General features: G+C 39.3%; 6 protein-coding genes across 15 annotated transcripts; all 6 read right to left on the reverse strand.

Moving 5' to 3' along the window:
* Positions 1-2,390: 2,390 nt before the first annotated feature.
* LOC112200242 (receptor-like protein 7) lies at positions 2,391-6,306 on the reverse strand. Its single transcript, XM_040518716.1, has 4 exons — positions 6,013-6,306; positions 3,434-5,336; positions 2,922-3,155; positions 2,391-2,785 (listed from the first exon to the last, which is right to left on the reverse strand). Exons 1-4 carry the CDS (start codon positions 6,304-6,306, stop codon positions 2,391-2,393), a joined length of 2,826 nt encoding a protein of 941 aa, XP_040374650.1.
* A 13,883-nt stretch (positions 6,307-20,189) lies between these two features.
* Positions 20,190-22,548, reverse strand: LOC112200699. Of its 4 annotated transcripts, none has more exons than XM_040518904.1 (3): positions 22,290-22,548; positions 22,004-22,209; positions 20,190-20,567 (listed from the first exon to the last, which is right to left on the reverse strand). In XM_040518904.1, the coding sequence occupies exons 1-3, from the start codon at positions 22,424-22,426 to the stop codon at positions 20,494-20,496; spliced, it is 417 nt and encodes a 138-aa protein (XP_040374838.1). In that variant the 5' UTR covers positions 22,427-22,548; the 3' UTR covers positions 20,190-20,493. The 4 variants fall into 4 exon arrangements, 3 of the variants coding, with proteins under 3 accessions (XP_040374838.1, XP_024197478.1, XP_040374839.1); XM_024341710.2 differs by having other exon boundaries at positions 20,320-20,567; positions 22,004-22,191; XM_040518905.1 differs by lacking the exon at positions 20,190-20,567 and adding an exon at positions 21,463-21,886.
* Positions 22,549-26,880: 4,332 nt separating this feature from the next.
* LOC112200698 lies at positions 26,881-29,115 on the reverse strand. Of its 4 annotated transcripts, none has more exons than XM_040518914.1 (3): positions 28,857-29,115; positions 28,571-28,776; positions 26,881-27,134 (listed from the first exon to the last, which is right to left on the reverse strand). In XM_040518914.1, the coding sequence occupies exons 1-3, from the start codon at positions 28,991-28,993 to the stop codon at positions 27,061-27,063; spliced, it is 417 nt and encodes a 138-aa protein (XP_040374848.1). In that variant the 5' UTR covers positions 28,994-29,115; the 3' UTR covers positions 26,881-27,060. The 4 variants fall into 4 exon arrangements, 3 of the variants coding, with proteins under 3 accessions (XP_040374848.1, XP_024197475.1, XP_040374849.1); XM_024341707.2 differs by having other exon boundaries at positions 26,896-27,134; positions 28,571-28,758; XM_040518915.1 differs by lacking the exon at positions 26,881-27,134 and adding an exon at positions 28,030-28,453.
* A 4,332-nt stretch (positions 29,116-33,447) lies between these two features.
* LOC112200671 lies at positions 33,448-35,682 on the reverse strand. 4 transcript variants are annotated; one of them, XM_040518910.1, is made up of 3 exons: positions 35,424-35,682; positions 35,138-35,343; positions 33,448-33,701 (listed from the first exon to the last, which is right to left on the reverse strand). In XM_040518910.1, exons 1-3 carry the CDS (start codon positions 35,558-35,560, stop codon positions 33,628-33,630), a joined length of 417 nt encoding a protein of 138 aa, XP_040374844.1. In that variant the 5' UTR covers positions 35,561-35,682; the 3' UTR covers positions 33,448-33,627. The 4 variants fall into 4 exon arrangements, 3 of the variants coding, with proteins under 3 accessions (XP_040374844.1, XP_024197451.1, XP_040374845.1); XM_024341683.2 differs by having other exon boundaries at positions 33,463-33,701; positions 35,138-35,325; XM_040518911.1 differs by lacking the exon at positions 33,448-33,701 and adding an exon at positions 34,597-35,020.
* Positions 35,683-41,193: 5,511 nt separating this feature from the next.
* On the reverse strand, positions 41,194-42,242 carry LOC112200827. The gene is made up of 3 exons (XM_040518968.1): positions 41,990-42,242; positions 41,704-41,909; positions 41,194-41,586 (listed from the first exon to the last, which is right to left on the reverse strand). The coding sequence occupies exons 1-3, from the start codon at positions 42,124-42,126 to the stop codon at positions 41,558-41,560; spliced, it is 372 nt and encodes a 123-aa protein (XP_040374902.1). The 5' UTR covers positions 42,127-42,242; the 3' UTR covers positions 41,194-41,557.
* Positions 42,243-48,234: 5,992 nt separating this feature from the next.
* Positions 48,235-51,036, reverse strand: LOC112197776 (50S ribosomal protein L25). Its single transcript, XM_024338604.2, has 3 exons — positions 50,559-51,036; positions 50,339-50,468; positions 48,235-48,966 (listed from the first exon to the last, which is right to left on the reverse strand). Exons 1-3 carry the CDS (start codon positions 50,970-50,972, stop codon positions 48,743-48,745), a joined length of 768 nt encoding a protein of 255 aa, XP_024194372.1. The 5' UTR covers positions 50,973-51,036; the 3' UTR covers positions 48,235-48,742.
* Positions 51,037-71,384: the final 20,348 nt, after the last annotated feature.

Below are 71,384 nucleotides of genomic sequence, written 5' to 3' on the forward strand. Positions count from 1 at the left end.
ACCACTAACCTCAAACTAGTTTCCTTAGGCATCATACTTAATTAGATGAGCCTAGTGAGAAAGAGTTAATCCAATAAGTCATTTTATTGATTAAGGCATAATTGCCATTACATAATCCTTGGAAAAATAAAAGACTATATTCTAAATAAAAAATCTACGGCAGTTTGTCTTCATCGCCAGATTTTAGTTTTTTTTTTTTTAAACTCGATGTCTTGATCACCATGATGCGGCTACCTTCTTAGGTACATTGCAAATTCAGGTCCATTGATAAGATGTTCCATATCAGAAATATACACCATAAAGAGGATTCTCCCTTGATTGAGGCGCATTGGCGCAATATGTATGGTCCCTAGGACCGGTGGCGTTGGAAAGTGATGACCATGGCCAACTTTGGCTCCATGGTTTCCAACCCTTCATCCCTCAAAATCATGCCTCCTACGGTCGTGCGATTGTCGCCTTGGGTGATTACCTTCATGAGCATTTCGATCGTATGGATCATGACGTCGATGGCGACTTTCTCTAGCCATAGAACGATGCTCTTGATGGCTATCTTGTAGCCTATCAATTTCTCTTTTCACAAGCTCGTTGCCATGTCTTTCAGCAGTGGCCATAGCTTCAATAAGTTGATGAAAACTTGTGATCTGTCTAGCATTTACATGAGTCTAGAATAAATCAGAGGACCTATCATAGCGTAGACAGGGAAGGTATGGAGGGTTTTCTCAATCAATTGGTCTTCTGTGTTCATCTTTCCACAGAGACGCATCATTGCTCTAACCTGGAGGGCTTCTGAATATAATTGCATGACTGTGTCAAATTCAGAGAAGCGAAGATCTTTCCATTCTGCTTCTGTATTCGGAAGGATGGAGTCACGAACATTGCCATATCGTTCGCGAAGTGCTTGCCAAAGCTTTATGGCGCTATCCTCATTTATGAACTCAAACTAGAGGTCACTATCCATGTGCCGTTTCATGAAGGCAAGTGCCCTGGAATTATCTTTCTCAGTTTGAGGATCTGGAGCTGTTTCTATAGGACAAAGCTCTTGGATTGTATGCAATAAATCACGAGCAATAAGGTGGATCTCGACATCAACGACCCATATTAAGTACCTTTTTCCTGCATAATCCAATGGAACAAAATCGAGTTTGTTAGTGTTTGACATCCTCAAAGATGAGACAAGAACAAGTTAGTTTCGGAGTCAGTGCTTCCACGAAAACTAATAATAAGATTTTTGAGCTAAGCTACCAAGAAATCAATTTCCAAGAATTTTTTTTGGATTAGACCGAAACAATGATGTTTATATGGTCATAAATCGATGCTTACGGACGCTCTTAGTCCGAAGCTTACGAACACTCTTAGTCCATAATATTTCGATGCTCACGAACGCTCCTAATTCGTATAGCATGAATCTCCATGATTTCGCTTTTTATAGAATCGAACCTGCGTTATAAGAAAGGTGAGATGTAGAAGAAGGGAGGTTGCAAGTCCCCGAGAAAAAGAAAGAAATTTAAAATACAAGAAAGCAGAAACTTTAATTTTAAAAACTTACTTGTTGAAATTCGAAGCAGATTCACTTCTGAACAACTTTCACTTCGATTGATGTACAGGTCTCAAAACGACTCCAATAGGGCTGAAATTTGGAGGTCAGATAGAAGAGACAGAGGTGAACAATTTTGATGAAGAAAGAATTTGATTTGAGGTTCTGAATTAGACGTTTTGGGGCTTGTAAACAGACTGATATGCACAGGAATGAGAGGAGAAAGTAGGAGGAGAAGGATGCAATGGGCGTGCGGTAGTGCTGCTGGGGCAGCGGACGTGCACGCTCTAAAGTTGAAAATATCATAAAATTTATTAAAAAGGGGGCCTCAATTATAGGAATTGAAATAGGGAATTGTGCAGTGCTGCAGGGGCAGCAGGCGTGTGGCGATACTGCAGGAGGGCAGTGGTGGTGAGTTTCGACAGTGGTGGAGCGGCTAGCGTGGGCTATAGTTAAGAAGATTTTCAGGTTTTTTGGTTTTTGGTTTTTGTGGTTAGGGCTCGTGCTAATAACGTGTTTAAGAATAAAGGATTCGAGAGAGATTGATGAGAGAATTATGTCTTTCATTATTGAGAGTAGGAGCCCTATATATAGGGATTACATAGTACATGTTCTAATGATACAAGGAAAACTATTCCAAATAAGACTAGGAATTTTAGAACCTTATCTCCTATTACAAACATGAAACTAATCCTAGTTTGATTAGGCATACATAAGTCGGTTTCCTTCAACAACCAGAACACATAATATATTGCATAAGAACAACATGATATAGGCTCAATACTGCTCTAAACACGAGGCTCATGAAGCTAATGTTCAAGAATTGGCCCCTCATATACATGGATTAAATCAGGACTTAAGTTCTAAGTCCCCTCCTCTGCCTTGTGCTTCTCGGCTGCCTCCTCCTGCTGAATGTCTCTAGAAACCAGTTATGTTTCTTGGCTGTCCAAAAGTTTCCCCCAGCCACTCCAACTATTAGACCAGCAACAACTCCTGGCAGGACCACAAACCAATCTAGCTCAATTTGAAACCCAGAGTCTTCGTCTTGTTCAAAGGCTGGTGGTGTTGTGCTCTCAGAATCTTTACATTTCTTTGACAAAGGTTTTCCACACAAACCTGAGTTGCCTTGGTACATATCCTCTTGGAATGTATCAAACTGTCGACCTTGTGGGATAGGACCATAAAGACGATTGTGAGATACATTAAAGTATGCAAGGAATGTCAGTTGTACCAGATTACTAGGGATCTTTCCTGAGAGCTGATTTTGCGAGAGATCCAACGATTCAAGAGCAATCAAGTTCCCCAAAGACAAGGGGATGAGACCAGTGAGAGTATTGTTGGAAAGATCGATTCAACAGATTAAGCCCTCTTAGGTTCCCAATGATACCTGGAATCTCTCCTACAAATCTGTTACTTGAGAGGTCTATGAGTTTCATAAGATTAGGGGTCTTGAGGTACTCCAATTCAACACCTTTGCTAAAAACTGTAATTCTATAATCATAGAAGAACGTTTCTTGATACTTCCCGCCGAAGAAGATCATGGATCGGAAGTATATATGCTCCTTTGCATCAACAGATTTCATGGCACTCCAGTTCTCTAGGTAGTTGGAAGGCAAGATACCTGAAAAATCATTGCTAGATAAATCAATGATGGACAGCTTAGGGAACTCATGGCTACTTGAAGGCTTCCCAATTATACCATGAAATCCATTAGACCGCAAAATGAGAACTTTTAATTTTGAAGCACTCCTAACCAATATGGGAAGGTATCACTCATCTGATTATTTCCGAAATTAAGAAACAACAACTTAGAACAATTGGCAATTGATCTTGGTAGCTTCCCTTGTAGCTGATTATAACTCATGTCAATCCCTCTTAACCACAAGCATCTTTTCGAACCTATTTGAGGAATATCCCCGTGAAAATAATTGTTTTGCAGTCTCAATATCTGAAGAAATCTGAGATTCTCAAAACATTGGGGAATCTTGCCATTCAGGTTGTTGTTAGACAAATCAAGAATACATAGTGGCCTTGTGTTGCAGAATGTTGCTGGAATTTCTCCTGCGTATTCATTGTTTGAAACAGAATAGTATGATATTAACGGCGATGGAATTGGCAGTGATCCTCGTAACATGTTAGAGTCGAGCTGTAAAGAGTATAACCCATGCCATGGAATAATGACCGGATTTTCTTCAAATCCAGTTAATTGGTTGCCAGAGAGGTTGAGATACCTCAAAGTTTCACCAGTTGAATTCCACATCCATTTTGGTATTTGGCCATGAAGATTGTTGTCAGATAGATCTAGATCCTCCAGGTGACTAGTGTATTTCAAAAATTCCGGAAACTCCGTTAAGTTGCAAGAACCCAATCCTAGTAGTTCAAGCTTTGGAGCAATAGCATTAAATCCAGTTTTGATCTGCACAGAGAACTTGTTGAGCGACAAACGAAGTCCTCGCAACTTTTCGAGCTTGGAAAACTCATCCAATTCAACAGACCCACTCAAGTTATTTGAGTGGAGGTAAATATATTCAAGATTTCTTAGCTCGAATACTGACCTGGGAATTGCTCCTTGCAGATTGTTGAATCGTACGTCTAACAAAGTTAATTGGCTAAGCTGCACAAGGCAAGATGGGATTTGACCAGTTATTTGATTATGGCCCAAGTCTAATTCCAAAAGTTGTGTCAGATTAGCCAAACAACATGGAATTTCACCAGTTATTTGATTCTGATTCAAGTCTATTTCCAAAAGTTGAGTCAGATTAGCCAAAGAACATGGCAAATCTCCCCTGAAGTGGGTATTATCAAGGAACAAGTGGTTAAGTTTGGTCACCTTTCCAACCCTAGACAAGAAATCTGAAACTTGGCCACTGAAAGTATGGATTGTTGGAAGGTCACGAAGATAACTATAGTCATAAAAGGAAGAAAGATCAAGGAAATTGAGCTGGGTGAGGTTGGAAAGTGAAGATGGAACATGGGGATAAAATTTACAAGATCGTATGTTCAACAAATTTAAGGCACGAAGATTTCTGATTGAAGCAGGTATATGACCAGTGAAATCGGCTGCCTGCAAATTCAATATCTTCAAGGGGCTGCTGATGTTAAGGTCATCAGGAAGATAACCGGTTAGATCAAAGTTATCAGCCAAATCAAGTACTTGCAAGTTTGGTAGGTGGAAAATGCCTACTGGGAATTGCCCCTCCAATTTACATGCATGAAGACGGAGAGATGTGAGAGAAGACAAATTCACCAATTTATTAGGCACTGTGGAGCGTATCTCGACGTCAAAAAGATGAAGCTGTTTTATGTTGGTCAAGTTCTGAACTAGACTTCTGAAGTTGGGCATTTTGAGAGGAGGCGAATTTGAAGACAGATGGAGTGTAGATAGCTTGGATAGATATGAAATTTCTGAAGGAATTTGGCCAGAAAATGAAGACATTGAAAGGTTGAGATATGTTAGACTAGTAAGATCATGGCCTAACCTGGATGGTATTTGAGAGAAGCTGAAGTTATTGTCATAGAGGTCAAGCCTCTGCAACTGAACAAGTTGAAAAAGGCTGCTATTGGAGTTGATGGAACCATGAAGATGGCTGCTGGCGAGGTCAAGACCAATAACATGGCCAGAGTCGTGGCTGCATTCAACACCGTCCCATGAGCAACAGTTATTCAGTTGAGGATCTCCTTCTAGCCTACCCCAATATGCAACTTTCGGATAAGCAAAGGGATCTTGGGACGCCGACTTGTCTATAGTGAAATTAGCTTTGAATTGCAACAAGGCAGAGCGCTCATCATCGTGGCAAAGTGCCTGCGTTTGTTCAAAAGAAAAACAGCATGGAGCATTAATGAGCAACAGGAGTATAAAATAACGCACAGAAAAGAAGTCGCACCAGGACGATCCCATTCCCGTTCCCATGAAAAATTATGTTTCTTAGTTTATGTGGAAGTGTATGTACGTAGGTTTGTGGGTTTCACATAACAGAGAACTTAAACTCCCTTTATAGACAAAGAACAGAGCTTCTTTTATGAGCTGGGATGTTAAACTAGAAACAAAGTCTTCAGGAAATTTACAATGACAAAGGTCGTTTTTTCATACAATGTAGTGTGTTTGGCATGGAGCTCTTGAACAATTGTGCATGGTGTCTTACTCTAGTTTCTGCTAGTTTGGTTGTGTATGTTATTTTGTATATACATTTTCCAATTTCTAAATTAAAAATCCCAATGCATTCTTATAGTCAAGTCAATGATCTATGCGATTCATATAAGTAGGTGTTTTCTTTTAGTTAAAGAATATAAGTTTTGTTTGCTTTCTATCGGTCGGTCCATCTGTTAGAATTCCCCAAAGTTTGTTAGGTGGAAAACGCCTGCCGGAAATTTCCCTAACAATCCACATCCTAGTACGCTGAGAAATTTCCCTCCCGGAAATTTCCCTTACAATCCATCTGTTAAAATTCCCCAAAGTTTGGTAGGTGGAAAACGCCTACAGGAAATTTCCCTAACAATCCACATTCTAGAAGGCTGAGAGATACGAGAGATGAAGCATTTGTCAAGAATCGATCTCTACCAACGCTCCCATCTATTTCCTCGTCACGATCACTTTTGTTGAGTCGGAGGGAGCTATCCAGGGAAGCATCTCCCTCCGTAGATATACTGCTGGCATTGGCAGGGTGAAAGCTGGGGAAATTGAAGGTCAATGGAGTTGCAGAGAGCGGCAATAGTAATAAAAGAAGAAGCAATTGAAACTTTAGGGACAACCGGAATGTGTTTTTGACTGCCATTTCTGATTTTTTTTGTTTTTTTTTTACGAAGATATTAGATATGTAGTTGTACTAAAAGTAAATTTCTAACCAACACCTAGTTACGATGACTTTGTGTAGTTAGATTCCATTTGTATACTTGGTGAAATCTGGCATATCTTAACCAAACCTTTTGCATGGCTGGTCGTGCACTTGTATGGTGGTGTATGGTCCAAGTCTCCAAGACCTAAATAACTTTTGAATTTTCTCATTAATATACATTCCCTGTACTATACCCAGTCATATATTCTACATATACTAAATGTGGATGCACTGTTCATCACTGTTCATGTAACAGTGAAATGACGATTTTACCCCCAGCTTTTGACTGAAATTACAATTATGCCTTTTTAAAAAAAAAAAATGAAGAACAATTCTGTTTTGTATTTTTTAATTTATACAAATTATGGAAAAAGTTGTTGTTTGCTGTATCCATTTGTTGCTAATCTATTATTAACAAAAAAAATAAATTATATTATAAGTAGTGCCGATATTTTTTAAATTACGAGTATTCATCTATTATATATGAAACTTGGAAAAAAAACAAACCCGCAGCATCGCGCGGACACATTTTCTAGTATAATCGATGAGAGTGGGGTGCCCGGGAGAAATTTCAACGTCAGGTATCAATTTCATCATGAATCTAGACAGGGTAATACCACTCTGCCTTCAAATAATAGTACTCTTGCCTAATCGAAGAAAAGTCCTATTCTTTGTGCAAGTTGCGAACCATACACATACCTAGCTAATTAGTCTATAAGGGCATCTCCAACAGATTAGCTAAATTCAAATTTTAGTTATATATAACTATTTTTAAAGTAAAATTCAACTCCAACAGACTAGCTATTGTTAAGTTAAATTTAGCTTTAACTAAATTAGCTAACTATATTTAGCAAGAGAATCATGCATAGCTAAAGCAAAAGTTATATTCCTCTCTCATCTTTTGTCCACATGTCAGTTTATGATTGGATAAAATATAGTATATTATTTATAAATAGATACTACTGCTAGAGCAACATTGTTAAATCAATAGCTATATTTCACAATTTTAGCTATATTTAACTACAAAATAATTCCTACTGTTGGATATACTCTAAGAGTCTCCATGTATGCATGCGTACGAAAAAGTTGACTAAAATATTTACTTTTAAGTTTTAGTTGAACGTTGTTCCTGGTGGACATATATGGGCGGCCCTAAAACCTCGTTTGGTTCGCAGAATTGAGTACTCAGGAAAGAGAGTTCTTTTATTTGGCCACAAATTCCGGAAATACTTTCCTGACATACGGGAAAGTTGGGGGGAAAATCATTCCACTCAGACATTATGTGATTGATTTTAAGCAAATTACCATTAGGTACAACTTCAGCACATATATTACCATCAGTAGGCCTGTTTTTTTTTTTATATCCCTTGCGGTACTGTAGTTGATCCATGCAGCCTTTTCCTTCCACTTTTGAATTGGTTTCTGTTAACGTATGAATTACCAAATTGACCTTTGCAGAGTTAGAGTGATTTAACATTACTGACCTTCAATATCATTCTGAAGGATACTTCATTCTTATCTTTGATTGTATTGTTTCGCTCTAGAGTTCAATTTATTGGCTAATAAGTCATTATACATCTACATATACTGAATAGTTGAATGTGTCAATGAGCTTAGTTTTCTCTACCCATAGATCAATATCTTCCCATCCATTATTACATGAAATAGAGGATTGATCAGTAATCAAGTGTTTCAAGCTTGAGCTGAGAAAACTGATATTAGATAAAAATAAAAAATAGGATATACAAGCTCAAAATTTGATCATGATCAACAATGGTCAACCTAAATTCATATAACTTTAAACACTCTTCTAATAGAGCTGAACATATAATCCCCAAAATTTCTTCAACTTTCCCTAATCTTCTTTCCGATTGTTGTTCTGTAGGTGTCTAAGGTAGCCCAGAATGCGTGCGAATTGCATTTATATTGTATGTAATTGGGTCTCTGTACTCTTATCTTCTTCCTTTCAGTTGTTGTATCCTCTTCTCTAATTGCAATAGCCTTTCTCTTTTGTCTTTCATTTGAGTACTTGTTGCTCCTTCCACAAGTGCTTTCCTCTTCCTCATTGTCATTGCTATTAATCTCTCTCTCTCTCTCTCTCTCTCTCTCTCTCTCTCTCTCTCTCTCTCTTTCTCTCTCTCTCTCTCTCTCTCTCTCTATATATATATATATATGATAAAAAAAAAAAGAGTATTGACCCTCAGTAGAACACCCTCAATAACTTACTCATTAAATACTGACCCTCAGCTTACTCATTATCCATGTATCTAGCTAATCCTACCTATGCTATGATAGAACATGAGGGATAAATTTTAAACAAAAAGAAATAAAGCATTCTTAAGCATAACAATCACAGACTAGTCACACATGTTGCACCAAACATTGAGGACTAAGAAGGAACACAAGCCCACTACTCAAAAATCAAATCTTTAGTGTAGATGTTCAAATTTCAATCAAGATGAGCTCTTTTTATTAGAATACAAACCGAACAGAGTAATAGTCAAGCAAAGCTATACACATAATTCACCCAAAGTAGGCAAACTTTAGAAGGCTTGAACACAAAGCAAAGGAAAGTATCAAAAACTATAGCTATTAACCCTCAGTATCTTATAAATTTCTTAGGATGTATATAAAATAGCATCAAATTTAAAGTTATTGACCCTCAATAGGCTACTTACCCTCCCCAATACATAATCATGAGGTATAAATATAAGAAATATAAAGAAATCATATCATGCATCCCACATTGCCAAACCAATGAAACATACATATGCTAGAAATCAATAGTTTTAATGAAATTCTGAAGCTATTGAAACACATTCAAAGAATTGATAAGATGACTATATCAGGCTGAGCTATCTAAATTCATAAACGGAGGCATGCATTTGCATCAATGCAGACTTCAAATAGGAAACCCAACTTGCCTAACACAAATTACTAATAAGATTGCATAAAACACATTGAATGCAACATGCACTCAGTTACATTATATCATTCCACTCAAGCATATACCACTCACTGTTTCAAACTAATTCTATAGAGAATTGGGCTTTGTGATTGGCGCTACTGATCCTCAATAGGTTATTGTTCCTTAATAGACTACTGACCCGCAATAGGTTACTAACCTTCATCAATAGGATTAGTAAGCTGGCTTGTCCCAGAAATAGATGTACTAAAATTTATAAAGATATTCTTCCACAACTCAACACTACTACAAAATATGCATCACACAACAGTGTATAACTGTTGTCCCAAGAGTAAAGTTCTGTTATCTATCTCGGTGTTGTGTGATTACAATACTCAGACGACGGTGAATCACCATTGTGTGTCGATCATAGGGACAACGCAGAAGATAGAACCGTTGTCCCAAATATGCGCATGCCAATGCCAAAAATTGGATGCGCACCGCATCCAATTTGTTGTTTCAATGGCTACTCACACAACAGAATTAAGTTTCCAACTGATGTTGGTTGCCTAATCAGACAACAGAAATATTATGAACTGTTGTTGGATGATCTTTACCACAACAGATATTTGTATATAACTGTTGTGTGATAGTTGTAATTATATTTGTGGCCAACTAATGGCTGTTGTATGTGAGAGATTAAGGTTGAATTTTGCACTAATTGTACAACACAATGGTTCTATACTGTTGTGTGATTCAACAATAGGACAACTGCTTTATGTTTTTTCTGTTGTGTGATTCACAACAAACACATACTCATACAACCTAATTTACGAAATGTCGTTTATTCATTATCGATTATTTGCCTAAAATATTTGCACAAAAATAATGCTCCATATATATTTGCATAGAAACAATGCTCCAATATATTTGTCAATCATCCATACATTCAAGTTTCTAGACCATAAAACCAATAAAAAAAGCATTGTAGCTAGCTTAACATCGCAACATTCTAGCTAACAATTTCAAAAAATGAAAAACAGCAAAAGCTGATACAATATATACTTAACATGCACATATGTAGCTGCTTCATATATGGCTCCTACGTAGAAAGGTCCACTGCTTTCCAATTGCTCAATCACTACATCCATGTCATGCGATGCTTCTCGAGTTTCTTCTTGTCTTCCTGTCCATGAATCACTAACCATTATGTCATGTATCAAAACATAATTAGGGACTAACAAGACTGAGAGAAGGTACACTTAATCAATCAGTCATACTATAGTCATATACCGAATTGAGGGAAAAAACTTATGAGTTCATTAGATATTTATGACTCAATTCGAGAACAGGTAATCTATCATACAAAGTGCTATCAGAATTGGTTGATATGATAGGATATGCAGCAAGAATAAATCTACTGAGATGTAGATACTTACTGGAATACATGCTAGTAACAACTTTCATTATCACCAATTAAAATTGACTGCCTAAGTTCATAAACATGCTTTCTCTGCACTTGGAAAAAGGAACAGAACAACTTCATGAGCAAGAAAGCACAACTCATAAACCTGTTGATCCAATTTATAGATTTTCTCTCTTTTTTTCTCATTCAATTTATGCACACATTAGCATACAAGATGCTTTATTTATAGAATGCTAACTAATTATATAGATCTCCCTGATTTAGTAGTTTTATCACTTAGCCAACATAACTGGTGGTTTCTCCTCAGGGAAGTACAAGAATCACAAAGTCTATACTGCTGGTCAATGAAAAAAATTTCAAACCTAAATAACTGTGATTATAGTAAGCACATGGTACTACAAAAAAGACATTATTTCCAATCGTACCTCCAATACTTCATCAAACTCAACCAGACTCTTTCTTCATGTATTTGATTTTATTATAAAACTGATATAGCAACAAGAAGTGAGAGCTTACCCTAAACCTTGTTTCTGCTCCACATATGACCAAATTTGCAGGCTTGTCATGTTAGAGATATATTTGGGAATTGATCATGTTATATTGCAGCTTCTTAACATCCTGCAGTATAGAGCAAAATGCATAAGAAAAATGATTGTTATGAACTTCTGGATTATTCTAATTAGAAGATACCAAAACTATAAACATGACTCACAATTATTGCACGTTTTTCATGTTCGACAAGTTTGGAAAAACTGAGCTCTCTCTGGTTAAGTCACTGATTACTCTGCCTCATAATAAGAAAGACAAAAGCCTATTTCAGTAATGATCTTTCAAAGCAAAGAAGGGAAAGAATGTGAAACTAAGATAACTGCTAAGTTATAAGTCATGACTCACAAGTATGTCATATTACTTAAGGCAGAAAGAGTAGAAGGAATGGGCCCTTCAAAGCCACTCTCTTGCATCTCTCTGGAGAAAATATTTTGTAGCAATTAATATTACACATGAAGTGTTTGTATACAATTAAAAAGTATAGCAGAAAATTAAAGATCTCTTACATAGAATCACTTCAAACACTTGAAACCATATGCATTTTGATACAAAAATGTATATGAACTTATACACAAAATTGGGTCACACAGAAACTGAAAGAGAAGAGTTAGTAAAAGTACCAAGTTGGCTTCAAATTAGCAGCAATGAACAACCAATATCCAATAGTCCTAGTAATCAAAGCATTCTTTGGTCCCAGTTTCCTAACCACCGGAGACAAGTACAAAATCCCAAGCGACGTTGTTCTCAAATCCTCCTCCTAATACCAAAACCCATATCAATTTAGCTACAAATCAATCAAAATGTTTTTTCAATTCACCCCTTAAATTCGAAAAGCCAAACTCACAATGTTGATAGTGCTTTCTAGATTCTAAGCGGCATCGTAAGCAAGAAAGATCAACAAAAATGCAGAGATGATAACATGAACATCTCTGGTATGACTATTTCCCTCCTTGACCGGCAAATCGTCGGCGACAAAGAGAGACACTATCTGATGAACATAGCGTCGTGGACCTTCTTGTCACTGGCCCAACACAACGCCGCATCATCGAAACAGCACAGCACGTTCGCCTCCGCTGTTACGAACACCTTCGCCTCCGCTGTTACGAACACCTTCGTCTTTTGTATCAATTCAATTGACCCTAGTTTGAGAGCGAGGAGGAGAGAGAAAGTGGATCTGGGGCACTCTATCTCCTTCATCGCTAAAGAGGAAGATGAACAATCTAAGAGAACAGAACCCTAAATCTAAGAGAAAGGTAGAGATAGATAGGGAACTAGATTCAAAATCTACCTTTGGTCTTGGTTTCTTGATTATCTTAGAGGGAGACTCTGTTCATCCTCAGCCATTAGATTGAGATTGAAAATTTAAGGGTACAAAAGGAGAAAAGGAAAATTGAAATTGGAAGAGTGAGAGATGAGAATGGCGGTTGGCAAAGCTGTTGAGAAGTTGAAGAAGAGATTTCAGTGCTAGGTGATTCAAAGACATCGATTTCGAAGAATAGAGTGAGGATTTAGGGAGAGAGTGATCGAGGGGAAGAATAGAGAGGTTGTCGAGTCCAAGAACAGAGAGAGTATCTAAGTTTGTAAAACTGTGGAGTAGTGGATGACATATCCTATCCTTTTTTTTTTTTTTTTTTTTTTTTTTAAGTCTATGAGACAACGTATAATCAAAGATCTGTTGTATGAATGTAAAATTTTTTGACAAACAGGGGGAGGGAAATTTTGCAGCCTGTGTCTGTGGGTTTCATTTGAGTGAAACTTTGCCGCTCGCAATTTTGCACCTTGTTCAGACAACAGAACTATAACAATCTGTTGTACAAACTTGTGCATCTTGCACTAGGTACACCTAGTAGGATTTCTCAAAATTCATACAACATTTCGTTAAACAACAGATAATAAAAAACTGTTGTGTGGATAGTTCTAATTCCATTTTCGTGAGCTTGTTCTGGGAGGGAATTATGTGCTCATTTCCTTCCATTCTAGGCCTCTGATTTACACAACAGAAACTTCTTAACTCTGTTGTGCAATATCTTCCTAAAAAACAGGTTTTCAATTTGATTATATTCACACAACAGAAATAGATTTTGTACCGTTGTATGATAGAGTTTGTGTTAACACACAACAGCAGATTTGTGTTCTGTTGTGTGTTTCTATTTTTATAGTAGTGCAATATACATATATAGCCTATAAGAATGCAAACGACCTAATCACAAACAAAAGAGCAGAACAAAAAATATCCAAACCAGAAGTTGTTCTATACATCATAATGTAAATCAATAGCAACAAGAATGAAATAGAAAAGCGATAATTTCATCAAGAAAGATGATATGTTTTTCAAAATGTCATTGTTACAGAGCATTGCCACAATATCCAAAAAAAAAAAAAATTACTCTCAATAGGATTAGTTCCATATATGCATCTCTAAGGCAAAAAACACTCAGTGCTTCACTTTTCACCAGATAAATAGATGATAAATACAATCCAAGATTGTAATATGATAACAAAAGGACAAAAACTCAACTAATCCAAGATTTCAAGTGAAAAGTCAACTTATAACTAAAGGACAAAAAGTCAACTAGTTGACCATTGGGTCAAACGAGAGTCCAAGACAACTTGGCCCGATAGCAAGAAGTCCATGGCCCAAGACTAAAGAAGCACACAAGTGAAGATCCAAGCTCATTTGTATTACATCTAAATTCAAAATGGATGTAATGACAATAATAATAATATACCACACATCACACATGTGGATAAGATATTTATTTGTGTTCACACTAAGCACACACTCACTTACACATTTACCCTCCGATTTTCTTTATATTTTCCAAAATATTTTCTAATCTTTTAATTCTCTACATTTTTATTAGGTTGTTTTAGTCTTTTCATTTGTAAATCCATGTGAGCGTGAGCATTACAAGCACTGTTGTGTGTTTCACGACCCTATATAGGCCTTGCTTGGTGCAAGGCTGTCGACGTGACTTTGTGTGATGCAAAGTCATGCTTGAATGAGGCTTAGTGGCTTGTTTAGCATTTTTTCTATTTTTATTTGTTTGTGCAAGTGATTTTTGGTGACCTAGAACCATAGGATTCTTAGCTAGCTAGTAATCCCTGATGTACGATAAACCGGGACGTAAATACTTGTCATCTTTAATGACCATGTTGATTGTTACGCGGTAGGCGAATGAAAAACGCTCAAATCATTTAGAGAGGTAAGTAGCAATATTAGATGCATGATTAGATCTAATTTGTGGTTGAGATTCATATAATGATGCATTAACTAATTGTTGTGTACTTCTTTGGGTACCACATGCAGGGAGCTACCTAGACTACATTTTGTTTCCCAGAACCTAAGGTTACGTATATATAATGAATGCATTTCTTCTCTGTTTTTGTTTTGTTTTGTTTTTGAGGAACTTAAACTACAAAACTGTTATGACATATTTTCCAGTTAAAACAAAAACAAAGAAGAGATGCATGCATTATATATACATACCCTCAGGTTCTGGCTCCTATCTTCGTTTTGGACTCCAACTGTGTTGTGCAGAAGTTGTCTTCATCATCATGGCAGTATAAATTAAATAAGTAACTAGCACATTTCGTTCGCAGTTGACCTTAAGAGTTCCTATGACTTTAACGTCCAAAATTGTATTCAAAATACCACTGGCAATGACGGCTTCTCGTCCTCTTCTCAAGACCCTTATTTTGCTTGTCACACCACACTCATTGTTGGGGCATGCCACAACCAAGTGGTTCAGGTTGCCATCCTCAGCATCTATAGCATGGCTGGCCTTCAAATGAACAATGTTAAGAAAATCCTCGGATGATTAACAATATCTTGATTGCACTTGACGTAGTGGAGAGTGATTACATGCCCTAGATGTGGATCACGCCAAGTTCCATGCATGATGCAGCATATTTCCTCTTCCCTTTGTGCATTCACAAGACAAATGACAAGTCAGAATTTCAAAGGCATCTCTACTACAAAGTAAATCAAGGCATAGGACCATTTGGAATCTCAGGCTGCATATGAGACTTGACTCTTAGAAGAATGTGCTGAATCACCACTATCCATGGTAAGGAAGAGAAAACTCAGACGAAAAAGAATTAAAATAACAAAACAGAATAAGAGACTTGTTGAGAGGAGTGAGGGTTTTCAGTAGTCGTAGGGTTTTATGTCAATGCCCTTAATCATGTAGAGAGTGTTGTTCATCATTAGAGTAATATATACTAAACCATATAACTAATTATGAAGCTTTAACTTTGGCTTTGGCTTTGGATGTATGCACTTACTTCTTAAGATGTATGAATCTAATTGGTCACAAGTATTGGGTCTTCAGCCTTGGAAAGAAACATACAAGCATGCATATATGCTTTATAGCTTCTACCACATTAGTTATACACATAATATCGTTATGAGTGGAAAATTTTGCCACGCATTAATGTATCATTACATTACAATTTGTAATAACATCTAGGCCATCCATTTTACACGGAAAAATTCAACGGTTGTAAAAAGACCGAAGCAATTACAAGAGAGACTAGCTACCTACTATGTAGGCAATATTACCGTTACGATTCTAACAATCGTATTTAGAAGAACCCAATTTCAATATAATCTAGCTCATGTACAACTATGCTTGGGATCTAGTGATGCCATCTAGCAATTGGTACGGCGATACGTTTTTGAATTGTGATGCTTTGAGGTCTAACTTGGTTGTTATGTTTTTGCCAGTGTGTCTGCGTTCTTTTAAATTTTGTGTCTGGTTTCTTGTATATGGGAGTGAATGATGAGTGTTTGGAAAATTTGAATGGATTTTGTAAGAGAATTCGAGGGGTTTTCGAGAATGTGGATGATGCATTTATTAGTAGAGATTTCGAAGGGTTTTCAAGAATGTGAAAGCTAGATCAGCAGGGAGCAGATGTTGTTATTGATAATCTTATAATTACCGGCAACAACTCAAATTTGATAGATAAATTCAGGGAGGCCTTGAGTTCTCAATTTAAAAAAAAAAAAATTTGAGACAGTAATATTTATTTTTCACCACTACATTCTTTACCAACCACGACTAATTCATAATACCTGAAATTGACTGACCAAATTACTCATAAAACTCGTTGCATGACCTTGACCTACCAATCTCAGAATTTTTTTGCAGAGTCCAAGCCAACAACTTTTCGGCCACAAAATCAAACTTCAACTTACTGCACATCGTCAACAGCTGACCGCACATCGTCAATCCGAGCAATGCTTGATGGCTTCAGGTAAACTTCAATTGAAATCCACAATCAAATCCTATTATTTCTCATCAAATAACATAAATTTACAACTCAACCATCACAAAAACCCTAATTAGAATGATTTCAAGCTTAAAATGAAGAGCAATTGGATATTAATGATGAAATTGTGCCATTCAAACCTAAAACGAGGACTTTATCATGGGGAATGAGAGGAGAAGGAGTTGAACCGATGACTTCCACGACACCGTTTTGGTCTACGTTATCGGCAATGGGGGTTTTGTAGGTAGATCTTCATCGAACTCAGAACACTCATTTTTGAAGGTTTATAAGGGTGAGAGCCCTCCGTACAAAAAGAAATCAAGGCGTCCGTTGCCTCCTTACCCTTCTCGACCTCAATCACTTCTGGCGACGCTGTAACTCCAACGAGAGAGAGAGAGAGAGAGAGAGAGAGAGAGAGAGAGAGAGAGAGAGAGAGAGAGAGAGAGAGAGAGAGAGAGGGTAGAAGACACGTAAATTAAGAAGATGTGAAGGAACAGTGTTTAATTTCAAAATTTTGAAATCACATTGTTGAAACCTGATATACCCTTTCCTGAAAAGTAAGTTGTCATCTACAAAAAGAAGATGATGAATATCTAGAGCACCCTCACAAATAATGATACCCTGCAGTTCTCCATTAGCCACTTTACGTTCCAGTAGAGCATAGAAAATCTCTGCACAGAGTAGGAATAATTATGGGCATAGGGGATCCCCTTGTCTGAGAACCCTGATTAGAGTTAGATTAGCTCTTGGTTGTCCATTAATAAAAAAGGCATATCTCACATATGTAACACATTTCATGATTAATCCAATCCATGGCTCATCAAAACCTAACCTGAAGAGCACAGCTTCCAAAGAACTCCACTCCATACAGTCATAAGCTTTGCACATATCTAATTTCAAAGAGAAAACCCCCCTCCGAGCTAGAACAGCAATTATTGTTGTAGGGAATTGTGTATTTATTATTCATAATAGGAGCCCTTTATATAGGGAGTTACAAAGTACACAAAAGGTAATAGAATCCGAATACATTGAATACCTAGAACCTTCTCCTATTACAACTCTAAACCCTAGTTTGTAGAGGCACACATTATGTCGACATCCTTCAACACTCCCCCTTGTGCTGCTCAAACTTGGTGATGATGCTTTGATAGTTGCCTCACTAAAAACCTTGCCAGGTAACAAAAACCCTGTGAGACAAAAATAACCCTGGTCGAAGGACAAAAAGAGCACAACACGTCATTCACTCTTCGAGATCGAACATGTAGACATCATACCTCCCCCTGATGTCAATATCTCCCCCTGATTGCTACAATCATGGGAGTTCGGATAACTTTCTTAATCTATTGCTCTTCACATGTTTCTTGAAGGTGGATTTAGTATTGACTTAGTAAATAAGTCCGCTACATTATCCTCAGATCGGATTTGGTTCACTTCAATATTTAGAAGTGCCTGTTGTTGCTGATTGTAAAAGAACTTAGGCAATATATGTTTGGTGTTGTCGCCCTTGATGAAACCTAATTGCATTTGTTCAATTCAAGCTGCATTATCTTCATAAATGCATGTAGGTTCATCTGTGGTAGACTTCAAACCACAAGTTCCTCGAATGTGTCTAACTATAGACCTTAGCCATATGCATTCTTGCACGGCTTCATGTAGAGTAATGATCTCTGCATGATTTAAGGAAGTAGCAACAAGGGTCTGCTTTGTAGACCTCCAAGATATCGCAGTGCTTCCTATGGTAAAGACATAACCCGTTTGGGAGCAACATTTGTGACGGTAAGAGAGAAACCCTACATCAGCAAAATTCATCAAAACATCATCATCGTTTTGATGTAAGGGAGGAGGATGGGTGGCCGGCGGCTTTGCCGATCACGGCGTCTTGGACGGTGCCACTTGGGCTAATGAGATCCGTTCTCATTCTTCTGTCATTCTTTTCTCTCTGCAGGGATAGAACAAGCTCATATCTATCGTACATTTTAAGTAACGAAAGATTGTCTTTATACTAGTCCAATGGTGTTGCGTTGGCGCATGGCTACATCTAGCAAACAAGTTCATAAAAAATGAGGTGTCCGATCTTGTATAGTGTTAAGTACAATAATGCGCCTATTGCACTTAGGTAAGACACTTCTGTCAATTAACACGTCTTCGTCATCATCCCTGGGACGAAACGCCTCTTAGGGTCAAGACTCAGGACGACCATGGGAGTGCATCTTTGACTTTATCAAAATGCAAAGCATTTATTGACACGGTATACAAGTTCTAAATCTAGACAAAACCGTGTTCTCCCAAGGTCCTTCATCTCAAACTCGGATTTCAGGTGTTCAGCGGTTTCCCTTAACTCTCAAGGGTTCCAATTATGTTTATCAACATAAACCGTGATAATTGCAAATCCAGAACTTGTCATGAAAATGCAGGGGCATAGTTCATCATATCCCTTCCCAATCAAGTAGTCACTTTAGTGAGCGTTTCACCCTCATTGCAAATGCGCTCCGTGGTCAAGAGTCACTTGATTTGGGTAAATGAAGTCCACAAGAACCTTCATTATATTTCATATCTAGATCCCCATAGAGATACATAGTGACCACATTCGTAAGCTGCATGTTCAGTTATTTGGAAACTACCAAACTGACAAGGTAGTGGAGTGCAATGACATCCATTACGAGAGAATATGTCTTCTCGTAGTCGATTCCAGGGCGTTTTGTGAGAAGCCTTGCGCCATAAGGCGAGATTATTATATCTTTTTCTCATCACGCTATCTAACGAAGACCTATTAATGTCAACAGGTTTTATGTTAGGAGGTGTTGACATCTCAGGCCCGAAATCCTTCCTCTTTGCTAGTGAATCCAATTCAACCTGAATCACATCTTTCCATTTAGGCCAATTTTCTCTACGTTGACATTCAACGAAGTAAGGTTCGATGTCATTGATTTCAATAATTCCACGTCCTCATGTACACTAGTGTAGTTCGTAGAGATCTCTATATTCTCAGGAATTGGTTCTAACATTGAGGCGTCCCCCAACGATGTCTCTTGGACATAACCATAATCCAGAATATTCTCATGAGACGGATTTTGAGTGTCAATGATCAATGGATCAAGTTGTGCCAAACTCGCTCTCTTCCTAGGACGAGAATCCATCGAACCTATGGGTCTCCTACGCTCTCTAGCGGAACCCATGGCCTATGACGCCATTATGCCACTTTGTGGCGTCACCATACCACCATCCATGGTAGTGGTGCCGTACCCATCTCCTCTGGGTGGCACTATGTCCTCCTGTAGGGACATCAATCCTTGCAGACATGTTTGCAGCATGTATATGTGATCTCATCACTTTTAAGGGATCAAAATGAGACATAGTGGGGACAGACCACGACAATTCCTGTCGTTTCTGTTGAACGTTGACGTTTTAATCTCCCCCTAACAACGGGAAGACTGTCTCATCAAAGTGACAATCCGCAAATCCAGCGAAAAAAAAAAAAACAAAAAGATAGCCTGTCAAGAGTTCTACATAGCGGACTTATAGTTGGAGACACATGTCCAACACAAATATATATATATATATATATATATATATATATATATGCATTCGTTGCAATGACTCATGTTGGTGTGTTGTGGCAGCACAATTGGCACATGATGTAACGCCCCAAACCGCACCTCACCAGCTTGGGCACGTTACAGTGCCGCGGAGCTCTAAAATATAAACCGAAAGCTCGATTCACATTCTAGAGGACCGCTAGGCATTTCGTTAGAAAACTTTTTGCAACACACAGCGGAAGCTATCGATATTTTTGAGGTGAAGAACTAGAGTTGCTGATATCTATTTCACTCATCCAGTACTTGGATAAGGATCACACGAGGTATGAATTTCAATGAAAGAGAATTCAACTAACTTTGACACGATGCTAAATAACCACAAGTTCCGAAACACGGAGTTCGAGAACTGGAAATCAGAATAAAGCCCAGAAGGTGGTTTACCAAACTTGTTCTGCACACCCAGCTCCGTCCGCTATTGTCCCGTCACCAGTGCACAGTACCTGCATCCATACTGTTGTAGGGGGTGAGCTTTCGTCCTCGCTGCTCAACAGGAACTCTACCTCAAATTGACTCAAAACCAATAAACAAATATTTGGGCTGCCCAGTATGAAAACATATTTAAACCAAATATTTAAAAGAACGAAAAACTTTAATGTTTTTCAACTTGAAAACCGATGCATGATGCTTAAATAAACACGGCGCCAAATCTCAGTATTACCTGATGGCCGGTCCCATAGACCCACTACTCGACCTTACCTCAAATTAATTTATCACCAGGTAAGCGTAGCGAGAACGTCCACTACCTAGCTATACACACGTACCGAGTCCGTGATTGCAGATACTCGGACGACCGGTATAGCTAACCCTCCGGAGGTTTTGGGGATCGAACCCAAGGAAGTCAGAGCCACCCTTCGCTCTCAAGCCATCACATATTTTCTCACGGATTGGTTAGTGTACATTGCATTTTACATAACCAACCCATACCACTTATCATGCATCACATTAATAAAATATAAAAGAAACTCACAAACCGAGGAGAGTCCTGAATCCCTACCTGGATTCCGATGCGTTCTCTCACGTACTCCGAGAGTTGCGAACCTTCTGTTCCTTGGATAACTGGAGTCCTAGATTCCGACATTTCGACCGTTAATAATCTATTGAACAATTATATGGAATATCGACGATTAATAAATCGTCCAACCAACTTTTCCTAGTTTGACCAGGAGTTGACCAATTTGTCCACGTTTCACTAATCGAGACCGGTTCGATAATTAACTCAAATTACCGAACAATGACTTGATATTAAGATATCAACCCAATATATTAGGTGCACTAAAACTTTACTCAAGCCACCCAATATATACACATTTCTTTTCTTTACTCACGGTCATTTTTACAAAATGCTTATGCAAACCAATGTTATAACAAATTCCCAACTTCATGAACAAATGAATTCGAGTATCCTTAACAATTTCGTCACATAGTAATTCGTCGGAAGTTACTATGGACACCCAATATTATTTTAGGCCATTTTCCACATCATAATTCCAATTTTAGCAATGATACTTGAACTGGCCTTGAACACAGATTTAACAAGAACACCATTTGACACACTGCCACAATACAATCTTTATAATCACAGTCCATTCAAATCGACACACAGTCCATGCTGCACACGCAATCAAGCTTATACAACATTCAACCAACCAAATGTCCATTTCAAGGCCACCATAACAGATTATCAACTCAAGCTACTAACTTCGGATTTGCATGACAATAACCAAACTCCAATTTCAACGTATCAAACCAAAATCACCACACTCAACCAAACTGTCGAAGAGTACAGAAAAGCAGAATTTCAATCTCAATCAAGCCCAACCAACTCAGTTCACTAGCTCTGGATTACCATAACAAGAACAAAACTTTAACACATGGTTCGAATTATACCTTCAAGAACTACTTGAATCGAGCTCAGTTTTACACTCTTACTGTCGAAACTGGCCGATGATGAACTAGTGAGTTTCGATGCAAACGACGCAGCAAGCTTCACAATTTCTCCTCTGCAAGTGTAGTGACGACTGAAACCAAGCCCAGAAGCGTTGGAGCAGTCGTCGGCGGCATCCACGACATCGAACCCGAAACCAACCCAGAAACCAGTTTGTCAAAACTTGATTTAATCGAAAATCTAATTACAAAGGCTTGTTAAGCACGACGAGGAGGTGAGGTTTCATACCACAAGTAGCTCAGAAGGTGGTCGGAGTCGCCGGGAATTGCAGAACTCGCCGGAGAAGACACAAAGCTTCCAGTCGTCAATTCTCCGTCTACGATCGATGCATGGATGATCAGAGACCACCGGAGGGTAGACGACATCGAGACGAAGAGAATGATGGCTGTGCGCCGCCGTGGGGTGGCCGGAGGTCGGCGTTCTGGCTGGGTTTCCTCGGTCGGGTCGTGCTTCGGCCTGAGAGCACCGAGGTCTCGTTTTCTCTCTCTCTCTCGTTGATTTGATCAACACCTATAAGTAGAGTGGTCCAATTAACATGAAAGGCTAAGATCAAGCGGTGGAGAGAATGGAAGGCTAGGATCGCACCACCTATTTTCCATTTCTCTAATTAATTTCTAAAATCTCAAAAACTTCGGAAAAATAGTTAAAAATAGCTCTGGTATCCGGAAAATTCCCCGAAAATTTCCACGAACTCGTCGTGCCGTAAACTTTACCGTCCACCTCCTAAATTGAGGATTTCACTTTATGTATAATTCTGAAAATTTCCTCGAGCATCTTGACATTGATCGAGATCGTTGAATAATTTTGCGTACGATCTCTATTAAGCTCGATACATTTTTCTGGGGCTCACAGTTCCACCCCCCTTAAATAAATTTCGTCCTCGAAATTTCATGATTGGTCAAACTGTCAATAATAGTTTACTTTTCATGTCGGACTCCAGTACCCGTAACATTTCCAGTTTCTAATTTCTTGTGGTACAACTCGACTATTTCTGGTCATACATATCAACACCGGAGCTAACATTTCTCTTTACCAAGTGTTCCTCAATTATCACCAACAGGATACACTTTGCTCCGCTATTTTTCACTTTTCTGTAACCACAAGACATTTGTTAGAACAACTGGACTGAGTGATTAACAATCTCACTACTCTGCTCATAACATTGCCATTACTCTCCCCATAACACTGCCATACTTGGCATTTCCACAGACAATTTATGTCTATACCAAATAATACTGGGTAACTACCAACCTTGTTACCCTAACTCAATATTGCCACTGCTGGCAACTCAAAGCCGACTCACGTCTTCATCCAATTCCCGCTCATTACAAGTACAACGTCCCGGGAATTGCAGTTTTGTCAAAAGACATACTTAAGTACTTGTAGTCAAATACAACTACCCGTAGGTAAACTTATGTTCCTCACGTGGAACCCACGTCAACTATGATGAACAAGTCGGCGTTGTCACTGCGATCCGTAGCTTTGACGACCATTAACATCCAATGGAAAACACTCTGTTAACAATTCACTGGTTGTCACTAACATGGAATTCGCGATTCATCGTGGTAAACATATCTGTCCTCAAAAGGACAACCACACGCGATGCTGGCTAAGTATCCGTCTTTTCTAGTCAAGTTATACAAGAAAAGCACGACGGAACCTAACAGCAAATTTCCAAAAGTTATTCCACAAATTTCCACGTGACGAAACTTTACGAATTTTCTCGTAGTGCACCCGTCGTTCAGACCATGTCAAGCCATGTCGCTGAAGTCGCAAGTTGCGTTCCTAATGGTGACGACGCAAGCTTTCTACCTCTCGTTCTTTGCACGTCTCTTTCTTGCCTTTCGGTTGCCAATCATCTAGTAGTGTAGAGAATATCCTCCCTTACTACAGTTCACCTTGACTTATATGGATAAGCAACCGAAAACAATGCTCAAAACTTCATTTTGCAAATTTCCTAAGGAAAGGAATTTGAGCTCTAGGAAATTCCAAATGATTTCCAATACCAAATCCGTAAACTTCCAAGAAGGGAAGACAAAGGAAGTGAAAATTTTCCAGATCATTGGCAAAGATGCCACACATTGTTGTGTTAAAATTTCAAAATTTCGAAGCTCTGGGAGTCACTAGAAATTGATTCCAAATTTGCTACAACAGAAAGTCAGCAAAACTTTGAGATTAAAAATCTCAGCCTTGAGACTAATTCGGAGGGTTAAAATTCCCCACCTTTGGGTGAAATTTGTTGGAATTGAAAACAATTTTAAAAATAACTTTGAAATCACTTTACTCGAAATACTTTTGCAACCCGAAAAACCTTTTCAAAACACAAGATTTTCTAAACCTCGGAAACAACTCAATTGGAGAGGTTTCAACGTTGAACTAGCATGATTTCAACTACAACCAAAACTTTAATAAGGTTGGAGAATCGTAAAACAACATCAACCAAAACGAGGAGATCAAAGTCAACGTAACTATTAGAAGGAAGAAATACTCGCAGTCTTTCTAGGATCCTTACCGGTAACACGTGTTGTTATAAATGGCCAGAATCCCAGCGAGTCGCCTGCCCTTCCTTGAAATACGTTTGCCTTGATGACCTTTCACCTAGAGTCGAGCGGTTTGGTCCACGAAACAAAGTAGCCTTATTTTCTCGTACGTACGCGAATCTCAACGTCCAAAACTCGAGTTAACTATAGCCATAAGTGACATGGAGTTTCTGCCGCATATACGAGTGAGTTGAAGAAACATAATTTGAGAAGTCACCATAGAGGTCGCAAGGTGGACGCACACCTCTTCTCCTTCTTTCCTTATGACACGCTTCGGGTCCACGCTGAATCCGCATTATCTTGTTTAAGCATTCCAGAGGAGGTCTACACACCTCAAAGTGTAACATAGGGTGACCTTAGTCAAACCCATAAATCTTCTAATCGCGTAGCTTCCTCAGCTACCCCAAAGCAACACCTTACATGGTACCACTCGCCGAAACCATGCTTTCAGATTTTACAATCCTAAAATTTCACAAGCAATGTCAAATGGCGAGCACTAAAGCACAATTAAATCTCTCTTACTTAATTTCGAAGTCGACAGGTCTAAGCGAGGAATTTCATTCCGCTGTTCAGTAGATTAAGTAGCTGAAGATCCACTTTTCCTTGACTCATACCCCAGAGGCACAAGAAACGTCAACGAGTTGTGCTCGACAGGATCTTCCCGAAATAATGATTCAAATTCCTCGAGAGTTGTCAAATGACATTTCAAGTCAAGACTAACATGAGAGCAACAATTAACACTACTCAACAATCAAAAGAAACTCACAAGACAATTTCCATGTCCAAACATCCACTATGCTTATAGGGACCTAAAGTTTGTCGTTCACGTACCTTTTCCTTTTTACTATTACCTCATACTGGGCCCACATAATCTTTCTCGCAGTCTGTGCACTGTGGAGGAGCTTTGGGTGGCAATACTTGTTCAAATTTCAAGAACAAATAAAAGGATGAACAGTAACTGGACTCGATAAAGATTACAAGACAGATGCAACATCGAGTCCTACCAACAATATTTCAATGAACAGGATTCACATGATTATGCACAATTTGGAAGTGAATCCATAAACCAATTCACATAATGTATAAACATATAACAGTTAGACTTGAAAAGAATTTAAAACAAATCACAACAATCGAGTCTGTGGAAGTAATCAAGGGAACTAGACTCGACAAGGTATCCAAGGAAGAATCAATTAGCAAGTCCAACTTCGGTAGCAATAAGCACAATTTTTAACGAACCAGATTCACTGAACAAAGCGATGGCAAACAACCAAATCGGTAAGTGAATCCAACAATATAACAACATTCAAAAGTATAGAAAATCACGCAACCACAACTTCAATTTCAAAGACAAGTCGGAACATAAGTCAACCTTTCGAAGAAGGGATAATGATTTTCGGATTAAAGAATCCAAAAACAAAACAAACAATAGTTCCGACTGACAACACGTCGAAGTTTCGGAGAATAACTCCAGAGTCATTTATTTATTGCAAGTTGTATTCAGTAATTAACAACTTTCAACCGCGATATACATTAGGGGTGATCCGGTGGCCAGTCGGGCCCTAAACCGCGTGAAGAGTTGTAATTATATGAACACACACTGGCAACAATCATTTCTCACTACGAAGGAGTGAACTGGAATTTCATGGTAAAGAAATTCCTAAAATCTCCCACGTAACTGGAAATCAAGACTTTAGACGAACCTCGAAACACTGTTTAAATCAGTGTAAGGTTTTGTTCAAAAACCTCAAATGTAAAAACCCACGTTAAGGGTAAACAACGATTTTTCCGCTAAAACTGCCCTTTTTAGGTTAAAAGCGTCTTTCCGACAAAACACATTTCAAAGTCGGTACGGGTTTAACGTAAATAGTAAACACCGAAAACCAAAACTTTTGAACAGTAACGGGAAGTCAAACCTTTTCAAACGTTAGGTAGAATTTCTAACAACTTTTCAAGTCAAAGGTTCCGACTTCCGAAACACGTTCTTGAACAACCATTTCCCAAGTCAACGTTTTACCAAGACTTGGAAATTTTAACGAGCCGACAGAAACTTTTTCGGGTTTCAGAGGTTTTTAAATCGTTGAAATCGAAAACTTGGAAGCATTGCTCTGATACCACTTTCTGTAACGCCCCAAACCGCACCTCACCAGCTTGGGCACGTTACAGTGCCGCGGAGCTCTAAAATATAAACCGAAAGCTCGATTCACATTCTAGAGGACCGCTAGGCATTTCGTTAGAAAACTTTTTGCAACACACAGCGGAAGCTATCGATATTTTTGAGGTGAAGAACTAGAGTTGCTGATATCTATTTCACTCATCCAGTACTTGGATAAGGATCACACGAGGTATGAATTTCAATGAAAGAGAATTCAACTAACTTTGACACGATGCTAAATAACCACAAGTTCCGAAACACGGAGTTCGAGAACTGGAAATCAGAATAAAGCCCAGAAGGTGGTTTACCAAACTTGTTCTGCACACCCAGCTCCGTCCGCTATTGTCCCGTCACCAGTGCACAGTACCTGCATCCATACTGTTGTAGGGGGTGAGCTTTCGTCCTCGCTGCTCAACAGGAACTCTACCTCAAATTGACTCAAAACCAATAAACAAATATTTGGGCTGCCCAGTATGAAAACATATTTAAACCAAATATTTAAAAGAACGAAAAACTTTAATGTTTTTCAACTTGAAAACCGATGCATGATGCTTAAATAAACACGGCGCCAAATCTCAGTATTACCTGATGGCCGGTCCCATAGACCCACTACTCGACCTTACCTCAAATTAATTTATCACCAGGTAAGCGTAGCGAGAACGTCCACTACCTAGCTATACACACGTACCGAGTCCGTGATTGCAGATACTCGGACGACCGGTATAGCTAACCCTCCGGAGGTTTTGGGGATCGAACCCAAGGAAGTCAGAGCCACCCTTCGCTCTCAAGCCATCACATATTTTCTCACGGATTGGTTAGTGTACATTGCATTTTACATAACCAACCCATACCACTTATCATGCATCACATTAATAAAATATAAAAGAAACTCACAAACCGAGGAGAGTCCTGAATCCCTACCTGGATTCCGATGCGTTCTCTCACGTACTCCGAGAGTTGCGAACCTTCTGTTCCTTGGATAACTGGAGTCCTAGATTCCGACATTTCGACCGTTAATAATCTATTGAACAATTATATGGAATATCGACGATTAATAAATCGTCCAACCAACTTTTCCTAGTTTGACCAGGAGTTGACCAATTTGTCCACGTTTCACTAATCGAGACCGGTTCGATAATTAACTCAAATTACCGAACAATGACTTGATATTAAGATATCAACCCAATATATTAGGTGCACTAAAACTTTACTCAAGCCACCCAATATATACACATTTCTTTTCTTTACTCACGGTCATTTTTACAAAATGCTTATGCAAACCAATGTTATAACAAATTCCCAACTTCATGAACAAATGAATTCGAGTATCCTTAACAATTTCGTCACATAGTAATTCGTCGGAAGTTACTATGGACACCCAATATTATTTTAGGCCATTTTCCACATCATAATTCCAATTTTAGCAATGATACTTGAACTGGCCTTGAACACAGATTTAACAAGAACACCATTTGACACACTGCCACAATACAATCTTTATAATCACAGTCCATTCAAATCGACACACAGTCCATGCTGCACACGCAATCAAGCTTATACAACATTCAACCAACCAAATGTCCATTTCAAGGCCACCATAACAGATTATCAACTCAAGCTACTAACTTCGGATTTGCATGACAATAACCAAACTCCAATTTCAACGTATCAAACCAAAATCACCACACTCAACCAAACTGTCGAAGAGTACAGAAAAGCAGAATTTCAATCTCAATCAAGCCCAACCAACTCAGTTCACTAGCTCTGGATTACCATAACAAGAACAAAACTTTAACACATGGTTCGAATTATACCTTCAAGAACTACTTGAATCGAGCTCAGTTTTACACTCTTACTGTCGAAACTGGCCGATGATGAACTAGTGAGTTTCGATGCAAACGACGCAGCAAGCTTCACAATTTCTCCTCTGCAAGTGTAGTGACGACTGAAACCAAGCCCAGAAGCGTTGGAGCAGTCGTCGGCGGCATCCACGACATCGAACCCGAAACCAACCCAGAAACCAGTTTGTCAAAACTTGATTTAATCGAAAATCTAATTACAAAGGCTTGTTAAGCACGACGAGGAGGTGAGGTTTCATACCACAAGTAGCTCAGAAGGTGGTCGGAGTCGCCGGGAATTGCAGAACTCGCCGGAGAAGACACAAAGCTTCCAGTCGTCAATTCTCCGTCTACGATCGATGCATGGATGATCAGAGACCACCGGAGGGTAGACGACATCGAGACGAAGAGAATGATGGCTGTGCGCCGCCGTGGGGTGGCCGGAGGTCGGCGTTCTGGCTGGGTTTCCTCGGTCGGGTCGTGCTTCGGCCTGAGAGCACCGAGGTCTCGTTTTCTCTCTCTCTCTCGTTGATTTGATCAACACCTATAAGTAGAGTGGTCCAATTAACATGAAAGGCTAAGATCAAGCGGTGGAGAGAATGGAAGGCTAGGATCGCACCACCTATTTTCCATTTCTCTAATTAATTTCTAAAATCTCAAAAACTTCGGAAAAATAGTTAAAAATAGCTCTGGTATCCGGAAAATTCCCCGAAAATTTCCACGAACTCGTCGTGCCGTAAACTTTACCGTCCACCTCCTAAATTGAGGATTTCACTTTATGTATAATTCTGAAAATTTCCTCGAGCATCTTGACATTGATCGAGATCGTTGAATAATTTTGCGTACGATCTCTATTAAGCTCGATACATTTTTCTGGGGCTCACAGTTCCACCCCCCTTAAATAAATTTCGTCCTCGAAATTTCATGATTGGTCAAACTGTCAATAATAGTTTACTTTTCATGTCGGACTCCAGTACCCGTAACATTTCCAGTTTCTAATTTCTTGTGGTACAACTCGACTATTTCTGGTCATACATATCAACACCGGAGCTAACATTTCTCTTTACCAAGTGTTCCTCAATTATCACCAACAGGATACACTTTGCTCCGCTATTTTTCACTTTTCTGTAACCACAAGACATTTGTTAGAACAACTGGACTGAGTGATTAACAATCTCACTACTCTCCTCATAACATTGCCATTACTCTCCCCATAACACTGCCATACTTGGCATTTCCACAGACAATTTATGTCTATACCAAATAATACTGGGTAACTACCAACCTTGTTACCCTAACTCAATATTGCCACTGCTGGCAACTCAAAGCCGACTCACGTCTTCATCCAATTCCCGCTCATTACAAGTACAACGTCCCGGGAATTGCAGTTTTGTCAAAAGACATACTTAAGTACTTGTAGTCAAATACAACTACCCGTAGGTAAACTTATGTTCCTCACGTGGAACCCACGTCAACTATGATGAACAAGTCGGCGTTGTCACTGCGATCCGTAGCTTTGACGACCATTAACATCCAATGGAAAACACTCTGTTAACAATTCACTGGTTGTCACTAACATGGAATTCGCGATTCATCGTGGTAAACATATCTGTCCTCAAAAGGACAACCACACGCGATGCTGGCTAAGTATCCGTCTTTTCTAGTCAAGTTATACAAGAAAAGCACGACGGAACCTAACAGCAAATTTCCAAAAGTTATTCCACAAATTTCCACGTGACGAAACTTTACGAATTTTCTCGTAGTGCACCCGTCGTTCAGACCATGTCAAGCCATGTCGCTGAAGTCGCAAGTTGCGTTCCTAATGGTGACGACGCAAGCTTTCTACCTCTCGTTCTTTGCACGTCTCTTTCTTGCCTTTCGGTTGCCAATCATCTAGTAGTGTAGAGAATATCCTCCCTTACTACAGTTCACCTTGACTTATATGGATAAGCAACCGAAAACAATGCTCAAAACTTCATTTTGCAAATTTCCTAAGGAAAGGAATTTGAGCTCTAGGAAATTCCAAATGATTTCCAATACCAAATCCGTAAACTTCCAAGAAGGGAAGACAAAGGAAGTGAAAATTTTCCAGATCATTGGCAAAGATGCCACACATTGTTGTGTTAAAATTTCAAAATTTCGAAGCTCTGGGAGTCACTAGAAATTGATTCCAAATTTGCTACAACAGAAAGTCAGCAAAACTTTGAGATTAAAAATCTCAGCCTTGAGACTAATTCGGAGGGTTAAAATTCCCCACCTTTGGGTGAAATTTGTTGGAATTGAAAACAATTTTAAAAATAACTTTGAAATCACTTTACTCGAAATACTTTTGCAACCCGAAAAACCTTTTCAAAACACAAGATTTTCTAAACCTCGGAAACAACTCAATTGGAGAGGTTTCAACGTTGAACTAGCATGATTTCAACTACAACCAAAACTTTAATAAGGTTGGAGAATCGTAAAACAACATCAACCAAAACGAGGAGATCAAAGTCAACGTAACTATTAGAAGGAAGAAATACTCGCAGTCTTTCTAGGATCCTTACCGGTAACATGTGTTGTTATAAATGGCCAGAATCCCAGCGAGTCGCCTGCCCTTCCTTGAAATACGTTTGCCTTGATGACCTTTCACCTAGAGTCGAGCGGTTTGGTCCACGAAACAAAGTAGCCTTATTTTCTCGTACGTACGCGAATCTCAACGTCCAAAACTCGAGTTAACTATAGCCATAAGTGACATGGAGTTTCTGCCGCATATACGAGTGAGTTGAAGAAACATAATTTGAGAAGTCACCATAGAGGTCGCAAGGTGGACGCACACCTCTTCTCCTTCTTTCCTTATGACACGCTTCGGGTCCACGCTGAATCCGCATTATCTTGTTTAAGCATTCCAGAGGAGGTCTACACACCTCAAAGTGTAACATAGGGTGACCTTAGTCAAACCCATAAATCTTCTAATCGCGTAGCTTCCTCAGCTACCCCAAAGCAACACCTTACATGGTACCACTCGCCGAAACCATGCTTTCAGATTTTACAATCCTAAAATTTCACAAGCAATGTCAAATGGCGAGCACTAAAGCACAATTAAATCTCTCTTACTTAATTTCGAAGTCGACAGGTCTAAGCGAGGAATTTCATTCCGCTGTTCAGTAGATTAAGTAGCTGAAGATCCACTTTTCCTTGACTCATACCCCAGAGGCACAAGAAACGTCAACGAGTTGTGCTCGACAGGATCTTCCCGAAATAATGATTCAAATTCCTCGAGAGTTGTCAAATGACATTTCAAGTCAAGACTAACATGAGAGCAACAATTAACACTACTCAACAATCAAAAGAAACTCACAAGACAATTTCCATGTCCAAACATCCACTATGCTTATAGGGACCTAAAGTTTGTCGTTCACGTACCTTTTCCTTTTTACTATTACCTCATACTGGGCCCACATAATCTTTCTCGCAGTCTGTGCACTGTGGAGGAGCTTTGGGTGGCAATACTTGTTCAAATTTCAAGAACAAATAAAAGGATGAACAGTAATTGGACTCGATAAAGATTACAAGACAGATGCAACATCGAGTCCTACCAACAATATTTCAATGAACAGGATTCACATGATTATGCACAATTTGGAAGTGAATCCATAAACCAATTCACATAATGTATAAACATATAACAGTTAGACTTGAAAAGAATTTAAAACAAATCACAACAATCGAGTCTGTGGAAGTAATCAAGGGAACTAGACTCGACAAGGTATCCAAGGAAGAATCAATTAGCAAGTCCAACTTCGGTAGCAATAAGCACAATTTTTAACGAACCAGATTCACTGAACAAAGCGATGGCAAACAACCAAATCGGTAAGTGAATCCAACAATATAACAACATTCAAAAGTATAGAAAATCACGCAACCACAACTTCAATTTCAAAGACAAGTCGGAACATAAGTCAACCTTTCGAAGAAGGGATAATGATTTTCGGATTAAAGAATCCAAAAACAAAACAAACAATAGTTCCGACTGACAACACGTCGAAGTTTCGGAGAATAACTCCAGAGTCATTTATTTATTGCAAGTTGTATTCAGTAATTAACAACTTTCAACCGCGATATACATTAGGGGTGATCCGGTGGCCAGTCGGGCCCTAAACCGCGTGAAGAGTTGTAATTATATGAACACACACTGGCAACAATCATTTCTCACTACGAAGGAGTGAACTGGAATTTCATGGTAAAGAAATTCCTAAAATCTCCCACGTAACTGGAAATCAAGACTTTAGACGAACCTCGAAACACTGTTTAAATCAGTGTAAGGTTTTGTTCAAAAACCTCAAATGTAAAAACCCACGTTAAGGGTAAACAACGATTTTTCCGCTAAAACTGCCCTTTTTAGGTTAAAAGCGTCTTTCCGACAAAACACATTTCAAAGTCGGTACGGGTTTAACGTAAATAGTAAACACCGAAAACCAAAACTTTTGAACAGTAACGGGAAGTCAAACCTTTTCAAACGTTAGGTAGAATTTCTAACAACTTTTCAAGTCAAAGGTTCCGACTTCCGAAACACGTTCTTGAACAACCATTTCCCAAGTCAACGTTTTACCAAGACTTGGAAATTTTAACGAGCCGACAGAAACTTTTTCGGGTTTCAGAGGTTTTTAAATCGTTGAAATCGAAAACTTGGAAGCATTGCTCTGATACCACTTTCTGTAACGCCCCAAACCGCACCTCACCAGCTTGGGCACGTTACAGTGCCGCGGAGCTCTAAAATATAAACCGAAAGCTCGATTCACATTCTAGAGGACCGCTAGGCATTTCGTTAGAAAACTTTTTGCAACACACAGCGGAAGCTATCGATATTTTTGAGGTGAAGAACTAGAGTTGCTGATATCTATTTCACTCATCCAGTACTTGGATAAGGATCACACGAGGTATGAATTTCAATGAAAGAGAATTCAACTAACTTTGACACGATGCTAAATAACCACAAGTTCCGAAACACGGAGTTCGAGAACTGGAAATCAGAATAAAGCCCAGAAGGTGGTTTACCAAACTTGTTCTGCACACCCAGCTCCGTCCGCTATTGTCCCGTCACCAGTGCACAGTACCTGCATCCATACTGTTGTAGGGGGTGAGCTTTCGTCCTCGCTGCTCAACAGGAACTCTACCTCAAATTGACTCAAAACCAATAAACAAATATTTGGGCTGCCCAGTATGAAAACATATTTAAACCAAATATTTAAAAGAACGAAAAACTTTAATGTTTTTCAACTTGAAAACCGATGCATGATGCTTAAATAAACACGGCGCCAAATCTCAGTATTACCTGATGGCCGGTCCCATAGACCCACTACTCGACCTTACCTCAAATTAATTTATCACCAGGTAAGCGTAGCGAGAACGTCCACTACCTAGCTATACACACGTACCGAGTCCGTGATTGCAGATACTCGGACGACCGGTATAGCTAACCCTCCGGAGGTTTTGGGGATCGAACCCAAGGAAGTCAGAGCCACCCTTCGCTCTCAAGCCATCACATATTTTCTCACGGATTGGTTAGTGTACATTGCATTTTACATAACCAACCCATACCACTTATCATGCATCACATTAATAAAATATAAAAGAAACTCACAAACCGAGGAGAGTCCTGAATCCCTACCTGGATTCCGATGCGTTCTCTCACGTACTCCGAGAGTTGCGAACCTTCTGTTCCTTGGATAACTGGAGTCCTAGATTCCGACATTTCGACCGTTAATAATCTATTGAACAATTATATGGAATATCGACGATTAATAAATCGTCCAACCAACTTTTCCTAGTTTGACCAGGAGTTGACCAATTTGTCCACGTTTCACTAATCGAGACCGGTTCGATAATTAACTCAAATTACCGAACAATGACTTGATATTAAGATATCAACCCAATATATTAGGTGCACTAAAACTTTACTCAAGCCACCCAATATATACACATTTCTTTTCTTTACTCACGGTCATTTTTACAAAATGCTTATGCAAACCAATGTTATAACAAATTCCCAACTTCATGAACAAATGAATTCGAGTATCCTTAACAATTTCGTCACATAGTAATTCGTCGGAAGTTACTATGGACACCCAATATTATTTTAGGCCATTTTCCACATCATAATTCCAATTTTAGCAATGATACTTGAACTGGCCTTGAACACAGATTTAACAAGAACACCATTTGACACACTGCCACAATACAATCTTTATAATCACAGTCCATTCAAATCGACACACAGTCCATGCTGCACACGCAATCAAGCTTATACAACATTCAACCAACCAAATGTCCATTTCAAGGCCACCATAACAGATTATCAACTCAAGCTACTAACTTCGGATTTGCATGACAATAACCAAACTCCAATTTCAACGTATCAAACCAAAATCACCACACTCAACCAAACTGTCGAAGAGTACAGAAAAGCAGAATTTCAATCTCAATCAAGCCCAACCAACTCAGTTCACTAGCTCTGGATTACCATAACAAGAACAAAACTTTAACACATGGTTCGAATTATACCTTCAAGAACTACTTGAATCGAGCTCAGTTTTACACTCTTACTGTCGAAACTGGCCGATGATGAACTAGTGAGTTTCGATGCAAACGACGCAGCAAGCTTCACAATTTCTCCTCTGCAAGTGTAGTGACGACTGAAACCAAGCCCAGAAGCGTTGGAGCAGTCGTCGGCGGCATCCACGACATCGAACCCGAAACCAACCCAGAAACCAGTTTGTCAAAACTTGATTTAATCGAAAATCTAATTACAAAGGCTTGTTAAGCACGACGAGGAGGTGAGGTTTCATACCACAAGTAGCTCAGAAGGTGGTCGGAGTCGCCGGGAATTGCAGAACTCGCCGGAGAAGACACAAAGCTTCCAGTCGTCAATTCTCCGTCTACGATCGATGCATGGATGATCAGAGACCACCGGAGGGTAGACGACATCGAGACGAAGAGAATGATGGCTGTGCGCCGCCGTGGGGTGGCCGGAGGTCGGCGTTCTGGCTGGGTTTCCTCGGTCGGGTCGTGCTTCGGCCTGAGAGCACCGAGGTCTCGTTTTCTCTCTCTCTCTCGTTGATTTGATCAACACCTATAAGTAGAGTGGTCCAATTAACATGAAAGGCTAAGATCAAGCGGTGGAGAGAATGGAAGGCTAGGATCGCACCACCTATTTTCCATTTCTCTAATTAATTTCTAAAATCTCAAAAACTTCGGAAAAATAGTTAAAAATAGCTCTGGTATCCGGAAAATTCCCCGAAAATTTCCACGAACTCGTCGTGCCGTAAACTTTACCGTCCACCTCCTAAATTGAGGATTTCACTTTATGTATAATTCTGAAAATTTCCTCGAGCATCTTGACATTGATCGAGATCGTTGAATAATTTTGCGTACGATCTCTATTAAGCTCGATACATTTTTCTGGGGCTCACAGTTCCACCCCCTTAAATAAATTTCGTCCTCGAAATTTCATGATTGGTCAAACTGTCAATAATAGTTTACTTTTCATGTCGGACTCCAGTACCCGTAACATTTCCAGTTTCTAATTTCTTGTGGTACAACTCGACTATTTCTGGTCATACATATCAACACCGGAGCTAACATTTCTCTTTACCAAGTGTTCCTCAATTATCACCAACAGGATACACTTTGCTCCGCTATTTTTCACTTTTCTGTAACCACAAGACATTTGTTAGAACAACTGGACTGAGTGATTAACAATCTCACTACTCTCCTCATAACATTGCCATTACTCTCCCCATAACACTGCCATACTTGGCATTTCCACAGACAATTTATGTCTATACCAAATAATACTGGGTAACTACCAACCTTGTTACCCTAACTCAATATTGCCACTGCTGGCAACTCAAAGCCGACTCACGTCTTCATCCAATTCCCGCTCATTACAAGTACAACGTCCCGGGAATTGCAGTTTTGTCAAAAGACATACTTAAGTACTTGTAGTCAAATACAACTACCCGTAGGTAAACTTATGTTCCTCACGTGGAACCCACGTCAACTATGATGAACAAGTCGGCGTTGTCACTGCGATCCGTAGCTTTGACGACCATTAACATCCAATGGAAAACACTCTGTTAACAATTCACTGGTTGTCACTAACATGGAATTCGCGATTCATCGTGGTAAACATATCTGTCCTCAAAAGGACAACCACACGCGATGCTGGCTAAGTATCCGTCTTTTCTAGTCAAGTTATACAAGAAAAGCACGACGGAACCTAACAGCAAATTTCCAAAAGTTATTCCACAAATTTCCACGTGACGAAACTTTACGAATTTTCTCGTAGTGCACCCGTCGTTCAGACCATGTCAAGCCATGTCGCTGAAGTCGCAAGTTGCGTTCCTAATGGTGACGACGCAAGCTTTCTACCTCTCGTTCTTTGCACGTCTCTTTCTTGCCTTTCGGTTGCCAATCATCTAGTAGTGTAGAGAATATCCTCCCTTACTACAGTTCACCTTGACTTATATGGATAAGCAACCGAAAACAATGCTCAAAACTTCATTTTGCAAATTTCCTAAGGAAAGGAATTTGAGCTCTAGGAAATTCCAAATGATTTCCAATACCAAATCCGTAAACTTCCAAGAAGGGAAGACAAAGGAAGTGAAAATTTTCCAGATCATTGGCAAAGATGCCACACATTGTTGTGTTAAAATTTCAAAATTTCGAAGCTCTGGGAGTCACTAGAAATTGATTCCAAATTTGCTACAACAGAAAGTCAGCAAAACTTTGAGATTAAAAATCTCAGCCTTGAGACTAATTCGGAGGGTTAAAATTCCCCACCTTTGGGTGAAATTTGTTGGAATTGAAAACAATTTTAAAAATAACTTTGAAATCACTTTACTCGAAATACTTTTGCAACCCGAAAAACCTTTTCAAAACACAAGATTTTCTAAACCTCGGAAACAACTCAATTGGAGAGGTTTCAACGTTGAACTAGCATGATTTCAACTACAACCAAAACTTTAATAAGGTTGGAGAATCGTAAAACAACATCAACCAAAACGAGGAGATCAAAGTCAACGTAACTATTAGAAGGAAGAAATACTCGCAGTCTTTCTAGGATCCTTACCGGTAACACGTGTTGTTATAAATGGCCAGAATCCCAGCGAGTCGCCTGCCCTTCCTTGAAATACGTTTGCCTTGATGACCTTTCACCTAGAGTCGAGCGGTTTGGTCCACGAAACAAAGTAGCCTTATTTTCTCGTACGTACGCGAATCTCAACGTCCAAAACTCGAGTTAACTATAGCCATAAGTGACATGGAGTTTCTGCCGCATATACGAGTGAGTTGAAGAAACATAATTTGAGAAGTCACCATAGAGGTCGCAAGGTGGACGCACACCTCTTCTCCTTCTTTCCTTATGACACGCTTCGGGTCCACGCTGAATCCGCATTATCTTGTTTAAGCATTCCAGAGGAGGTCTACACACCTCAAAGTGTAACATAGGGTGACCTTAGTCAAACCCATAAATCTTCTAATCGCGTAGCTTCCTCAGCTACCCCAAAGCAACACCTTACATGGTACCACTCGCCGAAACCATGCTTTCAGATTTTACAATCCTAAAATTTCACAAGCAATGTCAAATGGCGAGCACTAAAGCACAATTAAATCTCTCTTACTTAATTTCGAAGTCGACAGGTCTAAGCGAGGAATTTCATTCCGCTGTTCAGTAGATTAAGTAGCTGAAGATCCACTTTTCCTTGACTCATACCCCAGAGGCACAAGAAACGTCAACGAGTTGTGCTCGACAGGATCTTCCCGAAATAATGATTCAAATTCCTCGAGAGTTGTCAAATGACATTTCAAGTCAAGACTAACATGAGAGCAACAATTAACACTACTCAACAATCAAAAGAAACTCACAAGACAATTTCCATGTCCAAACATCCACTATGCTTATAGGGACCTAAAGTTTGTCGTTCACGTACCTTTTCCTTTTTACTATTACCTCATACTGGGCCCACATAATCTTTCTCGCAGTCTGTGCACTGTGGAGGAGCTTTGGGTGGCAATACTTGTTCAAATTTCAAGAACAAATAAAAGGATGAACAGTAACTGGACTCGATAAAGATTACAAGACAGATGCAACATCGAGTCCTACCAACAATATTTCAATGAACAGGATTCACATGATTATGCACAATTTGGAAGTGAATCCATAAACCAATTCACATAATGTATAAACATATAACAGTTAGACTTGAAAAGAATTTAAAACAAATCACAACAATCGAGTCTGTGGAAGTAATCAAGGGAACTAGACTCGACAAGGTATCCAAGGAAGAATCAATTAGCAAGTCCAACTTCGGTAGCAATAAGCACAATTTTTAACGAACCAGATTCACTGAACAAAGCGATGGCAAACAACCAAATCGGTAAGTGAATCCAACAATATAACAACATTCAAAAGTATAGAAAATCACGCAACCACAACTTCAATTTCAAAGACAAGTCGGAACATAAGTCAACCTTTCGAAGAAGGGATAATGATTTTCGGATTAAAGAATCCAAAAACAAAACAAACAATAGTTCCGACTGACAACACGTCGAAGTTTCGGAGAATAACTCCAGAGTCATTTATTTATTGCAAGTTGTATTCAGTAATTAACAACTTTCAACCGCGATATACATTAGGGGTGATCCGGTGGCCAGTCGGGCCCTAAACCGCGTGAAGAGTTGTAATTATATGAACACACACTGGCAACAATCATTTCTCACTACGAAGGAGTGAACTGGAATTTCATGGTAAAGAAATTCCTAAAATCTCCCACGTAACTGGAAATCAAGACTTTAGACGAACCTCGAAACACTGTTTAAATCAGTGTAAGGTTTTGTTCAAAAACCTCAAATGTAAAAACCCACGTTAAGGGTAAACAACGATTTTTCCGCTAAAACTGCCCTTTTTAGGTTAAAAGCGTCTTTCCGACAAAACACATTTCAAAGTCGGTACGGGTTTAACGTAAATAGTAAACACCGAAAACCAAAACTTTTGAACAGTAACGGGAAGTCAAACCTTTTCAAACGTTAGGTAGAATTTCTAACAACTTTTCAAGTCAAAGGTTCCGACTTCCGAAACACGTTCTTGAACAACCATTTCCCAAGTCAACGTTTTACCAAGACTTGGAAATTTTAACGAGCCGACAGAAACTTTTTCGGGTTTCAGAGGTTTTTAAATCGTTGAAATCGAAAACTTGGAAGCATTGCTCTGATACCACTTTCTGTAACGCCCCAAACCGCACCTCACCAGCTTGGGCACGTTACAGTGCCGCGGAGCTCTAAAATATAAACCGAAAGCTCGATTCACATTCTAGAGGACCGCTAGGCATTTCGTTAGAAAACTTTTTGCAACACACAGCGGAAGCTATCGATATTTTTGAGGTGAAGAACTAGAGTTGCTGATATCTATTTCACTCATCCAGTACTTGGATAAGGATCACACGAGGTATGAATTTCAATGAAAGAGAATTCAACTAACTTTGACACGATGCTAAATAACCACAAGTTCCGAAACACGGAGTTCGAGAACTGGAAATCAGAATAAAGCCCAGAAGGTGGTTTACCAAACTTGTTCTGCACACCCAGCTCCGTCCGCTATTGTCCCGTCACCAGTGCACAGTACCTGCATCCATACTGTTGTAGGGGGTGAGCTTTCGTCCTCGCTGCTCAACAGGAACTCTACCTCAAATTGACTCAAAACCAATAAACAAATATTTGGGCTGCCCAGTATGAAAACATATTTAAACCAAATATTTAAAAGAACGAAAAACTTTAATGTTTTTCAACTTGAAAACCGATGCATGATGCTTAAATAAACACGGCGCCAAATCTCAGTATTACCTGATGGCCGGTCCCATAGACCCACTACTCGACCTTACCTCAAATTAATTTATCACCAGGTAAGCGTAGCGAGAACGTCCACTACCTAGCTATACACACGTACCGAGTCCGTGATTGCAGATACTCGGACGACCGGTATAGCTAACCCTCCGGAGGTTTTGGGGATCGAACCCAAGGAAGTCAGAGCCACCCTTCGCTCTCAAGCCATCACATATTTTCTCACGGATTGGTTAGTGTACATTGCATTTTACATAACCAACCCATACCACTTATCATGCATCACATTAATAAAATATAAAAGAAACTCACAAACCGAGGAGAGTCCTGAATCCCTACCTGGATTCCGATGCGTTCTCTCACGTACTCCGAGAGTTGCGAACCTTCTGTTCCTTGGATAACTGGAGTCCTAGATTCCGACATTTCGACCGTTAATAATCTATTGAACAATTATATGGAATATCGACGATTAATAAATCGTCCAACCAACTTTTCCTAGTTTGACCAGGAGTTGACCAATTTGTCCACGTTTCACTAATCGAGACCGGTTCGATAATTAACTCAAATTACCGAACAATGACTTGATATTAAGATATCAACCCAATATATTAGGTGCACTAAAACTTTACTCAACCCACCCAAAATATACACATTTCTTTTCTTTACTCACTATCATTTTTACAAAATGCTTATGCAAACCAATGCTATAACAAATTCCCAACTTCATGAACAAATGAATTCGAGTATCCTTAACAATTTCGTCACATAGTAATTCGTCGGAAGTTACTATGGACACCCAATATTATTTTAGGCCATTTTCCACATCATAATTCCAATTTTAGCAATGATACTTGAACTGGCCTTGAACACAGATTTAACAAGAACACCATTTGACACACTGCCACAATACAATCTTTATAATCACAGTCCATTCAAATCGACACACAGTCCATGCTGCACACGCAATCAAGCTTATACAACATTCAACCAACCAAATGTCCATTTCAAGGCCACCATAACAGATTATCAACTCAAGCTACTAACTTCGGATTTGCATGACAATAACCAAACTCCAATTTCAACGTATCAAACCAAAATCACCACACTCAACCAAACTGTCGAAGAGTACAGAAAAGCAGAATTTCAATCTCAATCAAGCCCAACCAACTCAATTCACTAGCTCTGGATTACCATAACAAGAACAAAACTTTAACACATGGTTCGAATTATACCTTCAAGAACTACTTGAATCGAGCTCAGTTTTACACTCTTACTGTCGAAACTGGCCGATGATGAACTAGTGAGTTTCGATGCAAACGACGCAGCAAGCTTCACAATTTCTCCTCTGCAAGTGTAGTGACGACTGAAACCAAGCCCAGAAGCGTTGGAGCAGTCGTCGGCGGCATCCACGACATCGAACCCGAAACCAACCCAGAAACCAGTTTGTCAAAACTTGATTTAATCGAAAATCTAATTACAAAGGCTTGTTAAGCACGACGAGGAGGTGAGGTTTCATACCACAAGTAGCTCAGAAGGTGGTCGGAGTCGCCGGGAATTGCAGAACTCGCCGGAGAAGACACAAAGCTTCCAGTCGTCGATTCTCCGTCTACGATCGATGCATGGATGATCAGAGACCACCGGAAGGTAGACGACATCGAGACGAAGAGAATGATGGCTGTGCGCCGCCGTGGGGTGGCCGGAGGTCGGCGTTCTGGCTGGGTTTCCTTGGTCGGGTCGTGCTTCGGCCTGAGAGCACCGAGGTCTCGTTTTCTCTCTCTCTCTCGTTGATTTGATCAACACCTATAAGTAGAGTGGTCCAATTAACATGAAAGGCTAAGATCAAGCGGTGGAGAGAATGGAAGGCTAGGATCGCACCACCTATTTTCCATTTCTCTAATTAATTTCTAAAATCTCAAAAACTTCAGAAAAATAGTTAAAAATAGCTCTGGTATCCGGAAAATTCCCCGAAAATTTCCACGAACTCGTCGTGCCGTAAACTTTACCGTCCACCTCCTAAATTGAGGATTTCACTTTATGTATAATTCTGAAAATTTCCTCGAGCATCTTAACATTGATCGAGATCGTTGAATAATTTTGCGTACGATCTCTATTAAGCTCGATACATTTTTCTGGGGCTCACACATGAACGGCACACTCAAATATGCATAAGTACGAGATATTAGACTCAAACCCAGTCACTAGTTGTAACGCAAATAAAAGTTGAGTGGCTGCTATGAGTCATAAACGAATTAGCATAGCTGCATGCGATATTGCATAACTCAAGTGGAAATATTGGTGAGCATTACCAATGTCTGGGCTACCATCATAGTCGTTTAATGGTGGCTTTTCCGCGAGACCAATTGGGTGTGTACATGGGAATATGATACTTGATATCAATACCTAATTATATGCAATAGTCATCAAAAATTTTCGATGTAAACTCTCGTGCATTTTCAAGTCGAATTAACTGAACGGGATGATCAGGGTAGTGAGCCCGTAGCCATATGATTTGGGCTAGGAGTGCATCTTAAGCAGCATTACAAGTGGACGATAGTGCGACAAGTGACCAGCGTGTCCACATATCAACGATAAAACATCTAAGCAGTCCACAAGTTGGTTTAGTCGATCCACATAATCCAATTGGCCTTATAATCAACCAATGAAGGTTTTGGTTGAGCCAGAATGTCATAATTTACTTTGAGAAGTAGAGAAAGGAGCCAAGTCTCCATACATGGCATCAATGTCATGTATTGGCCGCAGGGGTAGGCAGTGCTGGCTATGTCTGGCCAGTCTTGCACAATCATGGTGCCATGAGGCGCATGTGCAGCTCCTCGAACCAATTCTTGGTTCTTACTTCTTTTCGTTCTGAAAAATAGATGTCCGTGTGAAGTCTTTAATACACGGATCATCATGTCAAGACCTGGGTGTCCCAAACGGTTATGCCAAAGCCTATATGTGTCAGAATCCCATAAATCATCTCTCATGACATGGTTGGATTCAATGACTCGAATAGTGGTTGCATACAACCCACTAGAGCGACACATAAGTTTCTCTAATACTCGTTTATGACCGTAGTCATTAGAGGTGATGCAAAGGAACTCTTGTCCATTCTCACAATGTGTTTCCACATGAAAACCATTGGCTCTTATATCTTTCAAATAAAGTTCGTATTAAGGCATGTCCAAGACATTAAGTAAAAGAATCGACACGTTATTAATAGCCAATGATTCCATCAAAGTTTCTTGAACCAAAGACTAATCCAAAATGAAATCAAACGTAGACAGATTGTAGTTACTCAATCCGTTCAGTTACTCCAATCAAATATGACCAGGAAAGTAGGAAGAGATGTCGGTGGAACGAGACTCTCTTAAGTACCACTAATCTCAATTACTTTCCTAGACATCATACTTAATTAGGTGAGCCTAGAGAGAAAGAGTTAATACAAAATGTCATTTATTGATTTAAGGCATAACTGCCATTACATAATTCTTGGAAATAAAAGACTGTTCTAAATAAAAATCTGCTGCATTTTGTCTTCATCGCCAAATTTAAAGTCTTCTTGAACTCGATGTCTTGATCACTGTGAGGCAGCTACCTTCTTAGGTACATTGCAAACTCAGGCCCATTGATCAGACGTTCCATATCAGAAATAGATACCATGAAGAGGATTCTCCCTTGATTGAGGCGCATTGGCGCAATGTGCATGGTCCCTAGGACCTGAGGCGTTGGAAGATTATGACCATGGCCAACGTTGGCTCTATGGTTTCCAACCCTTAGTCCCTCAAAGTCACGTCTCCTATGGTGGCGTGAATGTCGCTGTTGGCGACTACCTTCATGAGCATTTCGATCATATGGATCATGACGTCTATGGTGACTTTCTCTAGCCATGGGATGATGCTCTAGATAGCTATCTCGAAGCCTATCAATTTCTCTTCTCACAAGCTCATTGTCTTGCCTTTCAGCAATTTCCATAGCTTCAATAAGCTTTTGAAAGCTTGTGATCCGTCTTGCATTTATATGAGTCTAAAATAAATCACAAGACCTCATAGCATAGACAGGGAAGGTATTGAGGGTTTTCTCAATCAATTGTTCTTCTGTGATTGTCTTGCCACAGAAGTGCATCATTCTTGTGATACGGAGGGCTTCCAAATAAAATTGTATGACTGTATCAAAGTCAGAGAAGCGAAGATCATGCCATTCTGCTTTAAATTCGGAAGGATGGAGTCACGAACATTGCCATAACGCTCACGAATTGCTTGCCAAAGCTTTATGGCGCTATCCGCATTCATGAACTCAAACTGGAAGTCTCTATCCATATGATGCATCATTAGGGCAAGTGCCCTGGAATTGTCAATCTCAATTTGAGGGTCTGGAGCAGTTCCTTCATAACAAAGCTCTTGGATTCTGTGCAATAGATCACATGAAATAAGATGGAGCTCAACGTCCTGAGCCCACAATAGGTATCTTTTGCCTGCATAATCCAAAGGAACAAAATCGAGTTTGTTCGTGTTTGACATCCTGAAAAAAGGGTGAAACAAGAACGAATTAGTTTCGGAGTCAATGCTTCCACGAAAACTAATATTAATAAGATTTCCGAGCTATGTTACCAAGAAATCAATTTCCAAGAATATTTGGATTAGACCGAAACATTGCAATTTGATTCTTACGGCCGCTCTTAGTCCGAGCATTATGAACACTCTTAGTTCATACGAACGCTCTTAGTTAGTTTATTATGAACACTCTTAGTTCATACAAACACTCTTAGTTCGTTAAGCGTGAATCCCCACAATTTCGCTTATTAAATACTCAAAACCATGTTCATTTATTCCAAAATTCTGCAGGAAATAAAAGGAATTTAAAATACAAGAAAACAGCAACTTTAATCACAAAACTTGTTGATTCGGGGTTTGGGTCACGCGCGTGTTGATGCAGGCGTGATGGAGTGAAGCTAACCGAGGAGATGATGCAGTGAGGCTTGCAGCGGGTCGGATGCGCGGGGCTGCTGGTGCATTGCGGGGCTGCAGATGCAAGGGCAGCAGCGAGGCTAGCTGCTGCAAGGGCAGCAGAGAGGCTAGCTGCTGCAGGGGTTGCAGGGACGCAGGCAGCAGTGCGTAGGAGGCAGGGAAGCAGCGCGGCAGGGAGGTGGGACGCAGGCAGCAGCGTGTAGGTTGCGGTGGCAGGCTGCAGGGCTGCTGCGCGGGCTGCGGGGCAGATGTGCTGCAGGGCTGGTGTGGGGTCGCGGTAGGCTAGCAGGGACTGGTGCGCAGGTTGCAGCTCGCAGCAGTGGCGCGGTGGCAGGGAGGCTGCGGTGTGCGGCTGCAGTGGGCTAGCAGGTGCGCTGCGAGGCAGCAGGGGTTGTAGGACTTGCGGCAGGAGGGCTGCAGGTCTTGCAACTAGGGTTGAAAGCTGCGGCAGTTTAGGGTTTTTATTCTTTTTTTTTTTTTATTAGGCTAGGGTTAAAGCTTGTGCTGATAATGTGTTGTAGGGAATTGTGTATTTATTATTGATAATAGGAGCAATTTATATATGGAGTTACAAAGTACATAAAAGGTAATAGAATCTGAATACATTGAATACCTAGAACCTTCTCCTATTACAACTCTAAACCCTAGTTTGTAGAGGCACACATTATATCGACATCCTTCAACAATTATGTATATAATGTAACACTTCATTAAGCCACTAAAGTGTTATTCATGATAAACCTCCCTCGAATAAATACACTTTAAAAGGGAGAAATAATATATGACAAAATTTCCTTAAGCAGATTAGTGATCACTTTAGAACATATTTTGTACACAACATTGCATAAAGCTATAAGTCGCAAATCAGAAACAAAAACTGAATCTTTCACATTTGGAATTGGAATTAAACTGGTGGGTGTGAAATTAATCTCACCAAGAAATTGACCATTATGCATAAAATTCTGAACCGCTGACACCACATCACCTCCCACAACCTCCCAATATTTCTGAAAAAAAATAGAGGCATCACATCAGGCTTAGGTGGGAGTGGGATACAAATAAAGCTGCTGATCTCCACTTCCGAATAAGGTGCACATAAATCTGCATTCATCTAGCAGTCACCTTGGGTGCACCAGCTCAACCACTTTGTGCATGTGGTTATAATTCACATCATTTGCCTTGAACATATTAGAAAAGTAGCGGAATACCACATCCTCCACCACTTTCATACAATCCTGCCAGACTCCATTATGATCAAATAGACCAAGTAGCCTATTTTTTGCTCTCCGATTCTTCCTGCGAAAATATTTCGTATTCCTGTACACTTCAGAAAGCCAAGTCACCTTTGAACGTTGTCACCAATATGCATTTTCATTTGCCAACAACCCATCCAGCTTAGAGTTCAGAACTCCTCTTGGTTCTCAGCGGTCATAGAAAGAGAAAATAGAACCTGCAATCTGTCCCTTAGAAACCCAATTTCACGACTTCTCGCTCCAAAGGAAGTTCTCTGCCATTGGTTCAATGAATACCGAGTCTGCACAATCTTCTTGGTAACTTGGAGAATAAGTAAACCCGAAGCTACTACCTCCCAACCTTGTCACACCACATCCTGACAATCATCATGCCAGGTCCAGAAGCTTCCGAACAAAAAGCGACAACACTGGTAGAATAAGAATATGGTCGTCATGTATTGGTGGCAAATGGAGGACTCTTGCAGCGGTGAAAACATCAGTCCACGTTGTCGTCGCAACAGCCCGGTCAAGCGGCTGCGCATACCTGGACCATGCCACGTGAATGGCGAACCCTGGAAACCTAAGTCAAATAGGCCACAGTCAGACAAAACATCCTTGAAGGCTGCATCTGGTTCTCCCGACGCGCTACACCACCATCCTTCTCCTAAGCATGGAGAAGCTCATTCATGTCACCAACCACCACCCAAAGGAGTGCACACTCCGCACTTGGTAAGCGAAGCAGCGCCCATGTCAGGTGTCGATCTGCCGTGACGGGGTGCCCGTACAAACCAGTCAGGTGCCATACAATCCCAGAGTCGTCGGACTATCTCACCTCCACGTCGATATGGATCGCGCTCTTGGATCAAAACCTGATATCAAGCCCATCCGCCCAAAACAAAGCCACCCCTCCTAATTGCCCTTCACTAACTGCTTCACAGTTCAAAAAGCTGATCTACAGCCTCAAATCATTCATATGCTCCCAATCAGCTACCTTGGTCTTTGATAGAAAGATGATTGATGGCTTCAGTTGAATCAATAATTTCAGTGCCTGAACCGAAGCGAAGTTGTTAAGGCCACGATAGTTCCAAGCCAAAACATCCATAGCTACCTGAGGTTGAAAACTAGAATCAACAGAAAGCAAAAGCGGTGTCGCCTAAACCCTCACAGTTGGAGCCGCAGTGAGGCAACGGCTAAAACGAGAACTAGGGTTTTCTAAAGCCGGTGTTGTTTGATGGCAATGTTTATATTATTGAACAATGACTTTTGCTGCATTCATTTACCGGCGCCAACACCGCGCTGGAGACCCCGCAACCAGCACAAAAATAACTTCGCCACTTCGCCAACTCATATAGAGAAACTGTTGGAGATCCACTAGGTTATAATAGTCACGTTCTAGCACAAGTATTCCAACTCATATAAAGTTTTACTTTCCTCAAACTTTCATTTTATGACCATACGACAAATGAATTATAAAACCGTAGTCTGAATGTTACAATAAAAGCCGGTTACATAAACTCTTGACCACTAATTATACTAGGATCAGACGAGCCCTAACGCACCAATCCACTGTCACCATCACTATCACATGATTTGGTCTTTTTATAAAATAAAAGCATAGCTATTGTCTACAAAATGCAATAACTAGAACAGGAAGTGAAATCACAGACCCAATAAAAGATGGATAAACTACCAACCCCTAAATAAATATTGGAAATTCTCTTCGATGCTCCTGCATCCAAAACAAGGAATACAGAAATTGAGCTACGGAATATCTGTCCATTTATAACAGATGTGAATTACCATGCTTATTACCACGGAATTTCGGTGCAGACCCACTTTGTTTCTATTCAATGACATCCCTGACCACCAGACCCTGTATTCCCTTGTCAAAAAGAGAACCAAACCCAGAAATGGAAAAAAAGAGGTGAAGACTGTCTATGAGATTCCATCTCATAGTCCTCTACAGCCATTACAGATCAAGATATAGCGGTTGAACATGTCAACATTTTAGCTGAGAAGGAGCTGGAGACAGCAGAGTTTCATAATAATGGGCAACCAAAATCCAAATGCAGCAACTATTTAGTTTTCTTTTGTTGGTCAGAAACTCTTGAACCCATGATCTTACAAATTGGCTCATCTTTTGACTGAATAAGTTTTAGAGTCGGATGAACCTTGAGGTCTCCCATAACTAGCTTTTGGCCAACATCCAACTCACTCAGATCCACATCAATATATGGAGGAATTACATCCGCAGGGCAAAGGAACTTTACCGTCCTCTTGATTGTATTTAAATATGCACCTGCCAATTTGTAAAAGGACTTAATAAATAAATAAAATCATTACCAAGAAAGAAAATTGATTCCAAGTAACCAAACAGATCACTAGATGCTTTACCAAAAGGAAAAGACTAACACAATTCCGAGAAAAATATTGGAACAGAAACTATAAACTAACCTATCTTCTACAGGAAGGTACAAGAAGCTAATAGAAATTCAATCTATTCAGAATTATGGAGCTAAATTTACAATATACAAGTCTCCTGTAAAGTCTAGACTCTAGTATATGTATTCAAGTCTCCTCCAAAGATTAAACCTCCATTTTACTAAACTCATAGAATATTTTGAAACTGACCTTCACTTCCACGACTTCAGCATTTTAGATATAATACAACAGCCATAAAAACAAGCATGTATTTCACTCGGTGAAACAGAGCTTCACTTCCAAGTAACCAAACAACTCACTAGATTCTTTACCCAAAAAGAAAAAGAAAAGACAAGGCTCCAAGGAAAAGACTGGAACAGAAAGTATAAAGTAAACCACACAGCACAGAAAGCTAACAGAAATTAATCTCATCGAAATTGCGGAATAAATATAAACAGTCTAGACACTAGTAATAGAATGCACGCCTCACGCATATATTTTGAAACTGAACTTCACATCCATGACTTCAGCATGTTAACCATAATACAACAAGCATCTAACAATGCCTTGCTTCTTAATATACATACCTGATTTGTAAATTTACAATTCCAATTCATGGAAACCCTTTGGGAATTCAAAGTTTTCAAGTTGCACATCTAGGATTTGTAATCAACTAAGTTATTATATTACGAACACAGTATGATACCCTTCTACTTCTTCTCTCTCTCTCCCCCCCCCCAAAAAAAAAAAAAGTCCAAGGTATTGTTAGCATCTTATAACAGTTATTCCCGCTGTAGTGAGTTGGGACCTTTAAAATCTCTAATGCAAAGTGCCACGTGGCAAATGATCATGATGAGTACTGTTCCATCAGAATGGTACGGCATTTAACCAATATCTTATCTCATTCACAGATGATCCCTGGACTTATCAAGCTATACTGCTAACCAACTACATGATAACAAATTACCTAACTAGTCTGATTCAATGATGCTAGGTCCACTTTTCGAGCTAAGTCGCTAAATGTTAGTTAACATGCTCAGAACTTCATATGCCCAGTCACCAGTACCAGAATTTCAGCTTCCACAAAAACACTACCGATAATTTTGTGATTACCCAAAACACAACAATCCAAAAGTGAGCCCATGAAGAATGAACAATAAGATATATGTAACAAGAAACATCACATACAAGACCAACTGAACTGAACACAAATTCTTGAGATAGATTGCGAAATTTTGAAGGTAGTTTACCTTTCTTCAATCCAGGAGAGATATCATCTCCTCTGAATACAAGAGGAATTTCGACTTTCAACAAAGCATTTGAAGGGGCCCTTATGAAGGTCACATTAAGCGGAGCATCGGTGCTCGAGTGCAGATGAATCTATCACAAACATATATATACAACTCAAATTTCATATGAAAGCAACAAATCAAATTCATAATCGAAGACAAGGGGAATAGGGTAGAGTACCAAGCGCGGTAAAACGCGGACTTTCTCAACGACGTCGTCTGCATCGAAGTCGGAGCGGACCTCGAGGTGGAAGAGGCGGGAGAGGAAGAAAGAGCGGCCGAGATGATTGAGGAGCTTGCGGATCTGGTTCGTGCGGACGGAGATGAGTCGCTTGTTGCCGCCGTGCTGGCCGTCCTCTTGCTCGAAGATGATGCCGGGGACTCGGCCGGCCTTCCGCTCTTTGGCGGCGATGCTTTTGCCGGAGGTTAAGCGCGGGACGGCAAGGATGGTCTCGTCGTATTTCGGGTCGGGTCGGGGGAAGGACTCCGGGTTGGAATCGTCGTCGACGAGAGCGGCTGCGGCGGATTGGGCGTAGCGGCGGAGCTGGAGGGGTGCGGAGAGCGCGGAGGCGCAACGCCGCTGGAGGAGGAACATTTTGGTTTTGGGCTCGGCGAGTAGGAGTCTGGGAGTCGGAGAGTAAATGTCGACTGGGGTTTAGGAGGGTTTTACCCTTTTTCTATATGAAAAAAATTACCAAATAATTACCTTGTCGGTAATTTATGAGGAACTTGCAGGCGAGAGAGAGGGGGAGAGAGAAAAAAGAAAAAAACAAAACAAAACAAAACAAAAAGAATCAAATTACCAAAAACTGCAAACCAAGCCAAATTTTTCCCATTCACAGAGTTCCAATCGGAGATTCCCTTGTGAATTGTCTGGATTAGAACTATCAATTCTGACACAATCCAATAATACAACTTGAAATCTGAACGAAATAAAACAGGTTGAACTCGGATGATTATAAAACGGGTCATGTTACGTTATGTACCTCAATCTACCAATTTACTAGTCATTTGAACGGTAAACAACAAGTACTTTCACTTTTCACCTTGTTTCGAAATTTTAAAAAGTTGACTTTTGTTTCGTTCCTAATTTGAAAAAGTTTCATTCACAAAAGTTGTAGAAGATGTTAAACAGAGTCCGTAGACATGTGGCACTCTTATATCAGAGTTCGTATGCGAAAGTTATAGTCAAATATGTAAAGTTAGTGTTCATGGTAATTCTTCTATAAAAGGAGGAATTACCTCTCTCTCTCTCTCTCTCTCTCTCTCTCTCTCTCTCTCTCTCTCTCTCTTCCCCTCCCGCTGACCCAATCGTCTTCATCCAGCGACGGATCTTGGCGCCACAAGTACTATTGGAAAGCTCTCACCGTCCTCTTCTTCGAACCATGGAAGATGCAGCAAGGAAGAGAAAAAGGGTCAGCGCCGTCGTTCTCGGATTTTGGTCTGAACTCGAGTTTCCAGCCACCTCCGGTGACAATACTTAGTGGGTCTTGGAGCTCCGCAACACACATCAATCCTTCCAAGCCTCTTGATCTAATTTGAAGTGTGGAGCACGAATCGAAGCCATGAAATTCTAAGGTTCCAAATTGGCCCTCTTTGCTTTTGAGGTAAATTCCGGACTTTTGGCTTCAAATTGGACTTTGTTGTAGTTGTGAAAGTTGTTAGGCTTGATGAGAGCAAGATTTTGGCATAGATATTGATACCCGGATTGGGGGGGTTGGCCGGCCGCGTGTGGGGCCCACGTGCTGCCACTGTGTGTGGGGGCCGATTTTGGCCTTCTAAATTGGCTGGTTGAATTCTTTGTAACTTGTGGAGCATGTTGGTGTGTGTTTTGTAAAGATCGAAGAAGGTTTAGTGTCGATTGTGATTTTTTCCAAAGTGTGGAGTTTCGGTTGTCAATTTCCAGGAATCTGACCGTTGGATATCCCTCGTTTCTATTATAGAATACTTAAATCGAAGAATCGATCTTAGTGGTGAAGTTTGGAATGAATCCAAGAGGAAATGGAGATATTGGTTTATGAGGAGTTTTTAGGTTTCGTTTTAGAATTGTATTTAATTTTCGAATTATAGTTTACGAAATATAATTTTGTACTGGAAAAGGTACCGACCCATCGCTCAACGAGGATCCTTACGATTGGCCACGTTAGCTGTATACTATGAGTGAACTTTTATTTTTAAGTAATGATGCATGCGTTTATTTCTCAAATTAATGCTTTACTTAATTATCATAATATTTGTTGAGCATTATAATTTGGTTTATTGATTGGATCTCCATTATGATTTTCGGATATGAGTTTGCGATACTTGGATTTGGATGTATAATTTATAATGATTTTCGACTAATTATTTTCTTATGTGATTTCCGGAATTAGATAATGTTTTCATTCGTCTATTTTCAGCTTTCCAAAGGATCTTCAAAAATGGAATTTTCAATGAGATTTATGAACTTTTTTGTTAATTGAATATTTATTTGGAAGTATGAATTTACTTTAATCTCGCTTATTTACTCATTGATTGATTCGAGAATATTTTGACGTCTGGGACACGTCATTGATTTATTTGTTTTATCATGAGATTTTCCGAGTACAGTTGGGAATTGTACTCGTGATTTCATTTGCGAGATTTTGGGGAAGTTTGAAGGATTTATGGATTTATTGGTTTTCGAATGTTTTCTTCACCATACTTGGGTTGCTTTATTTTAGTTCTCCTCCTCACGTGAGTTGCAGTAGGGGCTACTCCTCACTTACTTTGTGTTTCTTGGTCAAAGTCGAAGATAGAGCCTGGAAGGCTCCAACCGTGCCTGGGAGGCTCCTTTGTCGTATGGTGATCCCTTCTTCCCCATAATCTATTGTTACTTGACTAGCGGGGCTAGTCTGATTTCTCTTAACCAGCGGGGTTGGTATGTTTTCATGAGATTTCAAGTTTAAAGATTTATGTCTTATAAATGGTGCATGCATTGAGGTTTTGTAAATAATTTAAATTGTGGGAAAGCATAAATTCTTATGTTTATTTCAATTATTACAAGTAATTGTTTTTGTCCACTCATGCTAATGTTTTTATATGCTTTCCTCCTGGACCCTTCGGTTTCAAATGGCTAGCTTGCAGAGTAGTTGGTTCGGCATAATAGGTTTCGGGGCATAGCATCTGCTGCTGTTGTTTTCCATATTGTAGATTATTTATTAAACCTACTTGTATCTTGAATTATTTTCCTCTCTTAGATTGCTCAGATCACCTTGGGGTTGTTATCTAAATTGTAGTTTTTTTTTAGAGTTTATTACCCAATTACGAGGATTTGATGTAATTGAATTTGAGGATCTTTTGTTTGACTATTGGTACTTGAGTTGTGATTTTGTTTTGTTGGTTGTGGAGTTGTTTGGATTAGGAGAGCAAGGTGGTTCCAAGAGAGTAAGGTTGGATTGTTAGAAGTGTAAATGTGTTCTTATAGGTTTTGGGTTACCTACTTCTAAGGGAGGTTCTGCCGAATTTTCGATAAAACCTTCTTTACAAGTGGGCCCCGCATGACCACCTAGGATTTCATGATGAAATTTCAGGACAGGTCCTGTCAGCTCATTTGCGAGTCAACACACCAACATGTAACGAACTCATGTAACCCATTTTATAGACAGAATTAGGTTGAGTTGAGTTGTGTATACATGATCTATTAATAATAAATAATTTTGAGTATTTATGATTTCAATCAATCTTAAATAGATCTGGTGGTGAAGTTACATAATGAAGATTTCATGCATCTTTTCAATAAAATATAGTCAAATAGTGATCCGATTATACAATTTAAATGGGGCACAAATTAAACTCACACTATGCCAAAAAGTCCATTAGAAGATAGAATCATTGTTTTCTGTCGTCTGAGTTTTTTAGACGACAAAATTTTTTTTTCTGTTGTCTGAATATAGACTAAAACCATACTCGTTGAATTTGAAAAAATGGACAACATTCAGACAACACATTTTTGTTGTTGTAGAATATGATGATTTCCTATCTCAAATTTGGAGGGATATCCAAAAGTTGATTAAGTACTTTTCCCTCTCAAATAGCCAAGCCCTAGTTGACTGAAAAATGTTGTGACACTCAGACAACATTTAAATGTTGTCTGAGTGTGGAGGTTGTTTTAAAATTTTCTAAGTTATTTTGACTTGTGTTTGTTTACACATGTCCCTCGCAATTAAGTCATTTTCAGTCATTCACTCATTCTCACTCGATCAGCTCTCTCAACTCGACCAGAACGGCAGCACCTGCGAAAACTGAAACACCAGCCTCGGTCTCTCATGTCTCGATTTTCACTCTCTTCTTCATCTTCTCACTCTCTCGATTCTTCTTCTTAGTCTCTCCTTCTTGTTCTTAGTATCTACTTCATCTCTCCTGTCCAGATTAATGGACCTCTCCAGCAACCAGTAGAGCTGTTTTCGATTTGGATATTGGTAAGCAATTTAGGGTTTCAATCATTTTTTAGTTTATGATTTCGACTGGGTTCAATCTTTTGATCGATTTTAGGGTTTGATTTCGATTCAGTTTTTTTTTTCTATTTGGGGATAGGGTGATTGGATATTATTGTTCCTTTTATCCTCATGAAAATGACGAACACTATTCGGTGTTCCAATTACTGAAAACCAGACCTCTCCTGGGCTCGTCGTCTCTCTCTCTCTCTCAATCGAATTAGGTCATGTGGTAGTTCGATCTAGTGGTTTAAGCTTTGTTTTTGAAAAAGGTATTGGCTTTAGTGAATTTTTCTGGGATTTATGTGATCTGGGTTTCAATTCAATTTGGTTTTTATTGGGTTTTTGATGCATATGTTTTGTTTCTCAATAGATGAAATCGGTAAGTTTAATTGAAACATAGTTGTTTTGCAGATCTATACCTTAAGATTCTTCACCCAGAAGCAATCAAGAGCCAACAGAAGAGTTCCCTGCGAGAAAGATTAGTTTGCTATCTCGACCATTTGGACTTGGATGGCGTGATCGTAGCAAGGTTAGTCTCTTGTAGACTTTTGACCTGATTTTGTTAATATATAGCAGATTAAGAATGGGGTGGATGGGACCATTTGACTAAGACCAGTGGCCTTGTTGCCTGGAGGATTCAGCTGCATACTTCAGTAGGAGTTGAACATATGGTGGTGCATATAAGCTGTGTTTTATTAGTTTTGCATGACAGAAATCAAATCACACGATATGGTCTTTTTTCATTAATTTTGGGAGAATAATTTATCCCAAACACACGTCCATACATGTTTTTATACGATATGGTCTTTACTTTCATTGATTCTGTAGCTCAGAGTTTCCTATATTTTCCAGATGGTCTCTTAGTTTTGTTTGTGCTGGGGTTATAGATATGGGCATTTCAGTGGAATGGTTTTATCAATTTTTGTTTTGTTATATCCTGTTTTCTCTTCTATTGATCAAAATAAAGTTTGACAAAGTAAAGCAAAGTCCATGGATTCATTGTCTCCGCGACCCCTTGATTCTGTTCTTAATTATATTATCACTTTAGTTTAAATATTGGTTAATATTAGAGCCACTGTGGCTTCTATTTGGGATTGGCCAAATGGACAGTTGCAACATAAGTTTGAGCACGTAATAGAAACTTGGTTTGTTGAGAAGTTGGCTTGACGGCTGAGTCAATTTGATAATTTATGTTCAAGGATACATCAGATTCCGACTTGAATTTGATCTGAGTTCATCTTTGTAGAAGTAGTCTTATTTTTTTTCTCAATAGATATTAGTTATTTGTATTATGATAAGAGCTGTTCATAATGGCCATATTAATCTCATATCTTGACAAAATGCTTCGATTCTCAAATACAAGAACAATAATAGGAAATTGGATTCTGTTGAACCATTTTGTTCTGTACCTTTATCTTATTTGATAGATAGCATATAATAATCTTGCCATTTAATTTAGTCCTTCATTGATGTTATTGCATCATTGGTCAGTTATCTACTTTGGGATAATTAGTCACCATATGTATAATCATCTCCAGTTTGTATTGATTCTAATCAAAGTACAACATAGACCTACCCATCTATAACGTACATATGTTATACCATAATCATATATAAGAACTAAATTGTTTTTATATCCTTTTATATTTCTGTTACTTTTTGCAAAACAAGCTCTTTGTTAAAGTATGCAATAGTGTACTGGATAATAGTGAGCTTGGATAATAGCTCTTTTGTTTTGTAACATGTATGGTCTGTATTGTTGGCCTTGATAGGAAAACTTGGTGGTACAAAAGGATTTGCGAAGGAAGGCTCACTGCTAGTAGTGTACTGGAGAAAAACATAAGGCTTTTTTGTGTAAATTTCTGGTGAGTTTTCAATGTTTGTGCTTTATACATATATGTAGTCAACAACTAGCTAATTATCCTTTTGTTCATATCTTTGCCTACACATAATGATTATATGTTTACTGCTAGCTTGTTGAGTATAATCATAAGTTCATTTTTATTCCTTGATAGAATATTGTATTACTTTGTATAATAAAAGTATGAGCATGGTATGCAATCTGAACATTAGAATTGTCATGGATCGATGTAATTGTTGCAGCTATATTTGAATGAATTTGTATGTGTTAAGACTACTCTTAGCAGTACTAGTCTTAATGAGTATATTGTATAGTTAAAGTATAAGCATGTTAAGCAATGTTACTTTGAGAATTAGCATGGATTTGAGTGTGTTTTGTTATATATGAAGGAACTTATATATTTAAGATGGATAAGTCATGGATGCATGCTGATAGAAGATCAAAGAAGTTTGAGCTAGGACTAGCAGAGTTTCTCAAGTTTGCCGAGTCTAATGCCAATAACAAAAACAAGATTTCTTGTCCTTGCTTGAAATGTAGTAACACGGAGGGATTTTCTATTGGAGTTATTAAGGATCATATATTTTGGAATGGTATTAACGAGAGTTATAAGCATTGGAGGTGGCATGGGGAACTTACTACATCTGCTATGAATGACAATAGAGTTGAATCTGAAACTGTAGATTGGGAACCTGGGATGGGGGAGAATGATGTAGAAATAGGAGAAAGTGAGGATGAGCAGATTTCCGAAGACTCGAATGAGTTTTTGAAGTATGTAGAGGATGGGGATCAACCTTTGTACCCTAGTTGTACCAAGACAACCAAGCTAAATGGTCTGATTCAGACCTTCAATTTGAAAGCAAAGCATGGAATGACCGATGCTTGCTATTCAGATATGCTTATCATGATTGGGGGTTTGCTTCCTGAAGGGAATCAGCTTCCTCTGTCTTTGTATGAAGCTAAAAAGACACTTAGTGCTTTAGGGATGGAGTATGAAAAAATTCATGCATGTCCTAATGACTGCATCTTGTATAGACAGCAGCATGCGGATGCTCTTATCTGCCCCAACTGTGGTGTTCCAAGGTGGAAATTGGGTAGGGATAAAACTGTGAAAGAAGGGATACCTGCGAAGGTTTTGTGGTATTTTCCACCAAACCTGGAAATGGGTATTAGGGTTGGTTTGAACCCAAAAGTTGGTGCCAAAAAGGATAAATTACCTCTGGCTAGCTGGAACTTGATGCTTGTTGAAAAAAAAATAGTTTGCGGCTCTTTTTTTGAAATGACGGTTCCTATTCGGTTTTCGTCAAATGTAAGGAATCTTGTCTCTATGGAGGATTTAAAACTTGTTGGTCTGAAATCGCATGACTGTCACACTTTCATGCACATTCTTCTTCCTGTTGCTTTACGTTCTGTTCTTGAGAAGCCGGTTAGGTATGCTATCATCCGCTTCTGCCTTTTCTTCAAGGCAATATGTGCTAAAGTGATCGACGTTTCGAAGTTGGAAAAAATGCAAGCAGATTTGGTTGTTACTATTTGTTTATTGGAGAAGTACTTCCCGCCTTCATTTTTCGACATTATGATCCATCTAACTGTGCATCTCGTGAGAGAAGTTCAGCTTTGTGGTCCAGTATTTTTTCGGTGGATGTACCCCTTTGAGAGGTACATGAAAGTCTTTAAAGGGTGGGTTAGATGTCGAAGGCATCCTGAGGGATGCATAGCAGAGTGTTATATTGTCGAAGAGGCTGTTGAGTTTTGCGCTGAACGTATGCTTAGTGATGCTTCTACTGCTGGAATCCCTGAAAGTTCCAAACCACGAGCCCGTAATGTATCCAAACCGTTATCAGGCGCTACCATGATTTCTGTCTATGGCAATGAGATGCATCAGGCACATCTGTGTATATTGCAGAATACCGAGGATGCAAGTCCTTATTTCATGTAAGTCATAAACTTTTAATTATCATGAGTTTTCATATAGTCCATGAATTGATTCATTATTCTTTTATTTAAATCGCTGAGTTTAGTGTTTTTGTTGTTCAGTGAACATCTGGAATTGTTGAAGCTTCTCAATCCAAGGTTTTCGAAAAATGAAAAGTGGTTGAAGGATAAATAGAACCAGACCTTTGCTGTCTGGTTAAAGGAGAGGGTATACGATCATATACTTGATTCTTAGTGACAACAAAAAATAAGATTTCAACATTACGCTAATGTAATCTATTGATTTGCAGGTTTCAAATGAACTGCAGTTTCCAGAAAATAATGTTTCGGAAACAATGAGGTGGATGTCAAGTGGACCGAATCATGTAGTGCCGACCTTTAATGGATACCAGGTTAATGGTATTGATTTCAACACTAAGGAGCGGGACAATGTGCGATCAGTGCAAAACAGTGGGGTTTTTTTAGTTGCTGATGCAATGCAAGTTTCTAGTGCAAAGGATAAAAATCCCAAAATTGATGATATGGACTTCTATGGTGTCATACAACAAATATGGGAGGTGGACTACTACAAGTTTAGGGTACCGTTGTTTAAATGTGATTGGGTTGAGAATGTTAGGGGCATTAAAGTAGATGAGCTCGGGTTCACATTGGTAAATCTGAATAGGAAATGTCATCTTAATGATGCTTTTGTCTTAGCTAGCCATGTTAAGCAAATATTTTACATTGAGGATCCCCTCGATGCTCAATGGTCAGTAGTAGTAAGGGTCCCAGATAGAGACTACCAAGGAGCTGATTCGGATGAGGAGTTAGAAGATATCGAAGTAGAACAACAGCCATTTGAAGCAACAATGCCATCCATCGAGACTTTTGATGATATAGATGGTGATCAGCATAACAATTATATGCGTCCTGGAGATGAAGCAATATGGGTGGAAAATGATTCCAATCAACGTGGCTGAGGGGGAAAAAAACCATATAGTTAGGGTTGTTTGTTCATGATTGAATTGTGTTAGAATGCCTGTATGTACTGGTGTGTTTGATGAAACACATATATTAACATTGAAGATTATGTTAGTTATTTCATTGTTTTATGTGTTGTTTAATTTTGAGTGATGTTAGTTATTACATTGCTTTATGTGTTAGTTATATACTTGTTTTATGTGTTTCAGTTTCGTATCTATTTATTGACATTAATTGTTAACATGTATTAAGGGGCTAACTATGTTTATTCTGTATTGCAGGTCATGGCTCCATCTGCAAGCACATGTAAACTTGCTAGATCTGTAGCCTTAAGGATAAAGGCGGTGCAGATGAAACGTAGTAGAAGAACCGTCTCTGAACCACCTGTTACTTCTCCAAATCGTAAACCTGCTACCCCCAAGAAGGCTGAAGCAAGATTGACAGAAGCCAACAAGGCTACCCACCCTAGGAGAAGTCCGCGATCGAATAAAGCAAAGGAAGCTGCTCAGTCCAGCAAGGATGCGGCTGCCAAGAGAAATATGCGACCGCCTAAAGCAGCAAAGTCCAAGAAGGCTGTGGCATCAAAGAAGTCGTCAACTGGTAGTAAGTCTGCAAAGAGCAAGTCTTCCGAGGATTCTGATGATGATGAGAATGTCACTGGTGGATTGAGGTTGCTTAAGCGAGGGATGGTAACCATGAATCGAATTACTAGGCGACTGCTTCGAGGAAAGAATCTAAAGGTGATTTCTAATGCTGATGGGGAGCCAATTGGGAAGGCAGCTAAGGAGATGCAGTCCTATATTGGGGTGTTGGCACGCACCAAGATCCCAATATCTATAAATGATTGGAGAAATGTGCCTTTGGATGAAAAAGACAAGATTTGGAATAGTATTCAGGTAAACAATATGTTTATAAGTTATTGCTAGCTGTTGACTAATTTACATTTCATTATGTTTATTTTTTCAAAAAGCATTAATTAAAGCTATGTTACTTTGTATTCGTTAATGTGTAGGATGCTTATGTGGTGCCGAAAGAGTGGAAGAAACTGGTTATTGCATCAGCTGCCAACAAATGGAGAGAGTTCAAGAGCAAACTAACTAATTGGTACATTATTCCCTATCTGGATACTCCTGAACTCTTACAGTTCCCTCCAGATGATTATCGATCCATTGAGGTAGATGAATGAAATACGTTCGTGGCTGATAGAACTTCAAAACAATTTCAGGTTTGTCTAATACCATACTTAGACCTATTTGGAACAGTTTATGCATTATTGGTTATTGTTTATGCAAATACTAAAATATAGTGTATAATTCTACATATGCTTGTAGGCACTCCGCGAAATGCAGAGAACAAAGAGGAAGGAGAATAAGTATCCTCATCGAATGTCACGGAAAGGATATGCTAACTTCCAGGAAGAACTGGTTAGTATTCGTCTTAGAAATCTATTTACAATATATTTTTTATTGTTTTCGGTTTACCCCAAACTGATCATGACGTCACGCGTGTGTATTCATATTTATAGGCTGAAAAAATACCGATTGAAGAGTTGGATCGTGCTACAATGTGGATAAAAGCCTGACAAGATAAGAGCGGCAACTTCAAAGGGCCAGCAGTGAAGAAAAAAGTCGAAAAAATTGTAAGTTCAGTTCTTTGAATAAAATTACTTTTAGCTTTGTTTTCCAAGTTTCACATCCCAAGGATAATTTTGCTGTGCTGTGATTTATGTCTATATCAGGAAAATTTGAAGAGGAAAGTGTCTGAAGGAGAAATCAACCCTGAAGGAACAGATGATGTTCTGACTTTGGCGTTGGGAAATCCTGAGTGTCCCGGTAGGGTACGCGGTGTTGGTGGCTTCGTCAAGCCTTCTGCATTTTTTCATCTACCTAAACGACAAAAGCTAGATGTAGAAGATAGTGTCAGGGCAAGTGTAAAGAATATACTAGCAGAGGAGAAAGAAAATATCATTGCTGAGGAAAGAGCCAAATGGGAGTTGGAGATGGAGCAACAAATTGCTAGGGAAAGAGCAGCTTGGGAAGAAATGATTCAGAAGTTAGAAGCGAAGTTTGATGGGAAAGAGATGCCAGCTGACTCAACCAAACCTGTGACACCGCTGAATGATTTAGGGTCTGGCCAGGGCAGCTGTTCTAGGCATTTTGACAAGGCTGGTTTGAAAGTTATTGAAAGTGAAGCCGCCAAAACTACCAAGAAGAAGTTAGATTTAGGGGAGGACCAGCAGAAAGTAGTTGAGGAGGATGAAATTTTTGTGGATGGGGAGCTGAACATCAAACTAACCTCGATTATTGAGGAGGAGGTTAGGAATGATTTAACTCCGAAAAAAAATGCAGTTTTGGAGCAAGTGCAAGTGCCGGTAATTAATCGCTACGCTAGCCTTACTTTCTTTTTCCTTACAATTAGCTTTCGTTTTTTTTCCTTACAATTACATTTGATAAACCATATTGATGATATTGCTGCCTCAAATGTGACTGATGCTTATGCATATTTTGGTTTGAATTAGGTTCAGTCCAACAATATTGTCCAGTCAGGTTGTAAACTTGCGATAAATTCATTGGACAACATAGTGGCTGAAGGAACCATCATTCAAGTGGATGTTGAGTCTAGCAAGCAAACTATCCATGGTGTTCCGTTGGCTGAGGAAAATGTCCGAGTGTCGATCACCAAATCTATTGTTGCTAATGCTTTGCTACCAATTCCTATTAAAGATGAGATTCTGTTTGTCTGCGATGCAATTGGTACATGCGTTGCTTGGCCTAGAGACTGGGTTATACCCACTGTAGCTGATGCAAAGGTAATTTAGTTTGCTTAAATTATTTGTCATTTTTAACCTCTTTGTTCTTACAAAAATGGTCATGTGAGCTGCTATATTACATGATATAGAAATACTAAACATGCAATGTTATTTTTTATATCAATTGCAGCAAGAAAAGCGTAAAATTGTGAGGAGGAAAAAGAAGGATACACATGATGATTTTTTTGATCATGATGATTTGGACAACCTGCCACCCAATTTGCCTCCACTGCTTAAGACATTGAGCACATGGGCTAATGATTACTTGAAGGATGGGGTTACTATCCACACAACCTTAGGCGAGGAATTATTCGGATATCCAAAAAAGGTTGCCATCTTAAGAAGGGATGTGTATGCCATGACCAACATGAAGGAGCTTTCTGGCAACTGTATTGTGATGTATATGAGGTCTGTAATGCATTTTAAATTAAGCTGCTAATTCAGTGTTGTTGTAATGATATTTTGAGACTTGTGGTTTTACAGCTTTCTTTATCAAGTGTTAAAGAAATCGAAGATGCTTGACATGATTGGCTTCGTAGACCCTGCACACACTGGTGTCATTGGCTGTGGAAATCTGACTGAACGGGCTCGTTCTTTGTCAGCTTCTTATGAAAGAGGGAAGCCTGGTCAGATTTTTTTGGTGCCCTATAACTCAGGGTACGAAAGCTTGATTCATGCATTTTTTTTTTTAGCAAATATTGATTTCTGATCTCATCAATATAGCAATGCAAGTACCTAGAATAGATTTGTGTTGGTATTGATTATCATAAATTTGAATGTCAGCTGTCATTGGATGTTGACGGTGGCGAACCCCACTGAAGAAATTGTGTATTTCATGGATCCGCTAAAGAGGCGACTCATCACCGGTGAATGGAGAACTATTGTGGACAAGTAAGTGCAGCTAGCTTGTAGGTTTTTGGTTGGTATTATGCAGAAAACAGTTTAGTCCTAATTTTTTTGGAGATCTTTATCGATTCTCAATTTATAAGTTGTTCCATGAATCATAATTTTGTGTATTGTGTTGTTTTTGAAGCTCCATCAAAATATTCAATGCACAAAAGCATAGGAAAGGCCGAAAGACAGTTCAATGGAAAAACTGTGTAGTATGTGTTCCCCATCTAGCTAACTATTTATATTTGCATTTTTTCAGTTCAGGTCAGGTTTATTAGGTACTGAAAATATTTATTTGTTCCAGGGCATTCCGGAGCAGATGGGTGATAAGACTTGTGGATATTGGATTATGCATTACATGAGGGATATAGTGGAGGACAAAAACCAAGAGTGGAGTGCTAAGGTAATCAGTAACTAATCTACTGTACTAGTGATTTATTAGATTAATCCATAGTGATGCATAACTAAGCTTCTATCATTGCAGTGGGAAAGAAAAGCAAATCACTATTACACAATGGAGAATGTTGATGTTGTCCGGGCAGAGTGGGCAAAGTATGTTATGAAGTTCAAAGATAACTAGTGCATGTGTAGGTTAACTAGTAGTTGGAGATATGTAGCATCAACTTTTTGGACATGCATAGTTGATATATATATAGGCCAGATTTTGATTGCAGTACTGCTAACTATTTTGCTATGTTGTTTAGATGGTTGTCCAGATTGTGTAGTGCTTCTGGTTTATTAGCAAGTAGTGCTGCATGCATATATTTTGCTGGCTGCCCAGATTAGTATATATGGGCCATTTAGAACTGATGCTTATGACTAGGTTTGTGTACATGAGACAATGGTGGATTAATGGAAATTGCAATGAATGATTTTAGATGTGGATTTTATGGTTTTATGAATGCCAATTTTAATTTCCAGAATGCATGAATACCAATTGTAACGGGGGCTACTAATATGTGTTATCTGAAATTGCAAGCTACAACAAAAGCACACCAAAATGTGTGGTTGGAGCTGCATAAAAACAACACAAAAATCAATTGGAAGTCTATTGTCTTTTTGGCATTGGGACAACAGAAAACTGTAGTCTAAAAGGCAAAACAACGACATAAGTTAAATGAAAGTATTGATTAAAGCTTATAACAACTACATATAAGTGTGGTTGGACTTGATGACAGACTATATAAAAGACTTGGCATTTGTGGTTCGTTTTATATTCAGACCACAAATATTTGTCGTGTTAATGATCTCAAACGACAGTAAACTGTTGTTGTACTGAAACTGACATAACAGAAAGAATATGATATCTATTGTTTTAACTACTTTCCAACATCACATACGTACAATTTCAAAACCTTTCACACAACACTTAAAAGTCATGTAAACATACCCTAGACCGACACTTAATTGTAATCTGAAACACTTTACCACCACAGATAATTGTTGTTTCAAGTCCCTTTGCACAACATTTAATTGTTGTTGTATGCCAGAAGACACTACACGAGTCTTCATATTTCTTACTTAAGGGCATTCACACCACACAAAACTGTTGTGTTAATGCTTTTAAACCTACATATCTCATTGGTCCTGAAATGCAAAACTCATCAGACAACAGAAGACTTTTATTTGTTTCTGTCGTCTGAAAAATTAGACGACAGAAGTGTTCTGTCGTCTGATACCCCCAAGACACGACACCGTACTAGACGACAGATCTTAGTTCCTTCAGACGACAGAACAGTTCTGTCGTCTGATGCACTTTTTGGCATAGTGTCAATACTACTTGTTATTAAACGAGTTAGGTAGGTCATCATAGGTCACTCATTTAATAAAATAGGTTGGGTTTTGGATTTGGGTTTACATGTTAGACACAATTATTAAAGGGTTATTATCACAAATGGTACCTGAACTTATCCTCTATTTTATCGATGGTACCTGAACTTCAATTTTGATCACAACCAGTACCTGAACTTTTTGATTTCATTTTAAATGGTACCTAAGGCCACCTTCAATCACTATTTCGGCCAAAAAAGCCGAATCTAAAAAAACAAAAAACAAAAAAACAAGTTCAAGGCAAGTCTATTACCAAAAAATCATCACTATATATGATCGCAACCCTCGAAATCATCAAAAATCATCACTATGATCGCCTCCCATGCCGTTTTTAGTCGGAATAGTGATCGGAGGTGGCTTTAGGTACCATTTAAAATGAAATCGAAAAGTTCGGGTACTGGTTGTGATCAAAATTGAAGTTCAGGTACCATCGATAAGATTGAGGTATAGTTCAGGTACCATTTGTGATAATAACCCATTATTAAATGAGTTAACTTTCAGTCTGTTAATTGTGATATGCAATGGCAGAACTGTTCCTTGAGATGGCCATGGCCATGGCCTCATTGTTCCATTTTCAAGCTTAAATCCCATTGTAACCAATGTTTTCAGCATTCAAGAATCCAAGGTTGTGTCTAATACCCATGCTGCCACTAATATGGTAAAAGTAAAAGGGAAAAAATCAGAAATAGTACATGAACTATATCTCTATCTTATCGATGATACATGAATTTTATTTTTTGTCACAACCAATACTTGAACTCTTCGAGTTCTTTTGAAGTGGTACCTAAAGCCATATTCACTCACTACTCCGGTCAAAAATGGCATGTGAGGCACATACATCTCATTTATTAGGCACACGTTTGGTATTTGGGTTCATTAGTTGTTTGGTTTGAGATAACAATTATGAGTTTTTGCTTCATAGATCACAGATTGATAATAATAAGATAGTGGCTTAGGCCATGATACAGTTTACAACTAATACAAATTGTCATCTTTAACCTTGATAAATAAGACACGTACTCCTCACTCGTCATTTTTGACTAGATTTGCAACTGAATGTGGCATAAGTACCACTTCAAAAGAACTCAAAGAGTTCAGGTACGTGTTGTGATAAAAAAATAAAGTTCATGTACCATCAATAAGATAGAAGTACAGTTCATGTATTATTTCTGATTTTTACCCAAAGCAAAACCCTATAATAAAAGAAAAGTGAAAGAAATTTTTTTTTTTTTTTGAATCAATCCCAAACTGGATTTTAATTTCATTCATTGCAAGCCAGAATGGCCATTACATACCATTCCACTGCCATCTATAGACAGACAAGAAAAAGTGGTAGTACTCATAGTGATACATAGGATAGGTCCACTCATTTTCCATCTATTGCTCCATGATTACGAATAACTTGAATCCTCCATTGGTGCTTTAGAAGATTCTCCAGGACATCTAGACAAGATATTTAGGGCGCAAAAAAAAATGCATAGCCCCCCTAAAAATATAGGGAACTATTGGAAAAATAAGTAAATTTTTTTTTTTAAATGGCTAATTATTGTTTAGTACCCTATAGTTTAGGTCCAATATCAATTCAGTCCCTCGACTTTCAATTTCATCAGAAACACCCTCACACTATCATTTCTCGTCCAATAGGTCCATCCGTTATGATTCGGTCAATTTCAGCCGTTTAGCTGCTGACGTGGCGATCCAACTCAGCACAGGTGGAGCCCACATGGAAGTAAAATGCCCAAAGTGACCCTGACTCTATTCTAACCCACCGCCAGAACCAACCACCGTGGCTTCTCACTTCTCTCTCTCCAACAAAGATAAGAACTCCATGCAAAAACGACCCTGTCTCTATTCTAACTCAGATTACAACCCCAAATCCATGGCTTCCCACCTCAGATCAACAAAGATAAGAACTCCATGCAAAAATGAAACTAATAATTCTCATCATTCAAAAAATTCGCAATTAAACCCAAATTCAGCAAAACCAAAAAATGGCCAAAATTCCACGATCAGATCCAACCTCAATCACAATCCCAATTGCTCAAAATTGCAAACAAATATAAAAAATAAATTGAAACCCTTTCGATCAATAGACCCATCTATCATTGATCGAAACAACGCGGAATTCCCAACAATTCAAACCCAAATTGCATCACAACATACAAACAGAAAACCAAAATTCATCAGAGTCTAGAATCACTCACCTCCAGCACAAAGATGTTCTTCTGGGCTAGAACTAAAACCAATCAATCTATCTACAATTTTCACCATTTCTCAGCAATTTAATTAAAGCTTTGGTTAGTGAGCCCAAACCCAAAGAGTGCTGATTAGCTGACGGCGGTGATGGTGCTTGAGCACAATTCCTAGCGTCTCCGAAAGATGTGGTGGCTAGCCTTGACTTGTCGCAGGCCAAGTTCAATGAACGAACGAACCCAATCGGATTCGTTATAATCCGATTCCCCAAATCTATGGCTTCCTACTTCTCTCTCTCCGCCATCTTTCTTCTCACCCTCCTCACCGCAACTACCTTGCCAGACACAGCCGCAGCCACCTCGACTTCTCCGACCCTAATTTACAGTAGTCTAGCTCCGGTGCCATCCTGGCAAGCCATCACAGTCAGATTCCGCGTCAGACAGGCTTCGCGAAGATTCTAATTTCGGCGTCATCGGAGAAGTTCCACCAATCTCCACGGGGCAAAATTGATCGAAGAAAACCAAACAGTCGCATAGAGCTGCTCAAATAGCTCGACCTCGATTTCGTCAGCTTTATGGTTTTCCTTTTCGTACTCCTTCGCCGCGTAGCCATTAACGGAGGCCGATTTGAGTGGAGAAAATCAGGAGTTTGGCATTAGAGAAATGGAAGGAGATAGAGAATCGGTGGTTGGTTCTGGCGGTGGGTTAGAATAGAGTCAGTAGAAAAGAATACTTCAATTCAGGGTTAATTCGATAAATCTATTCATCCCACAATGGGGATATATATATACAAATACAAAGGAGTAGTCTAACTCTAATAGGAAACAATCTTTCCATAATTACAGGATATTCTAATTAAATAAAATCCTAATTACATACAGATTTACAGCGATTCTACACTCCCCCTCAAGTTGGTGCATAGATGTCTATCATGCCCAACTTGTCAACCGAGCTGTCAAATACCTTCCTGGACACTCCTTTAGTAAGAACATCAGCTAATTGCTCCTCTGAGTTTACAAATGGAAAGTGAATAACCTTTCTATCAAGATTTTCTTTAATAAAATGACGGTCAACCTCCACATGCTTTGTTCTATCATGCTGAACTGAATTATGTGCAATCTCAATGGCAGTTGTATTATCACAATGCAAATCCATAGCGTTTTTAAGCTTGTAACCCAGGTCATTCAAGACATTACGAATCCACAATATTTCACATACTCCATGTGCCATACCTCGAAACTCAGCTTCTGCACTTGATCTGGCAACGACTTTTTGCTTTTTGCTACGCCAAGTAACAAGGTTCCCTCCAACAAAAGTGAAGTACCCAGATGTAGAACGTCTGTCCGTTTTATCACCAGTCCAATCTGCATCTGTGTACCCAACAACTTCCAATTCATCTTTTTTCTGAAACAGTAACCCTTTACCTGGCACCCTCTTCAAGTACCTCAAAATACGAAAGACTGCATCCATATGCTCTTCACTAGGACAATGCATAAATTGACTAACAACACTCACAGCATAAGCAATATCAGGTCTAGTATGTGAAAGATAAATCAACCTTCCTACAAGACGTTGATACCTCCCTTTATCAGTTGGCACTTGATCAGGATAGATAGCAAGTCCGTGATTCATCTCAATGGGTGTCTCGATGGGTCGGCAGTCCAACATCCCCGTTTCAGCAAGTAAATCAAGAACATATTTCCTCTGTGAAAGTGAAATCCCCTTCTTAGACCTTGCAACTTCAATACCCAAAAAATACTTTAGTTGTCCCAGATCCTTCATTTTAAACTCCTTTGACAAATACTTTTGCAATTCATTTATCTCCTTCGGATCATCTCCTGTAATAATCATGTCATCAACATACACAATAAGAGCTGTAATCTTACCATTCTTGCGCTTGATGAACAAGGTATGGTCAGAATTGCTCTGTCTATATCCAAAGGCTTTCATGGACTTTGAAAATCTTCCAAACCAAGCTCTTGGAGACTGCTTTAGGCCATACAAAGACTTCTTCAATTTACACACCTTGCCAACATCACTTGGGTAATTCTTAACACCTGGGGGCATATCCATGTACACTTCTTCCTCCAAATTTCCATTAAGAAACGCATTCTTCACATCAAACTGGTGCAAGGGCCAATCTTTGTTTGCTGCAAGTGAGATTAGAATCCGGATAGTATTAATCTTTGCCACAGGTGCAAAAGTCCTCATAATCAATCCCATAGCGTTGTGTATATCCTTTGGCAACCAACCTCGCTTTGTATCTATTAATAGTTCCATCTGCATTAAGCTTCACAGTAAATACCCAACGACATCCTACAGTCTTCTTTCCAACCGGCATAGGTACTAGCTCCCATGTTGCATTTTTCTGAAGAGCTTCCAATTCTTCATTCATCGCCTTGGTCCATTTTGGATTCGTCAATGCATCCTGCACGTTACTAGGAATAGATACAGTAGATAATTGATCAACAACAAGTGCATGTGACCCAGAAATCCTATGGTTAGACATAAAATTAGCTATAGGGTATTTAGCTTTGGCTTTGATATCTGGTTCATATTGTTTCTTAGGAATTCCCTTGGTAACCCTTTGTGATTTCCTAGGTTCGACACTTTCTAACCCAGAAGACTCATTAAAGTTTAGGGGCACCTAAGGTGGATCATTCTGATTGGGATCTTCAGTTGGTGAGGCAGAAGGGGGAATATCTTGTGTGTGAGCTTCAGATACGTCTTGATTTTGTTTCAAATTATCCAGAAAAGTCGTCTCTTCTGTCTCGGAATTCACAACGCTCTGTTCTGTAGTTTCAGCAGTTGCATTCTCTGTTTCGGAATTCACAACACTCTGTTCGACAGTCGCATTCCTTGTTTCGGAATTCACAACACTCCGTTCGGCAGTCGCATTACTTCGTTCAGCAGTCGCATTTTCTGTTTTGGAATTTCTACCTTCAAATCGTTCCTCCAAATCTTCCAAGTCTTCAAAGACATCAAAATCAATAATAGAACAAGGATTCCCTTCATAACCTCTCTCCCCCTGAAGGGAAGACTGAGAAGTTCCTCCTGAGTAATATGGCTCTGATTCAGGGAATGAGACATCAAGAGATATATGTATAGTGCCAGTAAGAGGATCATAACATCGATAACCCTTCTGGAAGTCAGCATAAACAACAAATATACACTTACGGGCACGGGGATCAAGCTTGCTACGTTGAGGCTTGGGAATATGAACATAAGTTGTGCACCCAAACACCCGGGGCTCCAAATTAGGCATAGAAGGGATGGTCAAAAGTGTATGAAGCTTCTGATGAGGATTCTGAAACTCAATCACCCGGGAAGGAGTACGGTTGTTAAGATATGCTGCTGATTTCACTGCTTCGCCCCAATAGGACCGAGGTACATTCATGCCAAACAAGGAAGCACAAACAACTTCCATCAACTGCCTGTTCTTCCGTTCTGCTAAACCATTCTGTTGAGGAGTATAAGAATTGGAGGTTTGATGACGAATTCCATGTGACCGGCAAAACTCAATCATAGGGCCATTCACAAACTCTCCACCATTGTCAGACTGAAACACTCTGATGGATTGTTGATACTGAGTTGCCACCATTTTGTGAAATTCGGTAAACATTTCAAATACATCACTCTTATTCTTCAGTAATGACACCCATGTCATGCGAGTGCAATCATCAATAAATGTTACAAAATACCGAGCTCCAGAAAGAGAAGGAATTTTCGTAGGACCCCAGACATCGGAGTGAATCTTCATAAAAGGAACAGGACTTTTATTAAGACTTGGTGAATATGAAATACAGTGACTCTTGGCCAGTTCACAGATGTCACAGTGGAAATCCAAATCACTAACAACTGAAAACAATTGAGGGTGCAGCTTCTTAAGATAACGAAAGGATAGATGACCTAAACGGCGATGCCATAACCATACAGCTTCCTTCGCATTCTCTACCCTGTTGATCTGATTAGCTTGTCCCAAAAGATGCTTCTGTTTCTTTCCAGTCTCTGTCAGATCCAGATAATATAATTTCCCCCTTCTAACACCATAACCAAGAATCCGTCGAGTCAGAAT

The sequence above is a fragment of the Rosa chinensis genome, chromosome 4, assembly GCF_002994745.2.
Source record: "Rosa chinensis cultivar Old Blush chromosome 4, RchiOBHm-V2, whole genome shotgun sequence".
NCBI lineage: Eukaryota > Viridiplantae > Streptophyta > Magnoliopsida > Rosales > Rosaceae > Rosa > Rosa chinensis.

Coding starts and splice junctions, on each gene's coding strand:
- LOC112200698 (XM_040518914.1), bottom strand. CDS start 28,993: ATGTCGTCTACCCTCCGGTGGTCTCTGATCATCCATGCATCGATCGTA. Junction 28,777..28,856: donor CACCTTCTGAGCTACTTGTG/GTATGAAACCTC, acceptor TTGACAAACTGG/TTTCTGGGTTGGTTTCGGGT. Junction 27,135..28,570: donor GATTCAAGTAGTTCTTGAAG/GTATAATTCGAA, acceptor CCCCTACAACAG/TATGGATGCAGGTACTGTGC.
- LOC112197776 (XM_024338604.2), bottom strand. CDS start 50,972: ATGTTCCTCCTCCAGCGGCGTTGCGCCTCCGCGCTCTCCGCACCCCTC. Junction 50,469..50,558: donor TCCGCGTTTTACCGCGCTTG/GTACTCTACCCT, acceptor TGTTTGTGATAG/ATTCATCTGCACTCGAGCAC. Junction 48,967..50,338: donor CTCTCCTGGATTGAAGAAAG/GTAAACTACCTT, acceptor ACAAATTGGCAG/GTGCATATTTAAATACAATC.
- LOC112200242 (XM_040518716.1), bottom strand. CDS start 6,306: ATGGCAGTCAAAAACACATTCCGGTTGTCCCTAAAGTTTCAATTGCTT. Junction 5,337..6,012: donor GATTGTTAGGGAAATTTCCT/GTAGGCGTTTTC, acceptor GAACAAACGCAG/GCACTTTGCCACGATGATGA. Junction 3,156..3,433: donor CGGGGATATTCCTCAAATAG/GTTCGAAAAGAT, acceptor ATGATTTTTCAG/GTATCTTGCCTTCCAACTAC.
- LOC112200827 (XM_040518968.1), bottom strand. CDS start 42,126: ATGTCGTCTACCTTCCGGTGGTCTCTGATCATCCATGCATCGATCGTA. Junction 41,910..41,989: donor CACCTTCTGAGCTACTTGTG/GTATGAAACCTC, acceptor TTGACAAACTGG/TTTCTGGGTTGGTTTCGGGT. Junction 41,587..41,703: donor GATTCAAGTAGTTCTTGAAG/GTATAATTCGAA, acceptor ACTCTTCGACAG/TTTGGTTGAGTGTGGTGATT.
- LOC112200671 (XM_040518910.1), bottom strand. CDS start 35,560: ATGTCGTCTACCCTCCGGTGGTCTCTGATCATCCATGCATCGATCGTA. Junction 35,344..35,423: donor CACCTTCTGAGCTACTTGTG/GTATGAAACCTC, acceptor TTGACAAACTGG/TTTCTGGGTTGGTTTCGGGT. Junction 33,702..35,137: donor GATTCAAGTAGTTCTTGAAG/GTATAATTCGAA, acceptor CCCCTACAACAG/TATGGATGCAGGTACTGTGC.
- LOC112200699 (XM_040518904.1), bottom strand. CDS start 22,426: ATGTCGTCTACCCTCCGGTGGTCTCTGATCATCCATGCATCGATCGTA. Junction 22,210..22,289: donor CACCTTCTGAGCTACTTGTG/GTATGAAACCTC, acceptor TTGACAAACTGG/TTTCTGGGTTGGTTTCGGGT. Junction 20,568..22,003: donor GATTCAAGTAGTTCTTGAAG/GTATAATTCGAA, acceptor CCCCTACAACAG/TATGGATGCAGGTACTGTGC.